The 52,026-nt window shown below is 41.7% G+C and overlaps 2 protein-coding genes across 4 annotated transcripts; one reads left to right on the plus strand and one right to left on the minus strand.

Annotated features, from left to right (window-relative positions):
• Positions 1 to 2,846: 2,846 nt before the first annotated feature.
• ppfia3 (PTPRF interacting protein alpha 3) lies at positions 2,847 to 36,729 on the plus strand. 2 transcript variants are annotated; one of them, XM_024799688.2, is made up of 31 exons: positions 2,848 to 3,004; positions 4,024 to 4,809; positions 12,285 to 12,386; positions 12,552 to 12,791; positions 12,894 to 12,953; positions 14,731 to 14,859; positions 14,989 to 15,081; positions 15,548 to 15,600; positions 16,206 to 16,299; positions 16,512 to 16,646; positions 17,454 to 17,537; positions 17,811 to 17,942; positions 19,205 to 19,267; positions 19,357 to 19,436; positions 19,692 to 19,857; positions 20,214 to 20,404; positions 22,335 to 22,572; positions 24,088 to 24,221; positions 24,307 to 24,461; positions 24,619 to 24,718; positions 24,809 to 24,890; positions 24,963 to 25,163; positions 27,040 to 27,105; positions 27,565 to 27,591; positions 27,749 to 27,924; positions 28,226 to 28,323; positions 30,574 to 30,749; positions 32,117 to 32,185; positions 32,298 to 32,460; positions 33,588 to 33,649; positions 33,910 to 36,729. In XM_024799688.2, the coding sequence occupies exons 2-30, from the start codon at positions 4,456 to 4,458 to the stop codon at positions 33,638 to 33,640; spliced, it is 3,714 nt and encodes a 1,237-aa protein (XP_024655456.2). In that variant the 5' UTR covers positions 2,848 to 3,004; positions 4,024 to 4,455; the 3' UTR covers positions 33,641 to 33,649; positions 33,910 to 36,729. The 2 variants fall into 2 exon arrangements, with proteins under 2 accessions (XP_076739535.1, XP_024655456.2); XM_076883420.1 differs by lacking the exons at positions 28,226 to 28,323; positions 30,574 to 30,749; positions 32,117 to 32,185; ... (1 more) ...; positions 33,588 to 33,649; positions 33,910 to 36,729 and having other exon boundaries at positions 2,847 to 3,004; positions 27,296 to 27,591; positions 27,749 to 27,869.
• Positions 36,730 to 39,669: 2,940 nt separating this feature from the next.
• ntf4 (neurotrophin 4) lies at positions 39,670 to 47,909 on the minus strand. 2 transcript variants are annotated; one of them, XM_012919384.4, is made up of 3 exons: positions 47,665 to 47,909; positions 47,429 to 47,503; positions 39,670 to 41,938 (listed from the first exon to the last, which is right to left on the minus strand). In XM_012919384.4, the coding sequence occupies exon 3, from the start codon at positions 41,917 to 41,919 to the stop codon at positions 40,462 to 40,464; it is 1,458 nt and encodes a 485-aa protein (XP_012774838.2). In that variant the 5' UTR covers positions 41,920 to 41,938; positions 47,429 to 47,503; positions 47,665 to 47,909; the 3' UTR covers positions 39,670 to 40,461. The 2 variants fall into 2 exon arrangements, with proteins under 2 accessions (XP_012774838.2, XP_014263560.2); XM_014408074.3 differs by having other exon boundaries at positions 47,429 to 47,909.
• Positions 47,910 to 52,026: the final 4,117 nt, after the last annotated feature.

Below are 52,026 nucleotides of genomic sequence, written 5' to 3' on the forward strand. Positions count from 1 at the left end.
TGGAGCACCTCTGGCATGTGGTGGAATGAGAGCTTGGGATTAAATCAACAACTGTGCGATGTGATCATGTCACTATGGACCAGAATCTCAGAGGAATGTTTCCAGCAGCTGTTTTGATTTGTGTCATGTAGAATTAAGGCAATAATATCCAACTACAACTAGCAAGGTGTGTCTAGTAAAAGGTATTATCTGGTATACTATACAACCTTGGGCCATTAAATTGTACCAACACCAAAATCTTTAAGAAAGTAGATCACATAACATTTCTTCTCAGTATTACAAAGACTTCTTCTGGCTTTTCTTTTTCTTTCTTTTCATTTTTTCTATTATTTTCCATCATTTCTTTATCCCCCCCCCCCCCCCCCCCCCACACACACACACACACACACACACTAACACCCCACCCCCTCCGCATCTCAAAACTATTTAATTTAGAGCACTGGTGGCTCTCTGGAGAGGACATTACGTCACCCCGGCAACCCCCCCACCCCAATACCCAGGGGCTTAAAACCCGCCTCCCCAGAGCTCCTATTGGTGAAGTGACTGAGAAATTTTCATAGATACATCTTCACATTTTCCGACCAATCACATAAAAGAAGAAATGTATACATTTTTTTTCTATTTAATTAGACTGAAGAAGAAAAAAAGTTCCCCCACAATAAGCCCCAGATTCCTTTCTAATGTCTGACTTCGCAAAAGTTCAACTTTGTTCATTTTGAAGTTGTTCATTGCTGACTGCGACCTTTTAAAAACCTCCAGTTAAACAGATATGATGATGTTTGCCTAAATTCCAGACATTTAGCCTGAAACCTTATGCTACTAGTGTACTGAATTTCTCCATTTCAGACACTAGAGGGTGCAATTGTACCATTGTGCCTGCAAGTTTTATCTATTACACAAAGAGGATAAATTGGAAAGTATTCACCCACATAACAGCTCAGATTGGTCTGCCTTTGTTCTGCGGATAAGCACGGAGAAAAGGCGAGGAGAGGCAGCTGGAAAGAAATGTGGGGATGTGAGGATGGGAGGTTTAAAAACGTGAAAGCCGGTAAGAGCGTGTTTCTTTAAGAGACAGCGTCTTCACGAGGAGAGAAAACGATTGGAGGTCGTCAAGCTTCACAGAAACAGCAGGAAGGGAGGCGGAAAAGCTCGAGTTTGTCTTTAATATAAACCTCTTTGAAGCGTTCATTTTGTTCAGTCACGGCTCATTTTTCCCCACAGAGCAACTTTATAATAACATATTTATTATTTCCGAGGGGCAAAAAAAGGTAAATATGTTCACGGTCCCTCTCTGATGTTTTTTTCTGAATCAGGCTACTCATTCTGTCCTGAAAATTCAGTGTTTTCACGTGTTTAACAGCTTTACTTGCACGAAGTTCCACTCAAATATATATCTCAGTTAAAAGAGAAAGATTGGGTAAATCCAAAAACATATTTTAAAAAAATAAATAAACTAGAAATACAGCAGATATAGATTACATTTGTTTTCTATCCTAGTTTACAATCTCCTGATTTGTCCTTTGACCTTTATGTTTTGGTTAGAATTACTTTAAATAAAAAATCACTGTAATGAAATGTGGAAAGTGGGCACCATGGATAAAACGGTATGGTACTTGTCCATTTATATACTCATCTTTTGGCTTGTGGGAAACAATTAGTCTCCTCGTGTTTAATGGATAAATCTTTAAACTCTTGAACTCTGACCTCAAAACTGCATTTATACTGAATCTGATTTTAAAATGGAAATAAGAAATAAGATTTGAAAATTCTTTCTTTTTCTCCTGGAAATTTGCTTCTAAGCACAATTTCTGCTAAATTCTTTCATAATTTAAATTCTTTCATAATTTAAATTCTTTCTTTTTTTAGGCTGTTTACTTAAAGAGTCAACACAGCAGATCATTTGCCTTCACCTCACCCTGTCTCGAGCATCCTCCTGTGTCACACTAACCCTCTGCATGTCCTCAGTCACTACATCCATGAAACTTCTCTGTGGTCTTCCTCTTTTCCTCCTGCCTGGTAGCTCCATTTTTAACATCCTTTCTCCAGTATATCCACATGTGCTCCTCTGCACAGGTCCAAACCCTCTCAGCCTGGTCTCTCCAACTTTGTCTCCAAACCGCTCAACCTGAGCTGTTCCTCACTGTTATTTCTATTTCTGTCCATTCTGAACATCTGAACATCTTCAGCTGCACTTCCTGTCTTTTTGTCAGTACCACCGTCCCCAAACCATACATCCGAGCAGCTCTCACTAACATCTTGTACACCTTCTCTTTCACTCTTGCTGCTATCCTTCTGCCACATATCACCCCTGACACTCGTCTCCATCCGCTCCACCGCGCCTACCTAGTTGATCCCAGGTTTCCACCATCCACCTTCAGTGCCTCTACTCCCTGCAGCTTCACTGTTACACCTGTCTCCCTTCCATGCACAGACCTGTACTCTGTCTTGCTTCTACTGACTGATTCCTCTTCTCTTCAGAGTGTACCTCTCATCCATCTGCTCCCTACTCTTACTACAAATCATAATGCAATCTGCAAACACAGTAGTCCAGGCAGACTTCTGCCTGACCTCATCTGTCAACCAGTATGCCACCCCTCCATTGAAACTATGTTACTCCTCACTCACAGTTTAGCTTGCACCAGTCTCGCTGTTCTCATGCACTGTATGTCCTGCACCACCCTCACATTCTTCCCTTAAGAGACGTACACGTCTCTTACAATGTCATAAATAAATATTTTAAAGAAGAACCACATCCCTGGACTGCCAGTTTCACACTTTTATTCTGAAAGTCTTAACCGGATACCCCCCGTGTTCGCTACCTGCGCTTTGACGCAGCGGCTGAGCCGTGCTGTCTCTTCCACAGCAGAGAGAGGGAGGGGATGGGGCAAGCTGGTAACCGGGCTGTAACGGGGATAACCTGCAGCCTCCGTCTCTCAGCTGCTCCGATGGAGTGAACCGGGCCACGATGCGCGTTTATTTCCTTTCTCTGTCGCTCATGGAAAGGGTAAGGCACACGGATTGATCGGGGTGGCACGGTGATGTGCGGCACGCAGATGTAGCCGTGCGTTAGACGGTCCAGCTGTTTTTATGGGTGGGTGGGGGGGAGCAGGGTGGCGTGTGTGTGCGGGGCAGTGGGGTGTTGATAGGAAATTGACGCCTTGCAGTCGGAATAAAGCCAAGCGCGGCGCGACGCTTTGGCGACATTTAGGTTCATCTTAGTGGCAAAAAAGGGAAATAATCCACTGATGTGTAATATCTCCGGCTTCAATCTCGTTAATTAGGCCTCCATCATTTACTGGATGATTGGCACCTCCCACCATGACGTGATAGCGGTGTGAGGCTATCCTGTGCAGCCTTTAAGCGCATGAATATACGCTGGTTTCCACATATTTGGATCATTTATTTTTCCGGAACAGTAATTAATTCCCTGTCTGACCACTCTGTTGTTAATAAGCCTTCAGGTTCGGGAGCCGTATTTCCTCCTGGATACAGCCCGCAATTACAATTCATGATGACACCCTATTGCCCCCCCTCCAAATAAATGTAAGAAACAGCGCCGCGTCTTTCTCCTGATGCTTGCTCCGTATTTGCGTGACGGCGTTTTGTGGACTCATTTCCGTACATCATGCGCATTCGTTATTACCATTATGGCTGTGGACGCGCGGATACATAAAGCCGAGACATACCCAGATGGATGAATTACTCCAAGAGTATCGCGATGCTGCTGTCAGTGTTAAGAGACAGCACTGCTGCTTTTGTGGTTTCAAAAAAAAGTGTCCCGTTATTGTATTGTGTGTGTGTGTGTGTGTGTGTGTGTGTGTGTGTGTGTGTGTGTGTGTGTGTGTGTGTGTGTGAAATGGATCCATATGAGTGTTGAGGACGGATCACAACCTGGCTCGCGTTGGATGCCTTCATCATTTTATTCTCCTCCAGCTCCTCTCAGCACCACATCCATCGCATATGTGCCTGAAAATGACCTCTCACTTTCTCTTCTTAATCCTCTTCTTCCTTCTCCTCTTCTAGGTTCACCTGGCACCTCAGTGAAGCCTGGGCCAGGGGGTCAGAGGTCGCCCACCAAACCTGCACTTCTCCCTCTTACCCCTACACCCCATCTCACCCCTTTCCTCCCCTTATACACCAGCCCCCTTTAGCTGCTGTCACCCTACACTGTCTTCTGTTCCAACAACTGGGACTGCCACCGTATAGCCTCACTCACAAATTCACAAAGCTGCCACGTCCATCCTCCCCCAGCACTTGTTTCTCGCCTGTGAGCCTCATCCAGTCAGCTTGAGAGGAAAGACCCCCCCCCCCCCCCCCCCCGCACCCCCCAGAAAAAGATAAACAAACTAACTGTTGTGCATTTCATGACGAGGGCTGACCGGCCGCTCACCAGACACTCTGCCTAAGTGTCCTAGTCATCTTCTCAGATAACACCTCTCACACCCAGGCCTCAAGATGATGTGCGAGGTGATGCCCACCATCTCGGAGGACGGGCGCGGTGGAGGTGGAGGTGGCTCGTCTTCCCCGGCAGGGGGCGGAGGAGGAGGGATGGGTGGCGGAATGGGAAGCATTGGGGGCTACGGCAGCCGGGACCCGCGCGGTGGCGGCGGCGGTGGAGGCGGAGGCGATGAAGGAGGAAGCACAGGAAACCTGGAGTCGCTGATGGTGAACATGTTGACGGAGAGGGAGAGGCTGCTGGAGAGCCTGAGGGAGACGCAGGACAGTCTGGGGACGGCGCATCTACGCCTACGAGAGCTCGGCCACGAGAAGGAGTCCCTCCAGAGGCAGCTTTCCATCGCGCTGCCACAGGTACAGAGGGCGAGGCGAGGGGTCAGGGGGTTCAGGAGGATTGGCAGGAGCCAAACATACCAAGCTGAAAAAGACACATCACTATCTTAACACACACACACATATGTCTCATTTCTCTTCTTTAGCTGTCTTCTCCCTGAACATAAGAGGGCTTAAAGTGAAGTAGTTCACATTTCTGCTTCTCAAGGTCAGCTTGAAGGTGTGAGTGAAGGAGGGTCATGTAATGTAACAATATTCTGTGCAACAGGCCCAATCGTGGCCCTGTGCACACTCTAAGCCACAGGCAGAAGTGTACACGTGTCCCAAATGATAGTTTTTACTCTGCAAACAGCAGTTCATGTGAAAATGTGAGTAGAATCTGCAGCCTGGTTGTTTCACAGTGTGGGTTTGGTAGCTAAATGCAATGCATCATCACCACAAATGCAATATTTACATCATTCTCTCCCACATTTTTGTTGCTCACAGTGCTGTGGACACTGAAGGCCATCCTGCAGTAACATACAGGGATACACCGTACAACGGGGAGGAAAAGGATACAGTTAGCAGGATAATGACTGGATTAATTGCAGTTGTCTATTTACGGGAACTTCATATTTTGTAGATTTATCAGAGCAGGGAAAAAAACGTTATGTGGTTCTTTATTATTATAACATAATTTACAAGTGTGCTGATTGACACATGGCTGTGAATTGAAGGTGAAGTGTTCCTTTAATGTGGTGGGGATCAAGCTGTGGGGCAGGGTCCACTGTTGGGTATCAGAGTCACTGCATGTAACAGGGAAAATATGGAGCGAAACTAAGCTGAAAATAATTGGACTCTAAACCAACCGAGAGTCTGCGGAGCTTCATTTCACTAAAATTCAACCTGAATTCTTTTTGTAATGTTTATTATTGAGAAAAAGTACGAAAACCGCAGCTTTAATTTAGATGTTTGTTACAAAAGAACAGGAATACTTGGCTTTTTTGGGCAAATAGTTATTAACGGTGATATAATGATTCACATAATAGTCGATCATAATAATATTATAGTCTTAACAATAATATCTTAATATATATAGAAAATATTAAATAGGATATAATACCAATCAGTCAAATTCATCTTTAATTATATCTATAATTATAACAGCTGTGGGCCCTATTTTACTAAGTAATTAAGCTCAAAAGGCAAGTGCACAAAGCTGGGTCTGCTACCATAACTATATGAATGCATACAAAAAGAACAAATACACACATATTTATGATATTATATATACGCATTACTGACACTGTATTGATGAATATTCTTTAAAAAACACATCACAGGTATCTCCAGAGTTAAATGCACACAGGTTGTAACAAAAAAATGTATAATAAGCACTTAAGTAAACAAAGACGAGACATTTATGCCTTATACACCCAAGATATTGATGTATTGTGAATATGCATTTAAATACTTAGTAAACATCGTAGTACAGGAGATCTGAAAAAGTCACAAAGCTACTTACATGTATAAAACATCAATGGCATGATGAAAAGCTGTAGGTGGAATTATAAGTAGAAGTGCTGTTTTTGAAGTGCTGTAAAAGTAAATATTATGAGTAGAGCATTTCCTTCATCAGATGTTCTCATAGTGAAAATGGTTCCTTGTTGAATTATTGATACGTGAACCTATAAGCAGGATTTCAATGTGGGAGATGGTCCAGGTGGTGCTGAGTTGGGCTCCTTTGGGGGCGTTTAAACTACAGCAACGTGGATAAAGATCGGTTTGGGTGTATGTGAATCAGCTGAAAAAAACAAACACTTCTCAGGCTGAAAATGAATCAGCAGAAAATCTGAGGATTTCTTTTTATGAAAAATCGCTGATAGAGTAAAAAAGTCTAGTTACAAATTCAAACATATGTTTTCTTAATCTCCCATGATAGAAAACTGAATAGTATTGAATTTGTGATGGTTAATTTGACATAATAGGATATTTTTAATAATATATACTGATAACATTCAAAGTAAGTCATAAGTTGATTATTAAAGTAGACACATGTTTATTCAACAGTCATAACGGACTTAATGCTGAAATCAGACTGTAATGTTTTCAGTGTGAGACTCTATTTTCTATGCATCATCACAATCTTATAGACTATAAAAAAAAATTTCTGGATAGTAATCAAGTACCAAATTAGAAATAGTCGAGTAAAGTACCTAAAACTTAAATATCAACAATTCAAATTTTAATAAAAACAGGTAAATAAATAAATACTACTGTAATACTAAACAATATTTTCTTACACCCGGACGTCAGGAACAACAGGTGTAACTGACAGAGCAATTAAGGGCTCGCTGCCACATCCTAACACATACACTGCTTTATCATCTTTTTTTACTTTGAATGGACCTTCAGGAAAAACAAAACAGACATTACATTGGACTCTAAGACTTTAATCTTATAATTGTGACTTTAAACTCACCACAAAGTCATTACTGAGGGCATTAATCAAGTGAGAAGTGGAGTCATTTTCCCTTAGGCTTTCATACACTCCGGCTCTTTTTGCAGCCAGTGATGTTGCCCTCTGCTGGCCATTAGGAAGAAAGCATTTAAGGCGCTTGAGCACCACTTTTCAGACACTGAGGCTACATCTATCTTAGATGGAGAGATGTTTTTCCATCTCACTTCTGTTTAGATTAGGTTAAATTTTGGTTGCTATATGAGTAAATTAAGTCTTTAAGGATCTTAAAAATACCTCAAAAACAGCACAAAGTCTTAAACGACCTTCTGAGCTTTTCAAATGTGATGCTAATATGTCTGTGGCACAGACTGGTCCTACCTGAAGCCCGGGGATGATGGCGCAGTGTTTCATTTGCCCCTGTAGCTCAGAAGCCATTATTATCCCACATCCCATGCCCGAGAGCTAATCATGTTGTAATTCCACTCAACATAGAAGAGCTCCGTCTCTATTTTCAGGCAGGAGTCATTGTTGGATGCCTCGGGCTGCAGTGTTGTCTCCCTCATTGTTAGTACCTATTTCTCTCTCTCTTGCCATGTCTGAAATATCAAAAATGGAATAACAGACGTAGCGGTGCTGCACGTTCTACCAGAGAATGAGTGGACATTAAAGGGCCGTGTTCCCTCAGTGAGAGGAGATCAATATGGTGCACACATCTGCAGAAGCACACAGATAGAGGAACACATGGACGACTGTGGCACATTCTACTGTAGATGAGTTCACCGAGTTTATCTGTGTGTGTGTGTAGACGTTGCCAGGAGAGGAAAAACAGGAGAGAGGGATGGAGTGAGCGACAGCACGGCTTGGAAAGAGAGAGGAAGAGAAAAAAAACCTGGTGATATGAAACTCACAGAGACTAACAAATCAAGTCCATTTGCATATTGCTGCATGCTAATGAGGTCTGGAGTGTGTTTTAGATGGTGTGTATCATGACGGGGGAAGATTGACATGGATGAAGGTGGGATTTAGTGGTAAAAACATCATGTCAGTCATGACGCTAAGAGATTTCCATCATCTACCTCACCGAAGTTATGCAAAGTGTCTTGTTATGGGGTCTGTTTCACACCATCCTTTACACCAATTAATCCCAAAATTATAAAATCCTTTGGGCCCAGAACGTGCCATCTGTACACAGTAATTTCCTCCCTCGTCCTTCCTCTTCCATCTTTTCAAATAAGCCTCTTTCTTTTACTTGTTCCTCTGATCCTCCTCTATTTCAGCCCAGTGAGCACATCAGCTCAGAGGCTTGTTACAGACTGTACACGCTGTACTTTATAAATGCGTTTTTGGCTGATAGAGAGTGTGAGGTAAGGCTCCTATTTGCTGCCGTGTGGGTAAACTGATCACTCTTAGCACGGAGCAAAGATAACAGCAGCCAGCGCGCATGCATCAGTACGCTTTACTGGCCCGTTTGCATAAGCATTTTCTTTCCAAAACACACATGCTTTGGTGCACACGTGCTCAGGGATGGTCATGTGCTCTGCATCATGTGTGCATCACGCCACGGTCACACACGAGAGGACAATCAGAGCATGGGCGGGCGCTTATGGTACACATTGTGTGCATGGTCGCGGGTGTGAGATTGCAGAAGCAAAAACACAACCTCAGCTGCTGAGAGCTGAAGTCGGCTTGAGCGAGCTGAGAATGTCACCCTCTCTGTTGATTTGTTGCCATAGATTTTGATTGTAACTATTATGTGGCTGACCTCACAAAATATACATAATTGGAGTAAATTACACAAAATCACAACATTTCAGTTGGACCGCTGTCAGTTGGAAAAAGAAAGACTGGGCTGGCCTAATTTACTCTCATGCTTGTTTAACCTCCAGGTTTTAATGATGGGAGATAGCGGTCCATGCTTATTGTGCAATTAAACCAATTTCAGGTGCAACGCCTGCAATAAACCCAGTGGTTAGATTTTATATCAAGGTCTGGACTCCATGAGCGCTGCGGTAGACATGGCAAAGACCGTACTGTAAGTGAGTCGTTTCCTTTTTCGGCCGCAGTGTAGCCGCTTTTCTGTGCAAGTATGCGTTGATTTAATGTGCTGGAATTCTTTGAGGCCAATGAGCTTTGAGCTTGTTAATGAAATCAAGATCTGTCAAACGGTTTGCTGTGTTTAATTGCACTGTAGGTTAACGGAAAAGATTGGCCGTAAAAGCCTCCTGTTGGCTTTTACTGCTGCGCGTTTCGCTTTCTCTGGGATAGACGGCCAAAGCTGGAGAAGGTAACATACTCCTGTAACGATGAAATAAAGGAGTTTGGTCGGAAAAAATTTGCGGTCATTGAAATTATTTGCTTGTTTTGCCTCCACTTTGTTGACATTTATACTTATCATAAGAGGGTAAAATCCACTGAAAGGCACCATTAGAAATTAAATGCAGCATAAACATACCAACTTACAACCTTCCCTCCTCTTCTGAGGTTTAAGTGTGAAAGTCTGAAGCACATTTAGTTAAAATATGAACGTACTTGGCATCATGTCTGTGAGCTTACCTGGTATCGACTTATAATGAGTAAATCTGTTTAGTGGGTTTGACCTGAGTGTTGGCTGATGACGTGGCCTCTCCACACGTGGCAGATAAGCCCAAGACAAGCGAGCGTTTTCCTCACAGATTGACATGACATGTCACGATCATATCAGTTTTTCTACTGGCCCAAAGATAACATGGGAGGGAGTAATGGACACATATATGCTGGTTTGCTGATGTAAAAGGTGCCTTTTGTCCTAAACATACACTTTGATGATTCAGAATATTGTGACTGCTTGGTTATGAGCCACAGATGCCACTTTGAAGACTGGTTAGCTTCAATTTTTCCTTGGAAAAAAATGGCACTAAACTTCACAGCATGGAGTCTTTTTTTTAGCTTTCATGTTTGTTTTTTAATTATTATTAATTTGGAAAACTGGCCAAAGTTAGAGGAGGTAACCCCATGCTGAGATCGTTCCAATCTAGTTAATCCAAAGTCTGGCAAGTTATTTGGTGGTTTCACATGCTCTCAGCCAATACTGAGTCAGCAGACAATAAAAAAAATCAATCAAAGGAGAATTTTTGGTCTACACCTTCTGTGCCAAGAAGTCATGAAAAAAGCTTTGATGATAGCATGCATTGACCATAGCGTTCTTTCAATATGCTTTTAAACATCGGAGCATTTATTTCTGCCCAGAGTTGCATTAATTTTTCACCAAGGTCTTGTATTGATGCTGGATGAGTCGGACTGCTGTGGAAAATCTTCTCCAGCGTATCCCAAAGATTCTCAGTGGGTTTAAGGCCAATCCATGTGCGAACATGATGCCTGACGCTTCCAGAACCTCTCTTTCACAGTCTGAGTCTGATAAATCCTGCCATTGTTATCTTGGAATATCTCTGTGCCATCAGGGAAGAGAATTGATGGAATAACCTGCTCGATTGCTATATTCACGTAGTCAGCTGACCTCAGTTTTTTGGCCAGATAACTTTGCTAAATAATAATGCATACTTTATTGAGCGCCGAGGGGAAATTACTCTCTCTGCATTTCACCCTTTCACTCAGTGAAGCAGTGGGCAGCTGCAAATCAGGTGCCCAGGGAGCAGTGTGTAGGGACAGCCCCTTGCTCAGGGATATTGCAGGGTAGCCATTCAGTGGATTTGAACCCTCAACCTTCCAATCATGGGGTGACCACGCTACCTACTGAGCTATCCCTGCCTTGCATAGAGACCTGACTAAGCAACCCTAGATTATAACAGAGCCCCCCACAGGCGTGTACAGTAGGCACTAAGTGGGATTGGTGCATTACTTCATATGATGCATCAATCAGGAAAATCTGGACTCTGTCTGATATTTATGCACCTGAGCAAACTGAAGCATTTTTAAAATAAGCCTCACTGATGAGTGGTTTTCTGAAAGTAACTAGAAAAACATTTTTCCATTAATATGAGGTATGCTGTCAAATATATACACCAAATATACAATCAGGAATACAGAAATTAATGTGAAAATAACTGAAATAAAACAAATGTACCATACCATACCAGCTTCATATATAAAGCACTTTAACATAAAACCAGGGTTCACAAAGTGCTGTGCATATACAAATAGCATAAGCAAAGTAAAATAAAATTATTACTAAATAAATAAGATAAAATAAAACATGTTAAAACAAATTGAGTCTAAAATATATATCTTTTAGAACAAGTTTTAAGAGATTTCAAAACAAATAAAAGGACTTTAAAAACTATCCTAAAATGTACAGGTAGCTTGATGGCAATAAAAACAAACTAATGAAAACAAAAATGATCCATTTACATCACACTTTCTAAATGAATTTGTGACTATCATCAATTTTCATATTGTTTTGCTGCATTTCATGATTTATTTATTAATTAAATCATTTATTTATTCCTGTATATGTTTTTGATGAAGGCAGTTTTGATTGCATATAGATTGGGGTCAAAATTAAAGCAAATAAAGGGACTCCAAAATGTAACAAAATGAGTTTGTTCAGTAAATTCTGTAAATTTAAACTATAAGTATAGTTTAAAATTTGTACATATATATATATATATATATATATATATATATATATATATATATATATAGAGAGAGAGAGAGAGAGAGAGAGAGAGAGATAGATAGATATATATATAGATATATATAATTGGCTAAAGCTAGAAGACTTATCCAGCCTCATTAACGTGGAGTTACATTTTCTCCTCACTACATTTTTTGGTGTCTGATGGAGAAGCAGAAGCAGATTCATGTCTTATTTGCAAAGCATCTTTAGAATAAAAGAAAACCTTGCAGCTTCAATGTAAATCAGCTGTCACACATTTCCTGACTGAATTTGAACTTCCACCCGTACGTCCCACCTGCTTGACCTTTCTGTAATCATTCTTGGATGAATGAGAGGTAAAGCAGTGTGTGTGTGTGTGTGATCAGTATGTCTAACCTGCACTCATGACCTCATGCAGCAGCAGCACTGTTCAGTCAATAATAGCACCCTCTTGTGACCTTGCAGGAGTTTGCAGTGCTGACCAAAGAGCTGAACCTCTGCCGGGAACAGCTGCTGGAGAGAGAGGAGGAGATCGCGGAGCTGAAGGCAGAGAGGAACAACACACGAGTCAGTACACTTCCATGTCTGTTTTACGTTATGCTCTCCTCTGATTCTGGCATGCAACCTCGCCTTTTTCTGAAAGACTTCACACGAGAAAACGTAATCCTCTGAGACATATCAGAGGCGCACTGTGGTGAGCTTTTACTGCATGTGAACCACATGTGTTTCCAGCTGCTGCTCGAACATCTGGAGTGCCTGGTGTCCCGCCATGAGCGCAGCCTGAGGATGACCGTGGTGAAGAGGCAGGCCCAGTCTCCGGCCGGGGTCTCTAGTGAGGTGGAGGTCCTAAAGGCCCTCAAGTCCTTGTTCGAGCATCACAAAGCTCTGGATGAGAAAGTGCGCGAAAGGCTACGGGTAGCTCTGGAGCGCGTGTCGGTCCTGGAGGAGGAGCTACAGTCTTCCTCCCAAGAGGTGAGTCCCTGTTTCCCTCCCACTTAGTTTTCTTTTTAGATTAGAAATAGAAGATAATTACAGATGGGGCCTCTTTGATGATTCTCTTTGCCTTGTTTTTAGGTTCTCTCTTTAAGGGAGCAAATCAAACGACGCCAGCAAGGACTAGACAACGGCAAAGAGGTAATCGAGCGCATTTCATAGGCAATAACTGTACATACAGATCATAAAGCACAGTTAGTTTATTGTAGAGGACAGAAAACAGGTTGGTTTTAGAGTTGTGTTCATACTGACCTGTGATATTGTCACAGCAACACATATATACTCTCTGCATGCAGCAGAGCAAAGCTGAAAAAACATGGCTGACATTACAAACCGCTGTGTTGTTAGCGTATAGAAGGTTTCCCGTGCTGACCATCTGTAGCTAGGCTCATAGACCCGCATTGTGTCTGTTCGCATGGTCTTTGAGTACACAGTGTGAAGGATTATAGGAATGTTAACTAACACAAGAAAGGGAGTGACAGTGGAGTTCACCACAAAGAGAAAGAAGCACAAAAGAGCAGAAACAAAGACAGCTGAGAATTTTCATTGTCTCTAACATTCTGTTCACAGCAACGAGGCTGTTTGACTGTTGTGGCTTCCTTACTTTCCGAGGCGCAGCACAAACACGAGCAGGAGTGGTCTATAGTGTGCACGTGGGTCTGCAAAGCAAAGCTCTGACTTCAACACTTGTAGTTTAATATCAGAGAAACACTCATTGTTATACAAGTAACTTTTTAACATTAACAATAAAGCGTTTAATCATGTTTTGCTATCTTTTGCTATTTTTCCTCAGACTGCATACGTAGATCTTAAAGTGGGGGTACAAGAAATAAAAGCGGCTGCTGTTTAAGGCTGCATAAATCTTTCCTCACTCTGCAGCTGGAGCGTTGATCAGGTGCCACTGATTGCCAGAAGCTGCTGCAGTTATTGCAGTAACTGTATACAGTTTATTCTTAGATCAGTAGAACTGTCATATAGCTTACAGCCATCAGTGTCAGTTTATTCCCGTTAAGCAGCATTTCAGTCATTCTTCAAGGAGGAAGTTATGCACTGGTGGTTAGCACCGATGCCTCAAGGCAAGAAGGTCCTGAGTTTGAATCCCATCCATCTCTGCATGTCAAATCAGTGAGCTAATTCATTAAATTGATGGTGGCTTGAGATGTTTTTATTAACATGTTATGTTCCTTGGTTACATAGATATCACAATATGATGTGTGTATTGTGTTGAAGTGTACTGATTATCAAATATTGTGAAACGGTCACAATTGGATGAGTTCTCATATAACCCACCCTCTATCTGCAACAGGATTTCTTAATTGCTTAAAAACTGTGCATTTCACAGTGTTAACGAGGAAAACTTACTCAAAATACTAACTGTTGTTTCTTTTTTTATGTACAAAAGCTTAACGAAAGAGAAAAACTGTGTAAAATCCCTGCTCCCACTTTGAAAGATGAACACATTGTAAAACCTGCACATTTACATGCACCTCTCATTCAATAACCAGAGCAGACCGACAATATATATACATTTTTTTAAACATGGGCGATTTAATAGAATTTAAAAAAATAGAGCATTTCACACATTTTTAAACCACTGTGTCACAAGATAGTCCTCTGAGTGGAAGATTAGGTTTCAGATGTTACAATAATGTTACTTTAACATATAGAAATGAAACATATTGTATTATAATTTTTATCTTACATTTCTGCAGATACAACTTTTTGCTCCACTACAATTAAATGTTGCAGAGTTCAAATTTAAGTTCTTAAATTTTGCTTCCTGGAGCGGAAATTTTTGCTTTAAAGGAAAAAAACACGACAGCAAAATCCCCGGAAAACCCATAAACTCTGGAAGTTTTATTCTTAATAATCATAATTTATCCTTTTTATATTAAATACAGTAAATCTTTTCTTTCAGAGGCTTCCCAACGGACCGTCCTCCATCCTGGACGACGGCGAAATTGACAGGCAGAGAGAGGGCGAGATAGAGAGACAGAGGTCAGAGCTGGGACAACTGAAAGAGCGACTGGCCCTCATGTGCAGACAGGTATTCGGTTCAGGAGTTCCTAAGGTCAAATGCTCTTAGCAAAACAAGCAAAATATCGCAAATCTGGAATGCTAACAGACAGAAAACGATGTGTGCCCGTTTAGCCTTGTATCCTTCATTTCCTGTCAGGTTGGCGAGATCGAGGAGCAGCTGACGTCTGCCAGGAGGGAGCTGGCCCGATCAGAGGAGACCAACCAGAAACTACAGAGGGATCTAAAGGAGGTGTGACACTCCGAGCTATGTTGTTCATACTTTTTTGTTGTGGTTACTATGCTGTTTGTTTACGTGGCTGCAGCAACTGTTGCTGTATGCAAATCACCGTGTAGCCGTGATGTCACTGGTAGAGCATGGATGTGGGCCGGTTAATCAGTCAGTGCGCTGGCAGCTGAGTGAAAGGCGTGTGGAGCGTTTTGGAATTAGAGGTAGTCGAGCGAGTTTAATCAGCAAACTTTTATTTCTTGCCACGGCCTGTATCCTCCCACCCAACCCCCACTCTCATTTCTGTTGGACATAACAGGGTGCTTCTGACATCTGTCAGCGATAACTATCAACCGGTCATTATCATTCCTTAACTAATAGCAGTTCACACTGAGTGAATTATCTTTTTGAGAACGCCTCCTTGTAAATTTACCATTTGCTCTCTTACGCCTTTCTATTTGTTTCTCACAGTGGTTACATATTTTCACAGGCGCTCTGTCAAAGGGAAGACATGGAAGAGAGGATCACCACATTAGAGCGCAGGTTTGTGTTTTCTCTCCACGTCCATCAACACGGAGAAAGTGCAGGATGGAAAGCGCAATGAAGAAAATCTATAAAGACAGAAACAGTAGAATCGAAAAAGAACATTCAGAGCTATTGAATGTGCTAAACTATATTAGGTATAAATGTAGGGATTCATTCATGAATTTAATTATCTGCATATTCATTCCCCCTATTTGTTCCCATTTATTTTTTGTTTTGTTAATTTTTGAATTCATCTATTTGTTTCATAAAATTTCCTTGCATTTTGTCCCTAATTCATCTTTTTCCCATTTAAAATTGGCATTTTTATAAAAATCATGCAAATCTCATATGAAGTATGTCATATAAACTTTCCCTCCCAGAAACAAAATACATGAATAAAAACACAGATGAAATAAATAATTTTATTAATAAAATGAGCTCTATTTTTTTAAGGAATACAGAGCAAATTTAAACATTTAGTCTCATATTTTATAAATGGATTGTGTGCATTTACCCTGGATATTTATTATTTTTGGTAGATTTATTTCTTTATAGTTGACATGAAGATGACCTTTCTTCCAAAATCCCGTCCACTCACGTCTCTGTTGGGGTCTGGTTTGCAGGTACCTGAGTGCCCAGAGGGAGGCGACTTCTCTCCATGACATAAAAGATAAGCTGGAAAATGAGCTGGCCAGCAAGGAGTCACTCCACAGACAGGTTAGGTTAACAGTCCCTTTCATCTCCATGCGTGTTCATGTCTCTGCTGCTGATTGGCAGCTTGGCTGTGTTTCGCATTGGCACAGAAAGAGCATCATTAGTGCCTTTTCTACTTCCCCCCCGACGGCTTTAAACATGTCTTTTTGCCCTCGGCAATCTTCTATTGCGGTCCGAGTTCCACCTGCACTCCCTGACATCCCGCTTTCCTGCAGAGTGAAGAGAAGAACCGGCAGCTTCAGGAGCGTCTTGATGATGCCAAACAGAAGCTGCAGCAAACCCTGCAGAGAGCTGAGACGCTGCCTGAGATCGAAGCCCAGCTCGCCCAGAGAGTGGCTGCACTCAACAAGGTGTGTACGTCCTAATCGGCCTCAGTAAACCCTTGTTGGTGTATTTTGGAGTGATCCGACAGGTTTGCCAAAGTCTTGCGAGCCTTTTTATCCCCAATCGTGTTTTTTTTAAACAGCAAAATTTTCTAGAGACAAAATTTAGTACGTGGATGTGTGTGCACAAATTTGGTGCGAGCTGGAATGTGCAGCAATGCAGAGACTCAGTTGCATGCGTGAGTACATGCAGGCAGGTGCAAGCAGGAGCATTTGTAAGTGCATGTTTGTGTGCATTCACGCCCACATAAAGTGTAGGGGGAAAAAAACCACAAGATGTCAAAAGATAGAAGAATAGCAAATATTTTATCAAGCCGTGGCAGCAATACATAATCAGACAAGCTGAGATGAAAGCCCGCTCAGGGCACAGAGTGAGCACAGCTATTACATCCTTGGGTGCTCAGCACGCCAAGGACTGTACACCGCAAAAATTCTTCCTGACTGACTGATTTAATTGCATGCATGTTAACCTCTTGCATTCCCGTAAAAAAATGGTTTCCTCACACCAAAAAATTTGCATAGAAGTCGCTCTGCTCTTATTAGTCAAACCTCTTCAACGACTACTGCTTCTACATGTTCGGGCAGGAAGGCTGGCGTGGAAGGATAAGATTAATGTCCTGTAAGAAACAAGAAAACAAACTTTCCTGTTACACTGTGATCTGTACAGGCATGTAACTAATTGAAGGAATAAGTCAACAAGCTGTTCCTTTTGTGTTAATTTGTATTAGTGTTGCAACATGATTCAGGCTGTAACCTTGCTCTCCAATCGCTCAGGCGGAGGAGCGTCATGGTAACTTTGAGGAGCGACTGCGACAGATGGAGGCGCAACTGGAGGAGAAGAACCAGGAGCTACAGCGAGTGAGTCACGCTTGCTTTTCCATCTTTCTGTTTTCATCCTCCCCCTCTTTTCCTTTTGTCAGGATTTACTCTGCACAAAGGCGCACTAATTTTCTAAACCCTGTATTTGACCGTGCACATTCAGATTGAAGTCGTTGTCTCTCTCTCTCTCTCTCCCTCTGTCAAGCAGATTCCCTGTTATTAACTCTCCTCCCCCCCCTCCCTTCTCTCAGCCTCTGCACTGATTTTTAAAAATCTTTCCCTCTCGCTCATCTCGCTTACCCTGCCCCTCAGGCGAGGCAGAGGGAGAGGATGAATGACGAACACAACAAGCGCCTCTCTGACACGGTGGACAAGCTGCTGTCCGAGTCCAACGAGAGGCTGCAGCTCCATCTGAAGGAGAGGATGGCTGCCCTGGAAGAAAAGGTGACCGCCTCCGACCACAGAAAGAGTTTCCAGCCAAAGATTTTTTAAATCAGAAATGCATTAACTGCAGTAAATATTATCTTAACCCACAAATTAACTCCTGGCCTCGGGTACCTTCACTCAATTCTCTGCCCTCCAGGAAGTGACCAGTTTAAACTTGAGTACATTCCCAAGCCGTGCCTCAAACATCCATTAGCTCTTTTTGTGTCTTACTTTCATTATTCCTGGAACTCATTAATTTATAAATACAGAGATTTACTACATGTAATAGACATAAACATCCAGATTAGAAATGCCTGGTGGTTGATTTTTTTGTTAATCTCTTATCTACAATCTGTGCTTTATTTGCACTATCAGCAAACAAAAAGGTTTCTTTTCTAAATGTAAACTGCTGTGATTTTACAGCAGGTATAAAGTCCTGTTGATGATAAATTCCGGGTGGGATTAGGTTTAAAGGAATGTGCTTAAAAGTGGAGCTTTTCGTTTGCAGGGTAGCACAGTGACTTGGTAAGATGCTTACTGAGCTGTTACTTGTAGCATTGATAGTTTGCTGTAAATGTAGACTTTAAATTATACTCCTGGATTTTGAGATACGTAACATTTATAGGTGACAAATATTACTTTATTGTGAACAGGTAACACGGACAAAGTTAGCCAGTGACACAGTTTAACCGAAAACTGCATGTCTTTTCCCCACATGTGATGCAGGTCATTGAGTTCTTGCTAAAAAAGCAAATCAGTAAAATGTCTGGGGTTCAAATTCGACAGCCAGCTGGAGACTTCTCTCCAAGCACTCTGGCTTCCTCCCACAATTAAAAAAAATGCACATTAGGTTAACTGGTGATTCTAAATCGACTGTAGGTATGAGTGGTCGTTTTTTTCCTTTTTGTTAGCCCTTTAAAATTAGCGGCCTGTCTAGGGTGTACCCCATGCCTCACCTCATAAGTGCTCAGATAGGCTGCAGTGCAGCTGCAGCCCTGAATTGGCTAAGCAGAAGAAACCGAATGGGTAGATGGTTATGAAGAAGTTGCATGCATCTGTGCTTTAATGCATACATTTCTATATATGCACTGCTGTTATTGTAGATGCAATCTGCATATGTAGATCATCTGTAATTCTAATGAAACACTGGCAAGAAATTGAGTCCCTGTAAAAAAAAACACACTGGTGGCAGACAGTAGACTAATTTTCTCAGATAGAACAAATAAGGTTTTCCTGAAATTCCCCTCATACTCTTATTACTTCTTATCATTTTTCTCCAGAATGCACTATCAGAGGAACTGTCCAACATGAAGAAACTCCAGGATGATCTGCTGGCAAACAAGGTGACCATACATCCAGGTTTTATTCTCAGGTTATGCTAGCAGACATGATTTTCCTCTTTTCTCTACCATTTTTTTTTTTTCATTTGCAGGATCAGCTGATCGCTGAGCTGGAAAGGCTTCAGCTGGAGTTGGATCAGCTGAGAGCGAGGCCTGGGGGCTCTTATTCCAGGTTGGTACCATCATTTGGACAGTTTGTAGCTGTACGTCGACTGGCTACTGTTGGGCTGTATCTTCATTTTCCGTGCTCTTTTGATTTAATCCTCTATTATTAGACAATTTTAATTTTTCACATTGATATGTTCGTTTTGCAGTATCTCAGCTTTGGAGTTGGCACATGTTATGCTTTAGTACCCCACTTTGTTTGCTGTGTGTAGGGTTAATCGTTTCATCTTATCGTGTCTCATTTCTTCTTTTATTTTTCCAGTCGCTCTCTGCCAGGCAGCGCTCTGGAGTTGAGGTATTCCCACGGAGGCGGGTCCCTCCCAACAGGTTCCACCACTCACCTGGATCCCTTCGGTAATGCCTCTGCCGGAGGCGCAGGCAATCGTCACTGGCCCCGCTGGAGCTCTGCTCATGAGGACACTACCAAGGTGAGATATTTTAAAAGGTGCTTCAGAAATCACTCTTCAAACGTTTAAAAGTGAAAGTTGGGATCCTTTTTTTACAAAAAAAAGGTGTAGCTCAGTGATACAGTGTAGTAATTTTCAACAGCACTGACTCACTGGAGCTCAAGAAATGAGCTAAGTGGGATTTGAGATACACAAAATTAGATGTTCCTAGCATAGACTGTATACAAAAGATGAACCTTTTTTTTGGATGCTGCACTCTGCACATGGGTTATTTCATATACCTACAAACTCAATTTGATGTTGAATGATTGGTATTTGCAAATGGGATCAGATGTCCGTTGTGTAGTGAATCATCCTGTCTTGCTTTGTGTGTGCAGTACTCAGATTGGGATCACACTCTGATTGGGACTGGGTTCCAGCCAGGCATGGATGTGGGATGCTCAGACGATGAGGACGACGGGGAGGCTCGGTTTGGCTCCGAGCTTCTGTCACCCAGCGGACAGACGGATGTGCAGACCCTGGCCATCATGCTGCAGGAACAGCTGGAGGCCATCAATAAGGAGATCAAGTAAGGAACGCCAAGAGCGCTTAGAGATTCAGAGAAGTAAGAATGTGAGAAACACCTCCCTACATGCTGCAGACTGACTCACACCAACACCTGCTACAACCTCAAAAATAAACATAACAGCACCTCTCAGACATGTCCTGAAGAGAAAATGCAGTTGTGGAAGAATTAATCAGATCCTGCTAGTGATGAATTAATACATTATTAGATTGTTTATGGATGCACTGACGCATAAGCAGCAGTTGCTGCTATACTCAAGGTGGAACTAGTCTTAACAACTGTGGACCCCCTTTTTCATTCAGAACTGCTTGAATTCTTCATGGCCAGTGTTGGTCAAGTTACTTGAAAAAAGTAATCAGTAACTAATTAGTGATTACTTCCCCAAAAAAGTAATCCTGTTACTTTACTGATTATTTATTTCAAAAGTAATTAATTACTTAGTTACTTAGTTACTTTTTAAAAACACGATTTACAACCTGAATAGGTGATAAAGCGATAGATCTTTCAGCCCAATTCTACTTTTTCTGCATAATCATCATACAAAATGTAATCAAATGGAAAAGTCTCTTTTTTTTAACTTGTTTTTATCAGTTTTAATCTTTTAACTTTATGCATCAAGCAAAAATTAAATTATATGCAACATTCACTGATTGGAAGAAATTTGTTTAACATTTAAACCTATTTTCTGCACATTCCAGCACATAAAATAAAATATTTGTGTGTTTACACTCAGTCTTTCAAATAAATGCAAGTGAAACATAGCAGAAAATAAATAAAATTAAAGACTAGCGGTCCTGTTGCTCTATTTTCACCTGTAAAGCAGGAGTGGGTTAGGCGGAGGTTTGCCCTGGTGCAGGTGTGCCGCAGCGGTCAGTTGAAGAATCCGCGAGTTTCTCTGTGAATTTCACATTACCTGGTAGCGCACTCGGTGCTTGCTCGGAAGTTAAGGGGTTTTCTTCAGCGGACGCTAATGTTTTTGTCACTTTTTATGGAATCAAACTCAAAGTAAGGTCAGTACTTCCACGCTTTAAACGCTGCACGCTCATACTCTCTCCCGCACTCAATATATTATCCATTGTTGATCTGCACACAGCTGTTGCCACAAACGTCGCACTTACGTCATTGTCATGAGACACTCTCGCAAGAAAATCACGGTTTTAGTAACGCAGTAACGCAGAGTGCTTACGGGAAAGTAACAGTAATCTAATTACCGTTTTAGCAATAGTAATCTCTTACTTTACTCGTTACTCGAAAAAGGTAATCGGATTACAGTAACGCTTTATTGCCCATCTCTGTTCATGGCACAGATTCAACAAGGCGCTGGAAACATTCATCAGAGATTCTGGTCCAATTGACACGATAGCATCACACAGTCGCTTGTCGGTTGCACATCCATGATGCAAATCTCCAGTTTCACCACATCCCAAAGGTGTTCTGTTTGGTTCACAGCTGAATTTGACTTATCAGCAATTAACATTTTGGGAAAACGCACTGATTAGCTTTCCTGTAGAGGTCTGAGTGAGGAGAATTTGCCTATTTGTCTAGATTAAATAATTAGCTAGAGCCATCAACTGCTAAGCTAGCATGGCGAATACTAGACAAAGCCATTTTTTACACACACACAAACACACAAAGTAGAAAAGTAAATTTGCCAACTTAAGTGACGCAGCTTATATGTGCAGTAGATATATTATTAGATAGAGCCAGGAGAGTTGATTCTTCTTGTCTCCAGTAATTCTGCTCTGCTGGCTGTAGCTACATTCATGACTATGGTATCAATTTTCACAGCAAGAACGCTACCAAGCTTTTTTTTCTCCAAACCGTCAAACTACTTCTTTAAGACTGTCCTGATTTGTTTAGAGCTCCAGGACACTTCTGGAGCCCTTTTCTGAGTTCTAATATTATCCACATGTTTGTTGCCCTGAAAACCCAGATTGATCCAGGAGGAGAAGGAGAACACAGAGCTGCGTGCCGAGGAGATTGAGAGCCGGGTCAGCGTGGCTTTGGACAGTCCGCCCATCCCTCCCTCTTCCCTGGGGAGAGACAGCACAGGACGGGGCTTCATCCCCACTTCCATCACATCCTCCACCCTGGCCTCCCCCTCTCCCCCCAGCTCCGGGCACTCCACCCCTCGTCTGCCTCACTCCCCTGCCCGTGAGACCGATAGACAGGTACGACTGGAATGTAGAGAAGAACTCCTATTTCAGTTCGTGTTAACCTTTTTACCTCACCTTGGTGTCAGCCTCCCTGTTTATGCAGACAGCTCCTCCAGACAGTGAGTCATTTAAATAAAGCATAAGTAATCACGCAGATGGGGTCAAGAAGTTTAGTTATTCTTCAGCGGCAACAATGTCAGATTGGGAAAGTTTGATTTAAGTGACTCGTGGTGCGGTATGAAGGTTCCAGCAACGGGCAGATAGATTACAAGTAATGGTGCAATAAACAAAAAGCAAGCTGTCAGTGGTGATTTTGAAAATTGATCATGTTTATGTAGGCGTTCAGTGAGAATGGCAAGATTGGTTACAGTTAGGAAGCTGGATGTAAGCCAAGGAAAATAACTCTTTTAAGGCTGTAGCAGGAAACCTAGTCGGCTCCGGCTCCTCTTCACGTCAAAAAGGTGAGCTGTGCAACTAAACTTGTAAAATCAAAGAACTCCTCTTGCATTAATCTCAATTTTTAACTATTTGGTAAAAAAAAAAAAACAGGAAAAGGATTACATTTCTAAACAAATAGGATATATTAATATAACAGTTGTTGATTAGTAGATTTTGCTCATGTTTTTCAAAGCAGGGCTTGCTGTTGTCCCCTTTTTCCATTTTTTAGTTGTTTACATGCATCATTGTTGGACAGAGTTGAGAGAATCAGGTCTGGACAGCGTCTGAAGTTGACTTTCTCGAGTATAACGCACAGAAAGACACTGACAGCTTCAGACAAGTTGTTAGAAATGGATATATTTTGTGCCGTTACGTCGCAGTCAGAAATCATTCGAAGGCAAAACTTCAAACGTTTTATTCAGTCTAAATCGAGCAATTTGTGGCTAAGATGAATCTTATTGTTGGGACCTACAGTCACGTAAATAACAAGGTTTTCACCGTGCTGCGTGCAGTCCTGTGAAAAAATACATTCCATGATTCAGCAGCTTGTAGAACCACTTCTAGCAGCAATAACCTGAAGTATTCATGAAGTGATCAGTTTCTGTGTGCCTTTATTAGTCTCTCACATTGTTGTGCATTAATGTTGCTTATTCTCAATATTGGTTTGCATTCATTTAAGCACAGCGCTCTTAGGATACCACCACAGCATTTCATTCTGAGCTCCGGCTCGGTCTTTTCTGTTTTGGTGTAGATTCTTTTTGTGGATTTGCTGCTGTGCTTGGCGTCGTTGTTCTGTCGTGTGACTTAATTTGGGCCAAGCTTTAGCTGTCAAACAAATGGAGTCACATTTGACTTTAGAATCCAGCAAAAATGTAAGAAATCTGTTTCGGCCAGTCTCAGTCACAGTTGTGGCTTGGCAATATTAATAATGATGCTACAACAGGTAAAAAACATACTTAGAATATAGTAGCTAATATTTTTTTAATTTACAGACAAAACATTTAAGCAGAGCAGAGCTCACAACATCCATAAAATTATAATTTTTGTGTTTGCATCTACTGCAAATTATACAGTTTGCATTTTATATTCCAGAACAGCAAAGATGATGACCGATCCCTCGCTCTTCTTGACTCTACACCTCCTCCCACTCCTCGTGCGCTGCGATTGGACAGGATGGCCCTCACCCATCCGGGAGCGATGCTCGATGACCCCAGAGAGTTTCGCAGGTAAGACGGCTGCGCATTCAAGCGTGATGCTTTCAATGTGTATTTGTTTTTCCAACTTTAGTTACTTTCTTTGTCTCTCCTTCAGTCTCTCGGCAGATGGCAGCAGCACCAACAGCAGCCAAGATTCACTCCACAAGGCCAGCAAGAAGAAAAGCATCAAGTCTTCCATCGGCCGGCTTTTTGGGAAGAAGGAAAAAGGAAGGATGGGCCAAGCTGGACGGGATGGATCTGTTTCTCTTGGTAAACTGATAAAAGATAAGGGAGGGACTGACTGAGCATGAGTAATCCATGCTGTCAGCATTTACATCTAAACACTTTATTGGCTCGGTGAATTCGGAGCCAGAAAAGTGTTCTTATCTAGTTCTTGCAATCTTTGACATCACTGTATGTTTCCCAGCATCTACACCCTCTGAAGACCTGGCATCTGGAGACCCAATGGGAATGAATAAGACGGGAACTCTTGGTCCAGCAGATAAAGACCGCCGCAGCAAGAAGAAGTCAGTGAATTATATGCTGTGCGTTTCATATTTTGATCTTTTAATCGGACAGCACCAAATAAGAAATCTCTCTGTTAAATCTCTTATCAGGCATGAGCTGCTGGAAGAAGCATGTCGCCAAGGACTTCCTTTTGCATCTTGGGATGGACCTACTGTTGTGTCGTGGTTAGAGGTAGGTGATCATAGAACTGAGATCTAAATGAAACTTTCATCTTGATTTAATCCACTCCTTGCCTCCTTCTAGCTGTGGGTGGGAATGCCAGCTTGGTACGTCGCCGCATGCCGTGCCAACGTGAAGAGCGGCGCGATCATGGCCAACCTATCCGACACGGAGATCCAGAGGGAGATCGGCATCAGCAACCCGCTGCACCGCCTCAAACTGCGGCTGGCCATCCAGGAGATGGTGTCCCTCACCAGCCCATCTGCCCCAGCCAGCACTCGCTCTGTGAGACTCTGAAACTGCACATACATTTAACAAGTCCATAGCCAAGGGGAGCACAAAATTATTAGCTATAAATTATAAAATGCTCTGGTACATAAAAAATGCATATCTACCTCATGGCATTATATGAAATAGTCACAAAAACCCAAGCCCTTTTTTCCATGCCGTCAGCACAGCTTTGAAACGGACGTATTTCATTTCAAAATATGTTTCATGTCTGCACCACATATGTTTACAGAGTAAGTACATCACCATGGTAACCAAGAAAACAGAGCTTCACGAAGCCGCAACTTTGCGCTTTAACCCAAACGGTGATCAAACATATTCGAGTGATGTTGGTCACCTAAATGTAACCAAACAATGAATGAACGTGTAAATGAAAAGCAAAAGAAATATACAGCAGGAACATGAACGGTAGTGTGAGAGGTGAAATTACTTATGCCTCCTGCTTCTCCCGAGAATTAGACTTTTTCGCCCAGCATGACGGAGAAATAGATTGGATTTTGTTCATTTTTGCAGAACTTCCATAAAACTTGGTAATATCTACAGATGGGAGTCGTTTAGGCTGTGGGTTTTCGAATCCAGTTAGGTCCAATGGCTTATGAAACTGCAGATGTATGTGCCTAATATCTAGGATTATGAGTGGGTCATTGGAAAATGTTTGATCTTGTAGGGGGTCCCTGCTCCTAGAGGCTAAAGGGGGGGACCTCCAAAATTATAAGCCCTATTTTAAAACTCTCATTTACCTTAAAGAATGAATATTTTCTCATGATAAAAAGATCCCAGTCTAGACAGCTTCCCCCTAGAATTAAAGGTAAAGAAGCCTTTAATCGGAGCACACTAAGACCTTAAACGCCTTCATATGTCGATTTATGTATTCATTTGGGACGGATATCTATCTTTCTGCTGAGTATAGACTTTTTGCTCAGAGTAGCGCCTTGCCGCATCCATATTTAAAGTCTGAGGTAAATGTTGAGCCAGATGTTTGTTGTTTAGAGACTGGCACAAATTATCAGATTATAGTCTCTGTGAAGGCCACATAATTAGCGCCAAATGTCACAGTTGCTAGTCATAAAATTAAAATGTGACCTGGAATATATGATATTAATAAGGAATGATGTAATAGAAATAGCCTGTTGGGGCACATGACATGTAGGATGTAGGATTAGAAAGAGAAAGAAAGAAAACAGATGCAGATAAAAATGAATGCTAACAAACATGAAGCCTATTCTACACGTGATAAATGTCCAAAATGATAAAGATATGAATGGAAATAGGCTCTGCTGGGAGTGACGGGGTTCACCTTTGTCATCTGGAAAACATTGGCAACAAAAACTTTGCCCTCTCCCTCGGCAACAAAGACAAACCAGATGTTGAAAAATGTAGTAAAAGTGCTGCACGCACATGCATTTGTGGCACTGTTTTTTCCTCCGCTTCCTCAAGCAAGATAAAGTGAAAAATAGCTGAAAGCCATCTTCTTTAAGGCGTCTGCTTTGGAGCTTTTAACAAATGGCAGATTTTGGTTTTTCTTGGCTTTCCCTTTTCTGCATTTGGCTTCCTCTCTATTTACAGTAGAAATCATATTAATGATACGGTGAAATGCGGAAGATGATCAATCGTGCAATTTTGCCCAACAGGCTGAGCAGATTCATTAGTTATCGGTTCACATAAGCCCATCGAACCTCTTGTTCGTGGAAATCACCATGGCAATGAGTCTTCTGTTGTGGTTGGCTGACATCTTTTGATGTGGCTGTTTTGGCATCGCGAAAATGTTCGAGTGTTGACTCATTGCTGTAGACAGGCAGTGAAGTGTGGTGTGTGTGCATTTTTTGTAATCTTTTATCTCACTGCTTCGCTTCTTTTGTTCACATAACTGCAGTCTACCAGTAACGTGTGGATGACCCACGCAGAGATGGAGTCTCTGAACGCCGCCACCAAGCCCCCGGTTAGTGCCCCAGCCGTCCTGTCTCTGTCTGACAAACTGCCCTTTTATGGTCATGGTTATTTTATTTTATTTATTTTGAATAATGTTGAGCGTCTCGTCCGGTCTGAATCACGTTGATGAGTCTCTCCCCTCCCTTCTCCTCTCTCTCCTTGTACTTCTTTTTTGTACTTCTGTCTCTCTGTGGGCCCAGGCCATAGTGTTGAGCATCTTCTTCTCTCCCTGTTGTTGCCGTTTCAGTGTGAACTGCTTCCAACTAATTACCCGTTCACTAACACACTGTTCCTCCCTTTTGTCCTCTTTTCCCGCTGCTGCTGTTGCTGCTTCCTCCTCTGCTGCTCCTTCACTATCTATCCATTCGTCCACCTTGCTCTTCACCTCCGCACCCCTCTCCCTCACCACCTCCACATCACTCTCTCTGGCTCTGTCTCTCTTCGTCTTCCTCTTCTCTTCTCTCTGCAGGAGCTGAAAGAGTTCAGCTGGGATCAGGTAAGGGATCAGCTGCGCCTTTTTGAAAAAAAGTTCGCGCAACATGCTGCGTATTTGTCACTCATTTCATCTCTAACAGCAGTGAGTCATTTGCAGCGCCATCAAATACGAGGCCGAGCGTGAATCAGTGTTGCTCATCTGTGGTTGTCCCCTCCAGATACTGGCCTATGGCGATATGAATCATGAGTGGGTGGGCAACGAGTGGCTGCCCAGCCTGGGCTTGCCGCAGTATCGGAGCTATTTCATGGAGTCCCTGGTGGATGCTCGCATGCTGGACCACCTGACCAAGAAAGAGCTGCGAGGACAGCTCAAGATGGTGGACAGCTTCCACAGGTAGAGCTCGGCTTCATAACTCATGCTCTTTTGTCACGTCTCGTGTTTACAAAACTCTTACTCTCCTACCTTTGTGTGCATGTGACAAGGGAATTTTGAAGGTGTTAAAAGACAATGGTTATGGCACTCTGACAGCTCAGTTGTGTGTCTCCAGGCCTTCTCTGAGTTCTCTTTTGAAGGAGTGAAAGGGTCAGAGGTGCTGGGTTGTTAATGCTTTCTGAGCACATGTGAGAGTGGAAACACGCCCTCCTCGGTTAACCTGCTTGAACCCCTGACCCTCTGGCTCTTTGCCCTCTCCCAGGGTCAGCTTGCATTACGGCATCATGTGCCTGAAGCGTCTAAATTACGATCGCAAGGAGCTGGAGAGGAGGAGAGAGGAGAGCGCCCACCATAACAAAGGTGACCCCTTGTTTCTCTGCCATTATCTCACCTTTCACGCCCCAGTGGAGGGATGGTATTGTACAGTTCTCCGAGCCAGTAGAAGCAGCTAATTCGTTTATTCATGTGGTGCTTTTGTGCTGTGTAAAGCATACCTTAGTGACTACTAACTGCAGGTTATTTGTTTTATTTGACTATTAATTTTATTGCATTTTTACCATCACCTTGTTGATCTGTTAGACCGCGGTTTTTATTGCCTGTGCTATTTCATGTGCCGTGCACAGCTCAAGTTTAAGAAGCAAAGCATTTTTTCTTGTGGAAAGGCAGAAATCCTGTGTGTTTCTGGAGCTCATCGTAACCAAACTGGACCAAGCACAAACTAATAACTAGCAGTCTTGGTTAAATACAGCTTCGAATAGAAACTCGCACTAATCTGGTGGTGTCGTAAACATTTAAACTTCTACCAAACATCAATAGAACATCAATCTTATCACAGCCGTAACAAGCTGATGTGAATACCATGAATACATCTTTTCACAGCCTCCTACATGCTGTCCCTGAGCAGAGAACAAGTCTGACTGGTACCATCTCCTGTTTGGCTTACGTGTCAGAAAAGGCCGCTTCCCACCTGGATTATCAAAGTGTAATTCGGAGTTTATGTGTGAACTTGAATCTTAGCTCCTTATACAGTTTTAAATAAACACGAGCCGCATGGCTCTACAAAGGCTGAAAATCACCTGCATCCGCTAATCGAATCTCTGGATTCAGATAAGTTTGTGATATTTTATTGAGACTAACGAGACCATACATGAAGCTCAATTTGATGTATTTGTAAAGTTATGATGCAAAATGCAATTGTGCCATGTCTTGCATGGGTAAAGAAGCTTTTCAAGCATTCTTTGGTTCCCATCTTGATAACTTCGAAGCAGGGTCAAACCACACCTCTGCTAAAAACTGTTATGCATATCTGTGCAAAATCTTTTGAGTTGTTCTGATAAAGAACAAACCAACAACATAAAATGCAGTGGCAGAGGTAAAGATTCATACCTTATATTTATATTGATACTGATCAGTGTATATATTTTTAATTGTTGTTGTTTTTTTTAATTCTAGTATTTGTTAACCCAGCAAAGAGCAAAACCCCACACAATTTACTGTCTGAAACAGAGAAATAGCAACAAGCACTGGTACCCTGGATATTTTATCTGTTTTAAGTGTCATATCACCATGTTGTATAGGTGGCTGATCAGTTCAAGTTATAGCTTTCTTCTGTCTGAATTATTTTCTCAGATTTGGCTGCTTCACCCTGTTTCAGTGTGACATTATGTTTGTTTCTGACCTGCCATCAGTCTACACTGCCAGCACCCTTTTACCAAACTGCCTAACATCTCTGCGGACGGTTTCCAGACTAATAAGAATTTATCATCTGCATAAAGGAGTAATAAGATTATGTAATCTCCGTAAAATGATGCACTATTTGAGAAGCTAAAACATTTAGAAAACAGTTTTTAATGACTAAACCTTTCCATTCTTCACAAGTTTGGGGGTTTTAGAATTTTAGCAGGGAAAGCTGCTGTACTGCTTTTAACTTTTGTCAAATCTCTTTAAAGTAAGCAGATGTAAAAAAGGAAAGTCTTTACAAGTAAACTATAAAAATACTTTCTTGCATCAGCGCTGGCATGTAAAAAAAAAAAGTGAAACAAAAAAACCCTTAATAATGGTTATTTTCTTTGATTTCTCACGTTCCTGGGAATTCCTGTGTTTAGACCACCCATTGTTTTTCCCCCCTCCTCGTCATACCTAGAAGAGATTATAAGCCACAACCTTCTAGCTTGGCTGGATAATGATTACATAAATGTCAACACGTTCGGTCATTAAACAAACCCAAATCTCTCGCACTCCCACTGCTGCGCCTTGAAAAACACATGTTGTGCATTTACAGTCAGTTCATCTTGGCTTCTCCCCAGAGGAATGATGCAGATGAGGAAATTAGCGAATCTGGGTTTGTCTGATGATAGGCCTGACCTGTGTTGTCCATGTGCAGAAAATAAATCAGTTAGTCAAATGTTTCATTATTTCCTCTGATCGCTGACCCTTACAGAAGACGGTTAATAAATCTGAGCAGCCCTGCATGTGTTTATGTATCCAAATTAAACTAAAGGAGGTGACTTCAGTTTTAATAAAGATTTAAAAATAGTGTGCAGACAGCTTTCTGTTTGCAGATGAATGCCTCTCCTCCCTTCCTTTCACCTCCTCCCTTTCTCTTCCTAGATGTGATGGTATGGTCCAATGAGCGTGTGATGTGCTGGGTGCAGAGCATCGGTCTGAAGGAGTACGCCGACAACCTCCGGGAGAGCGGCGTCCACGGGGCTCTGCTGGCTTTAGACGACACATTTGACTACACTGACCTGGCCCTGCTGCTGCAGATCCCCAATCAGAACACACAGGTAGTGAATTCATTGTCGATGCACATCAAGAGAAATGTCTTTGCATCAAAGTCTGTTCCTACGTCCAAGACAATTTATCAGATATTTTGCACTTTAAGATCCCTATAAACTTTTTTAGATTTTGATAATTTGCCATTTTTAGACAGAACAAGTTTAGCCAGTTCTGTGGTATTTACCCTAACCCTAATCTGAGTTATACAACAGGCAGCACAGTGGCAGAATTGTTAACACTGTTGCATCACAGAAGGAAGATTCTGGGTCCAGCTGGGACTGTGTGGAATTTGTATATTCGCTCTGTGCCTGTGTGCTTTCCTTTCAGGTGTTTCAGGCTCTTCCTCCAGTCTAAAGGCATGTAATTTAGGCTAATTAGCCAAAAAGTTGGCCACTGTTAGAAATGGTTCACCGTATCTCTATGATGGGCAGGCGACCTGTCCAGTGCGTACCCCACCTCTCACCCTATGACACCCAGTGTAGGCTCCAGGCCTGCTGTGACCCTGAAGTGTTTGTGATAATGGATGAATTTCTATTTATATGGCAACAAATTCCTAAAAACCAAGCAAAAATGCCTTTCCCCAGCTGTAATAGTGGGAACTACTGCAAAGGCAGTTTTGAGTACTTTGACTGGTGTTTATCTTTCTATCTGGAAGTCAGTGGACAGATGTAGTCAACACAATGATGTCACACATCTCCAAGATACAGTCCCAAAACATTTACAAGTTTGGAGTTGAGATCAAAATGAAAAAAAAAGCTCAAGTTTGGGTGTGGTACGACCCATGTGGACCGAGTGTTCATTGAAAAAGTAGTGTTGACTGCTGAAGATGAGCCTGAATGCCAGCATGTTTATATATGTGTGTGAGTTGTGTCATCGCAAAACACAAGCCAAAGTACTCTAAACTGCGATTGTACGAGTCTGTAGGGCCACATTTTGCCATGATGACACACATTCAAAGCAATCCCAGTTATGCTATCGTACCTGTAGCAAAGGTTTTGGGTGTAGCTGTATCCAAAATTCCTCTTGCTATTGCAGAAATGTATGCAAAAAGGGCGTATGTAATTAGGTGCACCATTGCACACTTAGTTAAACATATATAAGAAAATTAGTAATATAATAACTGTCTTTAAAAAGATCTTCTCAGCCTCTCCGTCTCAAATAGAATTACGTCTGTTATGTCTAAAAATGTCTAAAATGACACGTCAGGAGTTAAGTGCAGAGGTTGTTCCTGTTGCACTGAAAATCGAATGAGAATCCACAGTATTGTTATAAAATAGGTATCATGTTCAAAGAATTAATGTATGCCAGCATAGCAGAGCAGCCCTGATCTGAAAATGCATCAATCTCCAAGCTCTCCATCACCTCTATCCTGCAGGCCAGACAGCTCCTGGAGCAAGAGTACAACTCCCTCATCTCCATGGGAACTGAGAGACGGCCCGATGAGGTGAGCATGCTAATATGTCTTTAAAAAAAGAAAACAAAATACCCATGAAGAATACAAAGGTTGTTTGCATGAGGATCCATCTTAAGGCTCACGACATGTGTCTCGCTGACAGGATGGGACTAAGACATTCACCCGCTCTCCCTCCTGGAGGAAGATGTTTAGGGAGAAAGACCTGCGGGGCGTGACCTCTGACTCTGCCGAGACCCTGCCTGCTAACTTCCGTGCCTCAGCCATCTCTACACCCTCCGTTACCCTGAGGAAGGTTCAGAGTGAAGGTGAGTATGACCCCGTGACCTCTGAAACATTTGCTCTCACCTCCGGATTCGTTCAGCTCTTTTCAGCCCTCGAGTCGCGTCACCATTTAGAGGACGAAACACTTAATGTTCTCATTTCCTGGCAGCCAATTACTGCAGTTTAGTCAAAGCTCCTGGAATCTCAGCGATTCACACAAGGTGATTTCTATTTGGAGGTTTATAGGAAGACGACAGGGAGACCAATCTCACTCCAGACTCAAATGTTTTACTCAAAATGCAATTTTCTTTTCAAAAACCTCACCAAACAGCTGGTAAATATGAAGATAAAAGTCAAAACAAAGCAGTGAGTGAAACAAACCACAGTTTAAAATAAGTATTATAAACATCAGTTAAAGGTTTACCGTAACCACTTCCAGGCAGTTGTTTACAAACCCAATTAGTAAGCATTATTAATTATCCATCATTGTTAACGATGTTAAACCAAAGCTCAATTTACTTTTATTAATGATGGTTATTATAAAGCACCAGATTCTTGCATTTGTAATCTCAGGGAACCACACATAGCAAGGTCATATCCTTACATTTAAACCTAATAAGTCCTCCTTGAGGTCTGGAGACCCTTCTTAAAACTTCCTTTTAACAGGAAGAAACATGAAGGGAGGGTGTCTGCCTTAAAAGGTCAGTGTGAGGGAAGAGCAGAGTGAGGACCTTATGAAGAGCATTTGAAAAACTGGGGCAAAACTTTGGTTGTAGTGGGGTAACAGTGCAAGGTCGGCCCAGGTGAAACGGTACCGTAGACCTCTTAATAAATGAGCCGTGTGTTTACATTTGTAATTCTTGGAAATGAGCCTTGAGCTGAAAGATTTTTCTGCAGCCAGAATACACCGGATGTTATATAAGATGCTGCTAATGCACAGGCGGCAGTTGGTTGTTTTCATGCTACTCTGCTATTAATTTGCCAGTGGAATTTTGTGTTGCCTTCAGTGGAGGAACTGGCAATAACAAGGAGCAGACGCTTCAAAGTACAGAGGAAGACTATTTTCCCTCATTCCTCCTCTTAATAGGAATGCCTCTGGAAGGTCAGTGCTGTTTAAAAGACTTTGCAGTTATAATAATAACCCCCCTCTGTGTCTCGGTTTCCAACACAGCCAGCTCTGGTGCCCGGGGTGAATCTGCCTCAGTGAGGACGTACTCCTGTTGAGTGGCTGAGGTGAGAACCCTCCGACTTATTAATTAAACAGTCTGGTTTCATTCGTTTCATGACACAAACATTTCCTCTAAGCTTCAGAGATAGCTTGCACATGTGTCCAAACTCTCCCTTTTTTTTGAAGTCTTTGTTTTATGTATTTGTTTGTTGCAGTTTGGGAATTTTAAAGTGCTTGGTTTGGTTGGTTGGTGGGGCTTTGAGCTGAGTTGAATTGAGGCCACAGAAGCAGTGACGTGGCAGTAATGTTGTTTCTCTCCCCCCAGGGCGCTGACAGGATTGTGACTAGAGGACCCTCTCGCTCATCCACGGAGAAAGAAGCAATGAATATAACCATTTAACTTTAAATAAATCTTTCAGTCTGACCATTCTGCAATAACAGAAGAAAAGAAATAAGGGGGAAATCAAGAATGTATGAATGTATTTGCGAAGACTGCGAAGGTTGAAACGGATACGCTGTTTTCTCCCTCTGTCTCTCACTACCTTCTCAACTCTTCCTCTCTCAGTGCGAAGGGTGCGAAAAGGACAACACCGGTGTCGGTTAGAGTCGGTGCCGTTGCGCTGTGTAGGTCTCTCCTTTCTTCATTCCTGTCCACGTAAAGTTAGCAGAGTTGGCAATATCAGGGCTCATTTTCCTACCTACAGAAAAAAATAACACTTGCTGCCATTTATTGTCTTACAGTTTGAAAACAAGTAAATGTGTCGCCTTACAACTTCTGCTCAACAACAGGTGTTTTATAACGAGGGCCGGTACAGAAAGTAACCTCACCGTAAAGTCTGGAGAGGGTGTTAAAACTGAGTGACGACTTGGAGGGGAAATGGCTAGGTGGACATAAACGTGTCATAAACTACACCGGTGTTCTCCTTTGTACTAAAGGGCTGGCTGGTGTCTAGTGTCAGCCATTGTGGCTCTTTGTTGGCTTCTATGGTCCTGTCAGGGGTTGGTTGCGGTGGTGTAGTAAAATCCGTCTGAATTCAGACCACCATTTAGCTCCGACCACATCAGAGGGACCCTCCTCACGGCTTGTCTATTGGGGCCTTGAAAGCCGATAAGCTGAGTAATCTCTTTTGAAGGGAGTCCATTATAGAGATCAAAGGCACAGAGTTGCATGGGACAGTGTGTAGCAAGGCCATAGAAGCATTGTGTTCATGATCTCATGATGTCAATGGCAGGAAGTCAATTAAGTTACCGCTGGTACCACTTTCTAAAAAAGATGTTAATAGGTTTTTATAAGTTTTGGTTTTATTGATGTTAAAAGGACACTCCAGTGATATTTGTTTTTTACTTTCAGTGGGGTTCCACTCAGACTGTGGAAACAGTTCCGCAACAGCATTGTGGTTTTGGTAGGAACCTTTTTAAAGTTTGGAAAAGAAGTGATACAATCTCTGCTTCAGTATGAGATTTACTTATTTTTAATATAATCTATAAGTGTGGAACAAAAGAAAGGAGCAAATGCAATCTGGGCACTTATCGGTCGGTCTGCTAATTTAGCATTTTGGGGCAACAGCAAGTTTTTATGTAGCCTACAGATATCTGGGCCAAGACTGTTTATCTGCATGCAGGCAAACCTGCTCAAATGTGATTAACAATGTAACTCTGAATGCAAATGGAAACCAGAAAGCTTCTTGTAGCAAAAATCTGGTCTCTACTTACTTACATACAGACATCCACTTATAGAGACTGGTGTAGAATCATTTTATACCTCGACCTACAGTAGAGCCTCTGCTAGTGACAGCGTTTCAGAATATATAACAAACATTAGGGCCTCGTCTCAACAGAGCTGTAATGTTCGATAGCTACACGTACCTCTGATTGGTGGATGTAGACTGGGCAAATAAAATAGTTTCTACGTAGCACTCGATCTTTGTTGAGTTTTATCAATTTCAGCTATATTCAAGAGAAGCCACACATATCGACAGGCAATATCTCCAAAACTGAGCAACTCACACCCAAACATTCTGGACGGTGGAAAGCTTGATTTTTAGGTGAACGGTTCCTCTAACCAAATATAATCTTTCTAGTGACTGTAAGACTGAATTAAAAAGGAAAGGAGGGTTATTCTAGAGGCGAATATGCACCGGAAAAATCTATTTTTCAGGAACTTGCACCAAAAAGTTCACCTTTCACTTAATAATTCAGTATCTCATTAGTGTCCTGTACATTGTTATAAATATTAATGTTTTACATGGAAATAATGCCATTTATTAAAACCTCTAAGCCATTTCGAAACTGTCTATCTAGAAAGTGGTACCTAAGTTTAGAGTATAAAGCCAGACTCCAACGCGAAATCCTCAGTCAGCGTCCACGGTGTCTTTACGAGGTTTGTGACTTGTAATCATCAGCTCAGGGTCTTGGGTAATCCTGATGATGGCAGAGGCAACAGAGAGACAAAACAGCAACTCAAAGGGAGAAAAGAAGAAGAAGAAAAAGAAGGATGGACAGAAGCCGGTCATTTTATTGCACACAGAAGCCATAACCGAAATTTAGAGCGCTTTCTGGGGGCGTGGGGGTGAGATCAGAGAGAGGCCGGATGAGGTCGGGGCGAGCCCGTGGAAGCCCAGGAAACAAAACCTTTAGCCTCTGTGTTTACGATGCATGTCAAACAAATGACAATGACCTAAAAACTTTTTTTTGGTAGTGAAGATGATATGAGGTGTCGTTAAAAAATATATATCTGTATGATAAACCTACAGGGGTGGGAGCCTGGGGATCAATTTGTAAAATGTGTGTATTTTTTTCAGTTGTATTTTTTATTTTTTACAATAACTATTTATTTTCTTTAGGTATGTATTGGATAAATGTATGTACATGTTCTGTTCCTTCTTGACTTCATTTGAACTAGTTTTAAAAGTAAATATGAAACATTGAAAATGGTCATTCAAATACGCTACTGTATGTGTACATTTTGAGAACAAATTGTGCAATGATTTAACAGATTTCCATGATTAAAGTGATAGTAATACAAATTGAAAAAAAAATCATCTGGAAAATAAAGAAAAATAATGATGATGATGATGATGAAAATGGTGATGTAAAAGAAAAAAATAAATAAAGCGATCCAGGTGGATCTGCTGATCATCGCAAAGTTTTCCTGATTTTCTTTTATTCAGTGACTTCTATAGATAAAAATTTAAGATTTAAGAAGTTGTTTTGCTTCTTCTTTCAGAGTACAAGGAAAAGACATATTTAGTTTGTTTCACTTCACTTTGTAAATATCTTTTGCATACTTTGCAAACACCCAAGTACTAATAAGTAGTAGTAGTAGAAAATTTGCCAAACAAACTAGCAAAATAATTTAAACTAGCTGGACTTAACTGGGAGGTTTCAAAATGATTTTTTTTTTTTTTTACCAACAAATGCAGTAAAACCTGAAGAATTTAAAGCTGGGCTACATTTAAAGTATGTTCTCTCATTTTTTGCTTGTACTCTCCACTTTAATTGCACGTACATCCACCAAACTTTTCACCGGTTTGCTGGTCGATAAAGTTTTTTAAGTTTTTTTTTTTTTTTCAAATATTCTTCAAAGTCTGATTGAAAACTTTTAGTCCTTAAAATGTGATCAAATGAACTTTTTCTGACTGTCAACAGCATTTTCTGGTGTACACCCAGTGGATACTTTGTTAGGTATACTGCTCAATAACACATATATCTGCTAGCAACTCCATGCATTCAGTTATGTGGACATGGTCAAGACAACTAGCTGAATTAAAAGTGTTCTCTCACCCCTATTCACTCAATATATATTCATACACCATGCATTTAATTATGGGTTATTATTCATCTCTGGTTTTCTTCCACAGCATGTCTTTTGTCTCCCTCCCCTCCCTGAGCTTGGTTCTCCTGGAGGATTTTTCCTGTTAAATGGAAGTTTTTCCTTCCCATTGTCGCCAAAGTACTTCCTCTTAGGTGTCGTCTGATTGTTGAGGTTTTTCTGTCACATTGCAGGGTCTTTATCTTACAGCTTTTAGGCAACTGTTGTTGTGGTTTGGTGCTATATGAATAAAAGTGAATGGAATTGAAATGGGGAGTATCAGAATGGGGAAGAAGGGTGACTCTACTAGTTTGAGTATTTCAGAAACTGCTGATCTACTTGGATTTTCCAAGAGAGAAGATTTTTAAGGGAGTGGGAGTTCTCTGTGTGAAAACACCTTGTTGGAGTCAGAGGTCAGAGAACAATTGCAAGACTGCTTTGAGCTGATAGGAAGACAACAGTAAATCAAATAACCACTCATTACAATGAAGGTATGCAGAGCATTTCTGAACGCCCAACACGTCAAACAGATGACCTAGAGCAGCAGAAGACCACACAGGGTGCCACTCTGTCAGCGCAGAATAGTAAACAGGCTCACCAAAACTGGACATCAGAGGACCAGAAAAACATTTGCAGGATCAGAATTTGGAGGCAACACTGTGAAAGAATGGATATATCCTACCTTGCATCACTGGTTCAGGCTGGAGGTTGGGCTCTAATGTTATGGGGGATATTTTCTTGGCAAGCTTTAGTCCACTAAGTACCAACTGAATGCCATTTAAACAGCACAGTCTGAGTATTATTACTGACCATGTCCATCCCTTTTGACCACAGCGTGCTCATGTTCTGATGGCTGTTTCCAGCAGGAAAAAGCACCACGTCACAAAACTCAAATCATCATCTCAAACTGGCCACTTAAACATGATAAGCTCACTGTACTCAGATGGCTTCCACAGCCTCCACATCTCTTCCAATAGAGCCCATTTGACATGTGATAGAAGAAGAGCAAGTGTGTGAGGCAATCAACACAGACCGAAATCTTTGATGAATGTTTCCAGCATCTTGTTGAATCTATGCCACATGGAGTTCAGGTAATCCTGAAGTCAAGCCGGGATCCAACCCAGTACTACCTAATAAAGTGAGTGATGAGTGTACAACTGGCGTTATCTGATGTTCAAATTTATTCTAGAAAAAAAATGCAAATTCAGGCATATTTCTATAGAAAATACCTCACCTGCATTATAACCATAAAATAGCAACAAAAAAAGGCTCCACCTCAATGTACGTAACTTTTTGGTGATATCACTTTCTTTCAATTTTAACAATCGCTGCTGTTTCCAAAAGAAACATTTTACAACACATATCTCTAAAAGGCGTGCTCTCACTCTGAGCCAGGAATCTACCTGAGTAGCACTTACATCCACCCAACATCACAGCTTTATATCTGTTTATATCTTAAAGGGCTTTTTAATAGAGCAGTTCATTAATGTGTCACTCAGAGCTTGATTTATAGAACGTCATTTGTTATAAAACAAAAACAAAAACGTGGTGAGGCTGACATTTTCCTGGCTGTTTACTGCATTATCTGAATGATGTAGTGATAAATAGATTTTTTTTAAACCCTCTCTAAAGACCTTTAACTGCAATGTGACAAGAAAATTAAACTTTATCCAGTATTTGGACTTCCATGAAAGCATGGATTATACAATTTGTGGATAGAAAATACATGTTTATTGTCTTTAAATAGTGTCAGTAAGTTTATTTGATTGGTTTGTGTTTTGTTGTTAGTGCGGACCCAAAAAGTAAATCCACTAATGTTTTTCGACACATTCGTCACCTTCATGGGGCATAAAAATGGACATTTTCTTGTCATATCTTCACAAATACATATGCAAATAAAATCAGAAAAAATGGGAGACACAGTTTAGATGTTCTCAGGAAACATAAACGTTATCCAGGTGTAGATATCCTAGTGTGTGTAGGGATTTGTGCATGTTGTGCACCTCAACCTTGGAGGTATGTAGTCTTGGCTTGCTCTTTTTCCTGAAGCAATTATTTTTAATCAACTACATGTATCTGGATTTATAGACAACTGAACACAGAATAGCCACAATTTTTGCTTGTAATGGATGATTTTTAAAATGAGGACTTTACAACTTTTAAGCATGTTTGGCACGTTTCCTCTTACCAGCAGATTTCAGCAGCAAAAAATACAATAAAAAGCTAGTAGTGAAAGCTGTACTTTGTATGTACATTAGTTAAGTTCAGAGCATACTGAGTACAAAGTTCCTTTATTACCATGTTTGGCAGGACAACTGAACAAACGCAAAGATGGTAAATCAGCTTGTTTAAGTGTCACATAATTTACAAACCACATGCTTTTACAATCATGAGCCACATGTGAGGCCCACATGCACAGATACATCCTGCCACAAAAAATCCTCTGCCTGGCTGAAATCACGCTAGCATGTGCCCGCGCTGCAGTCTTAGTTAAACCATAACTGTAACGTTTCATGGTAAAATATACGGTGAGAGTTTGGAGCAGTAAAATGGAACCTCAGTAGGGGGCGCTCCTTCCTCTTACAACCCGAGCGGACCAGAGGCTGGAATTATCATCAGACACTGGAGAGACCTACAAGCCCGTGAAGGCTTCTTCTATAAATACACACAAATATACATAGCTTCATACATAAAGGTATACTGGTGTCATATTGTACACTTATATATATATATAGGAATATATTAATATCAAAGACATACACATGCTTACATACTAATCAAAAATAACTTAGATTATGAAAGATAAATCATACAAAAACAGTACTTCTTAAAGTAAATTTTCTATAGGACAATTTTCCCTAAGATCTAGTGTTGAGGTCTTCTTGTTTTTTTAAATGCAAAAGTCACATAAAGTTGTAGTGGAAGGAAAAGAGATATCTGAAAAGGTCTGGATTTAAGAAGAGATAGCTTCCCTCATGTTCTAGGAAAGACCACGAGGAAGAGAAAGTGCACACAGAAGGATGTCAGAGCTGCTCTGCTCTGTGTCACTTCACTTTGTGCTGTCTCTTAAGCCCTCCCCCTTCTTGTCAAAACCTCCCTCCCCGTTGCCGGATTTGCTCTGGACAGCAGCACACAGACGCAGGACGAGTTGATTCGAATCCACCTCCATGCGATTCTGTTTCTATTATCTTTGGTGAGTGCTCGCACGTACGACTGCTTGACTCTACACTCACTGTTCCACTGTTTTTTATCCACTCCCAAGCAGCTGCCCCCAGCCACACCTATCCCTCGAGGTTTGAGAGATTTCGCTGATGCAACAGCACCCTTTGACTGGATCCGGTTGTTGGGATGGTGGCAGTTAGTTTCATAGAAGTACTGTTGTAGAGGTCCTCTCTGAGTCTGGATTTCCTGTAAGACACTGACATTCTCTCCTTTGAAGTCAGTGGCTTCTGTCTTGTTAACCCACACACTTATTGCCTCGCACACCGACTGTTCCCTTGACCTAATACCCTCCTTTGATCTGTCAGTCAAATGTGAGCGTTTATCCCTTTTAACAGGATGGACACCCTCGCGGGTTAATCTAGCAGAGTCTGCCCAAGACAAAGTCGTACTCCTGTCGAGTGCGCGGTCGCCGTGACCCTCGATGCGCTCGTCCATGGCCTCCTGCTCCTCCCAATCCCTGTCCTCCTCCAGCATGCCAGTCTCTAACATGAGCAAAAGAGGTGGGTCCTCCGGAGGTGATGGAGAGGATGAGAACAGGACCCGAGGATGAGCATCGAGAAACAACTCGTCTCCCTTTAAGATGTTATCCAGCCCTCCCAGACCCAGACCATCCTCCATTGTCAGACTTTCTTTAGGAAAACCTCTTCCAGTTCCCACGGTCCTCTGGCTCGCTGTCCCGATTTTTTGTGTATCTCTGAACTGATCTGAAGTTGTAGTCAGTTTTGGTCCTGTTTGACCCTTATGTGTTGTAGCAGGACTCACATGGTTTTCCAATGCAGAAACCTGCAATGGCCTATCAGTAGCGTCCTGAAGATTGTCTTTCTTGGAAAAGTCCACAAAGCCTGCGTATTCATACCTGCTGGTGCTGCCAGCTTTGTAATCCTTGGGAACAGAACTATCCTGGGAAACATCCTCGGCCCTGAGTGTAGCTCGTTCTGTGGGAACATCTAAGCTGCTTCTGTCATTGCTGCCTGAGTTGCTGTTTGATTGGTGGGTTCCTCGACTCTCCACCTTGAATGTCTCTTCGTGTATAGGTTTTACATAATCCTTACGGCTCTGGAGGTTTTGTCTGTTGCTGTGTTGACTGAGCGCAGCAGTCATGTTGTAGTCCGTCTGCGAGGCACTTCCATTGAAGCTGTAGTCCGCGGGGGCAGCTGCGAGGCGAGCGGCTGGGTCATGCCGGTGCTCTCTGCGTTTGTCGAAGCCAGGCTCGGCGGTCGCAGTAGCAATCTTGGACACGGGGTTGTGAGGGAAGGGCAGGGCCGAGGCAATCACCATGGCAACCAGGGGAAGCCAGTGCATCACTCCCAAGACGTATCAGCTGGTGGTTAAAATAGAGCAGACACAAGAGGAGAGAGAGCCAACGTTACTTTATACAATGCAAATTGTGGCTTATACAGTTAAACCAAGCACCACAATTAAAGTGTAAATTGAGAGGTTTTACTGGTGGCCTACAGCTTTATGAGACTGGTGCTTTAACTGCTGAGGTATGGCTCTAAAATCTTGGCAGAACTCGTGGAAAAATAGGTACAGCGAGGTCGATCTTTGTTTCTGCAAGAGGAGTTCAGCTATGAATGGTGCACACTTTGAAGAGCTCACCTCCGACAGACTGGCACGTATGTGTGTCAGAAACTTTACAGCCAAAGCTTTTAAAGGCATGATTTGTTTCTCTTCTGCTGTTGCTACTTTTCTTCAGAATTCAAGAATCTGGGACTTTCTTCTACATGTTGTAACTTACAATATACCTTCTTGTCAAAACACACACACATAATAAGAAAGCATACCAATACAGCTGAGATAAACCGCAAGTATTCTACCTGTTTACACCTGGGCTGTGAGTGAACTGGTGATGGAAATTTAATGACGGATACAGTACTGCATTCAGCTGCACTAGCCTGGAAGAGTTTCAATTATAGAGTGATCGCTATTGTAAACGTCCTGCCTGCCATAACCTGTATTATCTAAACTTTGTGCAGCTTGTAGTTACAAAAGGCTTTAGTGCTGCTTTTTGTGTGGCAAAAATAAGAAGCTGAAATTCTTCTGTATAACTCCTTTAGGTCATATACACAATATTATGTTATAAAAAGTACATACTAAGCATTTCATAAAACGCATAGTTAACTGTTGACTAGTTAGTTCACTATTATTGTTTTTGCCCATTTTACCTGGTCACAGAATCTTAGAAGAGCTCAATATTATTACAATATGACACCCACAATAACAATTCAGGGATTTCTATGCACAGAGAGATTTTTGGAGAATAAGTGGCACTTATAAGGTTAATAGGTTTGATATATGTAGACCAATAAAACGAATCATAATACAATACTTGCTGCATTACATGACTATTATTTAGGCTAGGGTACCATGTTGGTGTAACTGAACTGTGGTGTCAGTGGGAGTAGCATTGTATCAACACTATCCAATTTGTTAGCTCTGTCATTTCCTTCTCCCCTTGTCTGTAACACACACACACACATTACAGACGCGTAAATATCCTGTTATGACAGGCCTGATCCCTTCATTACGCTGATAAATTTCCAATTCACTCATGACCTGAATCATATTTAGACATTACAGTTTTCACAATTATGCTGTGGGACCTGAGATACAGTTAAACACCAGTTAAACTCCTGGTTTCAATAGTTTGTCTGACCACTAATTTGAAGGCAAAAATCTTTATTGCCAACCTATCAGATGTGCACAGTTTACAGCTTTTTTTTTCATCTAAAAAATTATGAGCAAATTTCCTGAAAATCAAAACTAACTGTTAGTATAAATATAGTCAACCAGACCGCACACTCCCTCGTGTAAGCCAAATGTAAACAATTCCTGACACGCAAAGGACGTTTAGGGTGAATTGCTTTGTCAACTCTGACATTATGTGAATGAAATAAAAAGTGAGATGACTCACATGTGACTCAATGTGAGGTTGCCCTCTGACTAACAGTAAAAATATTCCAGCCACCAATCTATACCGCAGGTCCAGCGAGACGGTATTCAAGCAGTACTCACAAGCCTACACGGGGGAGGTAAGTGAGGATTTAGTTATTTGTTTAAAAGCAGGGAAAAGGTCAATTGGAAAGAGTAAAAAATGGAATGATGGGAATGTCAGTGATGTAACGTTGCTGGCGAGGCTCCTTCGTGGCAAAGGATGCAGACTTCTAAAAAACCACAGCAACATAAAATACGTGTCAAAAACTGAATGTTATGACTTCGTTTGTTTGCTGATATTATAATTGTTTGTTTTAACAGGTGTGTAAGAGCGACTGGGTGGGGGGATCATCGGTGGCTATCAGTGAGTGTGTGAATGAGTGGTGACAAAACTAAATCCTTCCTGTGACAGGACCTGTAACTCAATAGAACCACACCCGGGACACAATGCTGCCAGCGAGACGCAGCAAGGTTTGGTTGAGACATCATTCATGCTGTCACCCAAGGTGCTGCCGCTCAAAGTGCCTGCTGACGCCAAATCACACCTCAGCGTGTAGAGCTACATGTTTGCTTAGTTTACTGATCAGTGTACCAGGCCTGCCAAATGTTTTGTGTGATGGAAACCAATTAAAGTGATAAATCTGACCGTTAACACGAAGGGGAAGTACAGGATCAAATATCCCGGACAGCTGTGGAATATGTGATCAGTTGGAGTTACAGGTTTCCTAAAGGCCTTTGTGGAGCACTCAGACATCACACCGAGGGCAGGCAGGCTGACCATCTAAGTGGTTTCTTTGTAAAACAGCAGCAGCAGGAGCTGCACTTCATCACCATGCTCCATTTGCCACAATGACATGCATCATTTGCTCTCCCTGCAAGGCTAGACACAAAGTTCTTCCACCGTCTGGACCAAACTCAAGCCCTCGCAACCTACACCCCCTCTCCACAAATGAGTATGCACAAATACCCCAGGCCGTCTAATTCAAAAACCTCACCTAGTAAGTAAAACCCTACTCGAGGCTGCACTCTTATGTTAATCCTAATCACCGTAGCCTGAGAGCCTTCAAAATGAGCAGCACAGGAAGAATACCACAGGATATACAGCCTAAACAAACAGATGGAACCACCTCATCGAGCAAAAATCCATGAATAAACAGACTAAACTTTGAGGACACTAACGGAGAGACCTCCAAGAACTCCATTTCTTAGCACTGATTAATATAAGTCCTTGATAGCTCACATGCTGGCTTTCTTTTCTCTGCAATCACATTGGCTGTGCATTTATTTAAGCTTCAGAAAAGCAGTCAAAACAAGGCGGAAGATACAACTTGTTCCCAACCTCTGCAATACAACATTCCCAGCAGATATGAGCATAAGTCAGGGAGCATTTTTACGTGACAGGTTGAAACTGTCCTATTTCACTTTGTTTTTAACCACTCTTAAAATGCAATGTTTCCCCTCGCTCTGACAGTTCAGCATTTTACTTTATATCTCTTTCTATGTATTTATTTTTTTAACTCATTTTTATCAGATTAATGTGCTGCTTTTTCTGGTTCTTACATTAAACAGCGCTTTTAGCTGAACACAGATTTGGTCTTTTTTATGGACACTTTTAAATACACATAATTGACATTTATTATTTTGTAAAGACATTTAAGAAGCTGATAAAGTTTTTATAATTCACTTGAAAAATTACAATACAGTAGACACTAACTTCCTGTTAATGGATGATAACTTGTCATATATTTTTCTGTATTATCAAGCCACTTTAAGTTAGCGTGAAACACATGCATCAATCCACATTCTTCACGTGCCGTCACTCAAAACTCTTGCTCAACATTAACAATAGAAAAACTTTAAACACAGAATATAAACATAAGTGTTTTTCTGAGTAGATCTGACACCTGGAAAATTGTTCAGACTCCTGCCAGTGTTAAAGGGAAGAAGGAATCAGGGGGAATTATGGTACAGTGTGCCTCTGGCTCTCTCTTGAGACCCACCCCAGGAAACACATGCCATAAAGCAGATCCACACCTGGCAATGGCTACTGTGCTATTTAGTCTGTTTACAAGTTCCACATGTGTGGCTAATGTCAGGCACATCCATCTGACAGCGGGAAAATGCATTCAGTGTTAGGACTGCATTCTCTCCTAAACTAATCCTGCCTCTTTGAAGTTCTGTAACTCCCCCTCGATGGGGGTGGAAGATCTCAGAGGGAAGCTTCCCCCTGAAAACAGTTTACACGTCAGATTGCATCTTTCACCACATTTTAATCACAGGTTGGGTCTGACTAAACGGTCTCAAAAGCATCTATTAGAAACACTGACAGCAGGAGTGGCTGTGACACTATGTGAGATGGAAAAAACATGCAGGTAAATGTTTGTCCTCCCTCTGCTTCGTCCCCTCTTTCGAGGTTAAAAATAAAAGCCTTTACATCCATTTACAGTGCCTTGCGGTCCCGCTGTGCAAACAGCCCATTAATTCCAGCTCTGTGATTGTTTTGTACCATGCTCATCCTGCAGGATTGAGCCCCCTCCTCTCTAACCTTGGCTCTGTCAGTGACACCTCTCTCAAATGACTTGTAGATCTCTCTGGTTCACACTGGGAAACACTTCTAATGAGGTGCAAGCAAGCCATACGTCTTCTTCTGTTTAAAAGCGTAAAAAAAACCTTAAAAACTGTAATGAAATAATTTATATTACACTCAAACTTGCACTTTCACCTGCAAAAACCACCCACGAAGCCTATTCAGCCCCTTATCTGTTGACAGCGCGGAGTTAAGAGATCAGCTGCAGGTATGTTAAAATGGCAACTTGTGTGATCTACCAGCAGGTTTGTGTTGTGACTCGGTAGCATTCACCTCACCTGAGTGACTGCCAAGGAAAACAACATGTGAAAAACCCTACAAGTGTCGGGCTGCCAAGGAAAACACGTAGAGCGTCTTGATCTTCTCAATCAAGTGAGAAATGCTGAGCTTTAAAAAAGAAAGTATGAATCAAATAAAAAAATTAAATTATAATGATCAATTCGTGCCTGTTTATACATGAATGTAATTAAAAAGAGAGCCCGGGAAAATAAATAAATATAAAATTATTAAACTTATAGTAGCCTGACTTATATAACTTTCTGGTTGTTATCCTCAAAGTGATAGGACCTCACCAGTGCCTTTGAACCAGGGCACTGATAAGCTTCCATCTTCTAATCTAACTTAGCAAGTCTACTTACTCAAGTACGTTACTAAATAAGTATTAATAGAAACTTTCTGATTTTACTCCACTATAATTTGTATGCAAAATAATGTGCTTTATAATAATTTTAAAGCTTACATTTTTTTGTTATATATTGCAAAATATAATCATATTAATAAATATTAATTATTATAGCTATATAGATTCAGTTATGATGCATGATCTAGTATAATGTATTGTATAATGCATATATTTTGATTCTGCATAATTCTGCACGTTCTTTTACTGTAAGTACTTTCAGCATATGTTGAACCTACAAGTTTTTTTTACTAATATTTAAGCAGGGTTATGACTTTTTAACTTGTTTCTTCACTTTGCAAAAATGTTATTCACATTCACACTTGTCTACTACATCTGTATGAGGGCACTTGAGCTTGGAAATCCGTGTTTTCTGCACCAGTTTTCTACTTTGTATTTATTTCTCATTAAACATTATAATATAATATGTTTTCCAGCGGGGCCCCACTGCCTTGGTCCCCACTATGCCACTCAATTTACAAAATCATGGAACCGCCCCTGTATCTGTAACTGACTGATTGCATAAATAAATGAAGAAACGTGTCTGTATTTCGATTGAGCTGCGCTGCAGAATATTTAAACATTATTTTGAGTGTACGTGTGTGGCATACCGTTTAGGTGAGATCCGGACCCCGCGTCCTTCCAGCTGACACCACATTGATTATAGTCCTGTCGCTGTTGCTCAACTGGTTTAAAAAAGAAACCCCAAATCACTTTTACACGCTAACCACAAACGCTATTCACAAACATGTCTTTCTCCTTTTTTAATAGTCCGTGACATCGCACGAGTGCACCAAAAATCCAATGAGGGGAGAGAAAAAAAAAGGAAAGGAAAGTAGTTACACACCAGAAAACTCTCCTGTCCCGGGAGCGCTTCCACTCAAGAGAAATACTGTATGCAATAAACCCACAAAACTATTACAAATGTTGACCCGCCTGAAAATGTGGATATTCCATAACTTGTTACTGCTCCAAGGAGCCCCAGAGAAAAATTATGTCAGTTCAAATAAGTGAGCGACGAAGTGGAGCGCTGAAGAAGCTACCCAAACGTTTTAAGAACTCCGAACTCCGCCTGAAACGCGTTCAACAAAGCTAACATTAACTACAATCAAAACTTCCGGTTAACATTTTCAAAATAAAACATGAATTGAGGAATTTGAATTTCCATCGAACGTGACGGAAAGGCAAGGCTTTTATTTTAAAGAAGCACGCAGTCTCTTCAGAATGGCCCTGTTATTGGCTTACTGCTAGCTCGACTCAGTTGAGATTAGTTTCTTGGTGGAAGCGCAAAGACTGGGCGAACTCCCCCCCCCTCAGGATCCTTTAGTAGAATATGGATAAGAGTTCTGGGGCATTCAGCGACTAACATCTGTCAAAGCAGATGTATGAAACAACCGCTCCTAAACAGACACCTAAAAGAGAAAACAATAATTAGCCCCAAAACAAAGTCACATATCTTTGCTAGCTTGGAATTAACATGGCCATGAGATGATCTTAACCGTCACCCCTCCTGTTTTTGATCCCCGCCTCACACTTCACAGGAAAACAGCCAGTAATGCCAGTAATACGGGCACAGATCCAAGTTCGGTGAGTTCATTATGGGGCATCAACTGTAAATTATTACAACCAGCCGTAGCTGCACGGTTGTCGTTTGCAAGTGTGTGAGGCTGCAACATAACCCCGTTTGGCACAATCAAACCTGAAGATGTAACTCTGTGTTTTAATGCCAAATCCAAGTCTGCTCTCAGATTGCTTCCTCTATGCTTGTGCCAAATTTTTAGGCATGTTTGCAAGACACGTAGAGATGTGAGTGCTTACAGGTTAATTTCGATGTTGGCATGCACATCAAATCCTAGGAAAGAGTAAATAGGCCTAAATTACAACAGGAAGATACTGTATACTCTGACAAGATGATTAAGAAAATACTGTGCACTGAGGCTATAATTCATCATGTTCATGTTTAGATTGTTGGGCCTCCTTATCTGAGGACTTTAGGTGGTGATTAGTATGGGGACCCTTGAATTACTCTGGCAAACTAGCCTTGTGTCTAGGAAGGCCATGGCTTCTGTCTGAAAGGTTTAAGGCACCGAAGTGACTTAAACTTGGCTTCAATTTTTCATGGGAAACTTATGAGGTGCAAAAAGGTTATCTATTTTTTTGCAGTCACGTGACCTCTAACCAGATTTTGGAGGTGTGACGTTGTATGGGGAAGGTCTCCGTGGACGTGGAACCCACTAGGCAAAAATGTGTACTCCCCAACCAGTTTGCGCAGTTGCATTTGCAATAAGGTTTTCACCAACTGAGGGTTGCAGGGTGCTGCACCGAAAACCTCCTTGTTGTTGCTAGCAAATTGATGCAGCTTTGAAGCAGTACATCATCCATTTCCATTTTTTTTTCAAGTTTTACTGCCATTCAGCTAATAGTTAGCGAGTGTTTGCAGAGAAGATGGTGCGTTCCATGCAAACTTCCTCCCTTCAGAGGAGCAATTGAATTTGACTCCACACGTGATCCACCTTTTGGATCCCAACATCTTCAACTGGTTCTCATTTTGAAGTGCAAACTTCGGGCGATTGAGACAATCTGCTAGTGACCAAAGCACTTACATTGAGGTTTCTGGTGTAATCCACTTCACCTAGTGATGTTCAGAAGCCCTATATATTTTTCGCTTACCAATAGTGGTTGTATCACATCCAAGCAATGTGTGCATGATGTCATATGTTCCAAATTCCTGATAGTCTTCAGGGCTCCATCATTAGTTCCAGGTAATACTAAAGCTGTTTTTGTGAATTATAGTCATTATTAGAAGGGGTGATAATCCATCATATTGTCATTAGCTAATGACCTGTCAATCACAAATGATCAGCCAATGAGCATGCAGTGTACTACTACTACTTTTACAGTCAGTCCATCACTTGCTTTTCAAGTCTTGTTTCAAAACACCAGCATGGGGACTGCTAAATCACTCAGTTTGAGCCTTCATAACAAGAATTCAGTGACGATTGCATGACATCACAATCAAGGCATCGCACTTTTTTACACTTTTTTTCTTAGGTTGAAGTGATTTATGGAGCTGCCTTCCAGCTGCACAACATAGAGACTAAAACCATTAATGCACACATAGTGGACAAGTCCATGTGCCACAACCCATTAAAAACATTGCTGCATTTCCTGCATGTGCTTCACTTCTTCAGGACATCAAATAAATTGATCAGTTTTGTGTAACTGCTTGCACCTTGTCTATATTTCTTGTTTGTTTTCCCTCCTCTTATTACCATGCACGAAAGGAGAAATAATTCTCATTTAAATTTCATCAGCTTATCTTCACCAGCCTTATCTTTGTGAAGGTTGCATCAAAACCCCCCAAAATCTTTCAAATTCTTTTCCCTCAATTTATCCCCACTTGTTTGCACAAATGAAAAAGAACATGCAGCTAATCTCCATTTATTTGATAAGAAATGTTACACTGGCTGAAAACAAGTTTTTTGCAGGATGTTCTTCTGTATGGTTGCAGGTTTTCAACAGTGATACCTTTATTACTAACCGTAAAGTGCATTTGAAAGATACTTGCTTAGAAATAGTGAAAATATTTATTGACGCTACAGGCAAAGTAGCAGGTGTCTGTTTTTTGGAGCGCATCCAAAGGATGTAATTTATATTTCAATGTGACGTAGTTTTGGCATACTCTGTATTAATTTGCATATTTCTCATTAAGTGTGTTATTATGTGTTATTTGATCCAGATCTAGTTCATGTTTTCACATGGTTTTGACTTCCATTCAGTCGTGCAGATATTTGCTGCTTTGATCTTCGCTAATGCTGCAATGCAGGTAGTTTGGATGTACTGTTAAAGCTGGAAAGATGAAAATAAGAGTTGTTGACTGGCCACTCTGTCCGCTCACAGGTCTTCGGGGGGAAAGTCAGCCAAGGCCTGTAGGAGTCACAATGGAGGTCTATAGAGGACGCACAGGCTGACAGGCAGTTCAGTGGGTCCTCGGCGCAGATAAGTCACCCCTATACAGACCAGACGAGGGTTCATTGCTATTGACCTGCGAGAACAGCGCGTCCACTGAGCCTCCCCACCTTGAATGGCCTTGTTGAAAAGGAGAGCCATAAATTGGCGGATGAGCAGTGAGAGGAATGGGGGGGGGGGTCTACTCTGCCTCCCCTCTTCATCCCACCTCCCACTCTCTCTTGCTCTCTCACATGCTATCTCTTTCTTTCCTTTACCAAGTAGTGGTTTCCATCTCACCAAACCCCTTTTCCCCTGAATGTTTAAAAAGATGAAAGGATAAGGAAAAGAATGGAGACAAAAGAGCGCAGGCTTGTGTTACAACCCTGCCCCTGAGAGACTGCTCATGAAAGAGTTCGGGGATGGGAGAGATAGGGACCTGGAGAGGAGACACAGAAAGAGAAGGGGGGATCGTGAAAAGAGGGTTTTCAGGCCGCTAAAACGGGTCACTCTTGTATAGAGAGGCAGACTAAAGTGCAGTCTTCACTCTGAGTCGGAGACATTTAACACAGGACCATCAGATGGAAGGCGGCGTTGATATACTTGTACTCACTGAGTGATTGCACAAGCGCACATGACTTCACGTGCACACGCTTTGTTTGTCTTATCCACATCCAGCGTACAGTAGAAGCAGAGAACCTTCTGAGAATTTTCGGGATCGTCTTTGCCAATCAAACACAAACACTTGCGCGCACATACATACACACTCCCTAATGTCTCCTTTGCGGCATTCCTACCCCTTGGCATTTACTGTCAGTCGCTCGAAATCCATTCAACCCTCCCACCATTCTCTCTATCTCCTTCCCTGTCTGAACTTGCCCTGCGTGCACTTAGATATTTCCACCTCGGGGTGCATCAATGAGAGTTTGAGTGGTTGAGAGAAACAGAGCAAGAGAAAGTTGTTAGCTCGGTGTGGATGGGAATCACCTTCAGACAAAGGCGATGACTGAAAAGGCAGGGATGCGTTTTTCTCGGGCTTCCGCGTGCATATGTAACTGTGACCGTTTCACAGCCGAGGAGACCCAGAGGTTTATCTCAGGCATTCATTCACAGAACAAGTTTTGCTTCATACTACCGCTCTAACACGTCACATTAAAAGCTTTCCTTAATCCTTAAGTCATCAAAACTCTTTAAAGTTAAGCTGCACTATTTAGCAGGCAAATTCAATGCTGTACAGTGGTTTTCTATTTTCAGCAAACAA

Source organism: Maylandia zebra, linkage group LG4 (genome assembly GCF_041146795.1).
Source record: "Maylandia zebra isolate NMK-2024a linkage group LG4, Mzebra_GT3a, whole genome shotgun sequence".
Taxonomy (NCBI): domain Eukaryota; kingdom Metazoa; phylum Chordata; class Actinopteri; order Cichliformes; family Cichlidae; genus Maylandia; species Maylandia zebra.

What these genes read in the sequence shown, in the direction of transcription:
- ntf4 (XM_012919384.4), bottom strand. Translation starts at nt 41,919, where the DNA reads ATGCACTGGCTTCCCCTGGTTGCCATGGTGATTGCCTCGGCCCTGCCC.
- ppfia3 (XM_024799688.2), top strand. Translation starts at nt 4,456, where the DNA reads ATGATGTGCGAGGTGATGCCCACCATCTCGGAGGACGGGCGCGGTGGA. An exon ending in GACCGCCGCAGCAAGAAGAA is followed by an intron (nt 24,719 to 24,808) that starts GTCAGTGAATTA and finishes ATCTCTTATCAG; the next exon opens with GCATGAGCTGCTGGAAGAAG. An exon ending in CCCCAGCCAGCACTCGCTCT is followed by an intron (nt 25,164 to 27,039) that starts GTGAGACTCTGA and finishes ACATAACTGCAG; the next exon opens with TCTACCAGTAACGTGTGGAT.